Raw genomic sequence first — 72,089 nt, forward strand, 5'->3', positions numbered from 1 at the left:
TTTTAAAATGTGATGACAATTTGGAAGTTTAGTGGAGATTAATCAGACTAAAGAAACTTCACTGTTTTGATCTCCCCAGTGAAAGCACATTGTTTTGATGTTCCCAATGAAAGGTGATCTGTAAATATATATATATATGTAAAGGCTCATTATAAGAAATAAAATTTGTTTCTTAGGCACCTGTATCATGCATCCAACAAGATTCCCCATCACAAAGGACAGCTGACATCTCAAATATTTAAGAAATGGCTAGTTGGAGTGAAGATATCCTCTAGAGGCAGCTAGGCAACAATAGTGGGTAGAGCTCTAAAGTTAGAATCAGGAATATCTTAATTCAAATCCTGCTTTAGAAACATATTAGCTGTGTAACCTTGGGCAAGTTGCTTTACCCTTTTCAGCCTCAGTTTCCTTATCTGTAAAATGAAGATAACAATACACTACCTGCTTCCCAGGGTTGTTGAGACGTATGACTGAGATGACCTTTGGACAGTGCTTTGCAAATCTTAAAGCTCTCTACCAGTGTTTACTATTTTTACTGTTTACTATTTTTTTAATTGTTTTATTTTATAAATTTTATAAATTATTTTATTTTTAAAAATAATTTTATAATTTTATTTTTTTTACTGTTTACTATTACCCATGCTTTCAGAATTATATTTAATATATATATATTATACATAATAATATATAACATATATTATATATGTATACATACATACACACACATATATATATATATATATATATATATATATATATATATATATATATATATATATATATATATAAGTTCAGTATCACCCTTGAAGAAGTGGGACTATTTCTCTAGTTATTCAGTCATATCCAACTCTTTGTGGACCATAGCACACCAATACTATCCATGGGGTTTTCTTGGCAAAGATACTGGAATAGTTTGCCATTTCCTTCTGCAGTAGATTAAGGCAAACAAAAGTTAAGTGACTTGCCCAGGGTCACACAGCTATTAAGTGTGAGGCCATATTTGAACTCAAGTCTTCCTGAGTCCAAGCCCAATGCTCTATCCATTGAGCTACCTAGCTGCCTACTTCTCTGGTCACTCCTTTTTAGTTGTTCTGGACGTAGAGTAGAATCTAACCCATTTTATCACAGACTAATAGATTTAGAGCAGGAATAGACCCCAGAGGTCATGTAGGTCAACTTCTTCATTCTATAGATGACAAAAGCCGAGGCCCAGAGAGGTTAATTAAGTTGTCCGAAGTCACATAGAGCCAAGGATTTGAACTTAGATCCTCTGACTCCAAATCCTGCCCTCTTTCCCTTGCACCAAACTGCTTTTGGAGTTCATCCCACAGAAGCAGTAAACATGGCTTTGAAGTCAAAACAACCATTTCCATTCAGTTCTCTGAGACCCACTTACTATCCCAGGAAGGAGCCCTGACCAATATAATTTGTTGGAGTCTTTTATATTCCCAAGTGTGTATGAATGCCGCTTGAGATGGTTTAGTTACTTAAAGAAGATAACAAATTTGATGAAGAAACTCAGAAACTGAAAACTGACAAATAGAATAAACAAGTTTATCACATTTCCTGAAAGGGGAACATGGGAGGGCTTGCCAAGTGGACTGGAAAACTCTCTAACCTCAGACCGTGCATGAAGAACAGCATCTAAATTTCAGCTTCTAGGAATTTCGGTCATTTCCTCACATAAAATTGTTAGGTTACAGAAGGTTCTCCTCCCCTCTCCCTTCCCCCCTTTAAAGTAAACAGTCTGGTTTCAAAGTAAGCTGCTGACTTTGGGGGAACCATTCGATTTACCTGTCTATGTTGTGTTTCATGCCTTGCCTCAACTGATTTTGGGTTCCTCAGTCGGGAGCTGTGGCATCTGTTTATTAGCTAAATTGGGCAAATTTCCCTTGGGGAATATACTTTCTCATGCATCTTCATTGATATAAGGGATGCTGGTTTGTTTCGCGGCTGCCAAAAGCCAAGCACCAATAAAAAGAATGTTTTTAAAAACTCTACATTTATCACATTTTTAAACGTGTTCTTAGCAGCCTAGTGGTAGTTCTGCTGGCTCAAAGGTTATGCATCTCAAAAATGTATTTTTGATCCTAATTAAGTTTGATGCCCTAATTGCTGCATTAAGTACTCAGGGAGGGCAAGAGGGAGAGCTGAAACATCACTCTCCAGAATCTTTTTTTAAAAAGCTGTTTCTGGTCATTTAAAAAAGCATTAAAGTGTAATTATTCTCTAACATTGATGTCAGTAGCTCTTGATAAAATAAAGTCATGTGTCTTAGTGTGGAACTAGAAAATATAAAAAAAAGTAAAGATGTGAAAAATATGACACCTGAGTGAAAGAGCAAATTGTTTTATTTTCCTTTCTTGAGTTTCTAATTATGATGCTCTCATTGACATGGTAGAGAAGAAAGAGTGCTAAGCTTGGAGTCAGAAGAACTGAGTTTGAATCCTGGTTATGAGTCAAATCAGTTAGAGGCAATTAAAGCAACACAGGAGCCTAGGTCTGGAGTTAGGAAGATCTGAATTTAAATTCAGCCTCGGACGCTTGCTCATTATATGATCCTGGGCAAATCACTTAATCTCTTTCTATTTCAGTTTCTTCAACGGTATAAAATGGAGGTCATAGCAGCACCTACTTGCCAGGGTTGTTGAGAAGATTGAATAAGATAATATTTGTGAAGAACAAAGTACGTGCATAATAAATGCTTATTTCCTTCCTTTCTCTCTGGGCCTCAGTTTTCCCAACAGCAAAATGAATGGACTAGGTGACGTATCATGTCCTTTGCATTTCTAGATTTAGGATCTTATGAACTGCAGAGGAGGGTCTCAAGAGCAGGGATAGGTGACCATCATGCAGAGACTTTGGTGCAGAGACTGCCTCTCTTTTTAGGCATTCAAGGAACTTCCCATCTCTGGGGTATCAGCATGGGTCCCAATGAGTTCAAGAGATGCAGACATTATTACTCCTGTTTTTTCAAATGAAGAAAGTGAACCACCGTGGATAAACCTCTGCATGGCTTTGTTTATACAATGGTTGACCTGGTTCTTAACTTTTGCATCCCACCAGCCTTTGCTGCTGTGGCCACTTAACCCCTACTTGTAGGTTTAGCCATGCCCTAGGTCTGGTTTCAATCTCCGTCAGGTTCAGGGAACTCTAAGGACCATCAAACTGTGGTATATTGGAAGGATCCCTAGACTTAAAGTCAGAAGACCTGGGTCTGTATCCTGAATTTGCCGTCACATACCTCTGTGATTGTTGAAGAAGAGACTCACCCTTTCTGGATCACTTTCCTCATTTGTATAATAACGGCATTAGTCTAAATAATCGCTAAAGTTATTCCAGCTCTACATTATAAAATTATGGCTCAGAATCATCAGTCTTGCTGCTGGTCCATCTCAAATCTTTTAGCCATCACTGGTGACCCATTGTTGCCTTGTTTCTAGTAATCAAACACCCTTACCTCCTCCCAACCTCCACTTATGACCTGGTTGTAGTAGCTTCCATCATATACCCCAGTGCCATAGTCCCTACCTTGGTTGCCTGAGAGTCATGTCAGTGGGTAGAATGTCACATTTGGAGTTCAACTCTTGATCCAGATGCTTACAGTATGTCCTTGGACAAAGCATTTAACCACTCTGAGCCTCTATTTTCTCATTTGTAAAAAAAGTGATAGTATCTATTTCACAATGCTGATATGAGGGTCAAATGAGTGAAGCACTTTACACACCATAAAACTTAGATACATGTTATTTCATCATCATCACCATCATCATCATCATCATCACTATCATCATCATCATCATCATCATCATCATCATCTCTACCATTGTTGTTGTTATTATTATCCCAGTTACTCCAGATAGGCACATGACCTTAACATCACCACTTCTCCGATGTATTAGGGGTCTCCCTCTTTACCCATTCTATTATAGAGAAGTTCTCATTATATTGCTGTCAACCCTCCTTGATGCCAATATTCTACCTGCTTGGAACTTTATTTCTTCCCTACTACCAGCCCTCTGCTTTTGCCATGTTTCTGACTCTACAACTCTGTGGTCTGCTGCAAGGCCCATGAGGCTGACCTCACGTAAGTCTAGACCTCCTATTTCACCTAATACCTACTTCATCTGGCATTCTCTATAGACCTGTCCAGATTTTGTTCTATTACCCACTTCTGTGAACTTCCTGGGTTTTCTCCTTGTCCCTTTTCTGCTTCTCACCCCTCTCCAGGTCTTCATATTTTCTGGCTATATCTCCGGTCTGGTCTGCCCATTTCAACTAGACCCTTGTCCTGACTTCTAGAAATCTTGTTATAGTCTATTTTAATAGGTTTTAAAAAGTGTTATGTTCTGCAGGAAGGGACATGGAATCTTTAAAAGAGGATGGTCTGTGTTACAGAGCAGGCCATAAAAGTTGCAAGAGAGCCCCAGCTGCTTGAATTTAAAGATGGAATTTAAGTATTGAAGGCAATATCAGATATTGATGAGAAAGTAGATAGAGAACATCGAAAGAAGGCAGATAGAAAGAAGAGGAAATGATTTCTGGCTGGAAAAGTAGCCATGATATTTTCTTCCCTGTGACCTTCATCTCCTTAGAAAAGAAAACCACAGTTTTGAGAAGATCGGGGCTGAAAAACTGGCAAAATACGAACAGTTAAAAGAGCAGGAGGCTGAATGAACAGCCACTATTGAGAAAGGAAGTTACATAAGGTGAATCTCCAATGCTTCAGAACTCTGCAACAGGCCAGAGGTGTAAGACTGAAATAAGTGAGAGAAAGATTTGAAGGGGGTCTTTCCTGGGTGTAAGCAGTGAAGGGACCATTTTCTTAAAAGTGTCTGCTGTAAGAAATAAATAATATAATATTATAATAAAGTATTTTGCTATTGTAAACCTACAAAGAAGAGGGTGCCTGGCACATAGTAGGTACATAGTACATACTTGTGGAATTGTTGAATTGATTTGAGAAAAGTATCCTTCTGAAGGGGGAAGACCCTCTGAGAATAAGGCACTTTGAGAGAAGGAGCACCGGGTTTGGAAATAGAAGACCGAGGTCTGAGTCCCATCTTTGTTACCTGGTCCTCGTGGGGTCTTGGGAAGAAGTTTCTTATTGTCTTTGAATCTGAATTTCCTCAGCTGTAAAATAAGAGGATTGGACCAGATAATCCCTAGTAGGAATGGGGAACCTGTGGCCTCAAGGCCACATGTGGCCCTTTAGGTTCTCAAGTGAAGCCCTTTGACTGAATCCAGACTTCAAAGAACAAATCCCCTTAATAAAAGGATTTGTTCTGCAAAACTTGGACTCAGTCAAAAGGCAGCACCCAAGGACCTAGAAGCCCACATGTGGCCCTTTAGGTTCTCAAGTGCAGCCCTTTGACTGAATTCAAACTTAACAGAACAAATCTCCTTAGTAAAAGGATTTGTTCTGTCAGACTTGGACTCAGTCAAAAGGTCACACTCAAGGACCCAGAAGGCCACAGGTTCCCCACCCCTGCCCTAAGGTTTCTTCAGTTCTAAGGTCCTTGAAAAAAACAATAAGGTAGGAAGTAGGAAGTGGGTGGCCCTGGTGGCTGGAGTTTGGTAATTTATTGAGGTCAAACCTGAGAGAAGGAAAGAGTTTGGGGAAGACACTCCTTTTGCTCTACTCATTTTATTTAGTCGGTTTATATATCAAATCTACTGGAGATCAGTATTCTTTGGTTCTGGACACAGAACACTTTGAAAACTAAAATGCAAAGACATCATTTTACTTCAAGGAGAGATAATGAGAACTACTGTCAAGTATAGTGACTAACACTTGGTGAAATCAGATAAATAATAAACATAATATCAAACAGGTGGACCATGGGTGGGGGGGGGACGGAAGAGGGAGCAAACACTTATTAACTGCCTATTATCTACAGGCCATGCACCAATCCAGCCTCAGATGCTCAGTCTCTGTGGGACCATGGGGAGGTTACTCAACCTGAGCCAACTGAGGTAACCTAATGGTAAAACGGAGATAATAGTAGGATCCTGAGGATCAAATTATAGAATATTTGTAAAACACTTAGCACAGTGCCTAGCACACAGTAGGTGCTATATAAATGCTTATTCCTTCCATTTCCTTCCCTCTTTCCCTTGAATTGACCACATAGCTGCCTCCTGAATTAATCTATGATGAGTGATCAATGCCTGCTCCTTTTGCGTTTTCATGGAAAATATTTTTTTAAAGGTTTTTTTAGATTATTAATGGACATTTCAGAACTTTCCCCTTTTGCTTGTGATTGATCATAGGGAGATGACTCAGTGATTCTATGTAGGGAATAGGATGAGGAAGAAGTAATGAACTGGGACCAAAATCAGTAGCCATTTTTTTTCTATGACACCACAGGAACTATGAAGGAAAGGTTAGCTATTATGACCTTTCCTCAGGCTGATCTCTGCAAGGCCCTCCTGGCAGCCTGGAGTTCTCTTATGCTTGGAGCAGGCTTTCTTCTTGGATCCTAACGCTAAATTCCTGCTTCCGGACTGAGGGTTGCCATTAGCCTTCAGTTAAGAAGCTATACAGCTGTAGACATTAGCATTACCCCTCCCCCTCCCGAAAACTCTAAAAGAGGGTCGTGTCCTTATTTCAGACAGCAGAGGAGGGGAGGCATTGGCTGTATGGGGCGAGGTGAGAAGGACCCCAGTCTGGAGGAGGGTTTGGGGTCTATGGAGTATAGTTAGAGAAGACCATCAAGTCAAAGACTGCTGAGGATGGTCTGAATTGTTGAAATTTTCCATTACTAATGCTTCAGCTTCCATCACCGCAGAACTCCAGAAGATAATCAAGGAAGGTCTATATACCTAAGTAAAACTTTAACATCATGATTTGAGAAATTGGAATGTCATCTTCGAATATATTTCTGTGGAAGAGAACAGAAGCTTAAGATATAAAGCATCTAACAATAGACTAATTCTCATAATAATAGCTAACATATATGTAGCATACTATGTGCCAAGTTTTGTGCTAGGTACTTTATAACTCTTCTGTCACTTGATCCTTACAACGACCCTGGGAGGTAGGTGCTATTATTATTATCACCTTTTGCAGGTGAAGAAACTGAGGCAAACAGAAAATAAGTGACTTGCAAGACAACGCTGAAGAACTTATAATCAAAAATGCTATCCATCCCCAGAGAAAGAATTGATGGTGTCTGAATACATATTGAATCATAATTTTTTTTTAAACTTTATTTTTCTTGAGTTTTTTTTGTTCTGTTTTCTTTCACAACATGACTATTATTTTGCATGAGTACACATATATAGCCTATATTGAACTGCTTGCCTTCTCAATGGGGGAGAGCAGGGGGGGAGCAAGGGAGAATTTAGAGAGAATTTTTCTTTTCTGGGTCCTTGTGTCCCCATTTATAAAATATGGGTTTTGGACTAGATCATCTCTAAGCTTCCTTCCAATTGTAGTATTATATAATTCTAAGAAGTTTTTGTTTTTGATGTCATTTCACAAGATATGAAAAAGCCAACTTCTGAACTCTACATTCAATTATAGAAAATATTTACTAGGCACCTATTACAACCTCACCATAATCTATTATTACCAGTTCTTTAATGTTAGTCATAGGAACTTACCTTTCAATATATCATCCAGGTTGGCATTGAACTATTTTTTTAAAATAGTATTTTTTTCCTTAGAGACATGTCAAGACAATTTTTAGCATTCAATTTTTAATAAGATTTTGAGTTCCAAATTTTTCCCACTTCCTTCCTTCCCTCTATTCCTAAAATGGTAGGCAATTTGATATAGTTTATACATGTGCTAGCATATTTCCATATTAGTCACAATTGTGAAAGAATAAACAGATCAAAATTAAAAAAAACACCCCCCCCCCAAAAAAAATAAAGTGAAAAAAGTATGCTTCCATCTGCATTCAGGGTCCATTAGTTCTTTATCTGGATGTGAATAGCATTTTCCTCCTTGAGTCCTTTGCACTTGTTTTGGATCATTTTGTTGCTGAGAAAAACTGAGTCATTCATAATTAATCATCACACAATGTTGTTGATACTATGTACAATGTTTTCCTGGTTCTGCTCATTTCACTATGCATCAGTCTGTACAAGTCTTTCCAAATCTTTCCTGAAATCTGTCTGTTTGTCCTTTCTTATTGCACAATAACATTCCATTCCATTCATATACCACAGTTTGTTCAGAGCCATTCTCCAATTGATGGACATCCCCTCAATTTCCAATATATTGCCATCATGAAAAGGGCTGCTATAAGCATTTTTATACCTGTAGATGCTTTTCCTTTTTTTGTGATCTCTTCGGGATACAGACCTAGTAGTGGTATTGCTAGATCAAAGCTATGTACAGTTTGGTTGCCCTTTGGGCATAGTTCCAAATTATTCTCCAGAATGGTTAGATTAGTTCACAATTCCACCAACAATTCAGTGTCCCAATTTTCCCACTTCCTCTCCAACATTTATAATTTTTTTTTGTCACATTAGTCAATCTGCTAAGTATGAGGTAGTACCTCAGAGTTATTTTAATTGGCATTTCTCAACTCAAAAGTGATTTAGGGTACTTATTTATATCCCTATAGATAACTTTGATTTCTTCATCTGAAAACTGTCTCTTCATATCCTTTGACTATTTATCATTTAGGGAATGGTTTGTATTCTTATAAATTTGACTGAGTTCTCTATATAGTTGAGAAATGATGCCTTTGACAGAGACATTTTCTGTAAAGATTGTTTCCCAGCTTTATGCTTTTTCATCTTGGTTGCAATGGTTTTGTTTGTACAAAGGGTTTTTAACTTAATATAATCAGAACTATCTATTTTAACTTTTGTAAATTGTAACTTTTTGTAATCTCTTGTTTGGTCATGAATTCTTTCCCTCCCCATAGATTTGGTAGTTAGACTATTTCTTTCTCTTCTAATTTGATTTATAGGCAAAAGTCTGTCATATTTAACTTTTCTAATATTCTATTTACCTCTTTAGTTTCTTTCCTTCTTATTTTTTCAGTTGGATTTATTGAGTTCTGAGAGGGAACAGTTGAGGTCCCCCACTAGTATAGTTTTGCTGTATATTTCTTTCTGTAACTCACTTAAATTCTCCCTTAAGAATTTGGATGCTGTACCACTTGGTGCATATATGTTTAGTACTGATATTGTTTCATTGTCTATAGTACCTTTTTAGTAAGATGTGGTTTTCTTCCTTATCTCTTTTAATTAGGTCAATTTTTGCTTTTACTTTGAGATCAGGATTGCTACCTCTATAGATAGATTTCTATATTGAACTGATTGTGTATATGATTCCCTCTTTCAGCCAATATTGATGAGAGTAAGGTTCAAGTTATGCTCATCACCTATTGTCCCATCTTAGCTTCCATTGTAATAGGTCTTTTGTACTTCTACATGTGAAATGATTTACCCCATTCTACTTCTCCTTTCCTTCTGCACCCATATCTCTGCTCCTCTTTCTCATCCCTTAATTTTTTCTGTCATTTATGTCATTCCCTCATTATAACAATACCCTCTATGTATATTCCTTCTGGCTGTATGATCAGTGATGCAATTTTTAAGAATTATAAATATTGTCTTCCCATTTGAGAATGTAAATAGTTAAGTTCTATCGAATACCTTATGTTTTCTTTTCCCTTTTTACCTTTTTATGCTTCTCTTGAGTCTCTTTTTTTCTTTTTGGAGAGGGGAAAGTAGAGCAATTGGCATTCAGTGACTTGCCCAAGGTCACATGGATAGTTTTGTGTTAAGTGTCTGAGGTCGGATTTGAATTCAGGTCCCCCTCACTCCAGGGGCAGTGCTCTATTCACTGTGCCACATAGCCACCCCCTTCTCTTAAGTCTTAATATTGGAGGTCAAATTTTTGGTTTAGTTCTGGTTTTTTCCTTATGAAAGCTTGAAATCCTTACATTTTGTTGAATGAGCATTTTTTTCCCCTTGATGTATTATGCTTAATTTTGCTGGGTGAGTGATTCCTGGTTGTAGTCCTAGTTCCTTTGCCTTCCTGAACATCATGTTCTGTGACCTCCAATCCTTTAATATTGCAGCTGACAAGTTCTATGTAATCCTGATTGTGACTCCCTGATATTTGAATCATTTTTTTTGTGGACACTTGTGTTTTTTCCTTGATTGGATAGTTCTGAAATTTGGCTATAATGTTTGTTGGAGTTTTTATTTTGAAATCTCTTCCCTGAGATAATTGGTAGATTCTTTCAATGCCTATTTTGCCATCTGGTTTTAGGATATCAGGGCAGTTTTCCTTGGTAATTTCTTGAAAGATGCTCTCCAGGTCCTCCTTTTGATTATGGCTTTTAGGCAGTACAATGATTCTGACATTGTCTCTTCTGGATCTGTTTTCCAGGTTAGTTGTTTTTCTCATGAGGTATTTTACATTTTCTTCTATTTTTTCATTCTTTGGAATTTGTTTGATTGATTCTTGATGTCTCAATGAGTCATTATCATCCACTTTCAAAATTCTAACTTTTAAGGAGATTTTTTTCTTCAGTGGATTTTTTAAATCTCCTTTCTATGTGGCCAATTCTGCTTTTCAAGCAGTTTCCCAAGCTGTTGACTCTTTTTTTCACAATTCTCTTGCATAACTCTCATTTCTTTTCCGATTTTCCCTTTTGCTTCTCTTATGTGATTTTAAAGCTGCTTTTTTGGACTGTTATATGAGTTCTTTATGGGTTTGAGACCATGTCCCGTTTTACTCTGGGGTTTTGCCCACAGGTGTTTTGACATCGTTGTCCTCTTCTGAGTTTGTGTCTTCATCTTCCTTGTCACCATGATAATTTCTATGGTTAGATTCTTTTTTGTTTGCTTGTTCTTTTTTGCTCATCTTTTATTGGTCTTTTTTTTCTTTCTTTTAAATTTGAGTTCTGCTCCTGGGGTGGAAGGGGCACTATCTCAGGCTTCTTGTGCTGGGGATGCAGGCCCTCGCTATTACCTGGTGCTGTGATAATGTTGCCCTGAGGCCCCTGGGAGACCTTCATGTCTAGTGCTGTGCTGAGGGGGTGAGTGGGGATTGGTTGGCACTACTGGAGGCTGTAGGAGTCTGGCAGCTTACTTGGTGTTGACCTGAGGTGGTGGTATACCAGTGGTGGTATCTGGCATGTGCTGAAGTCAGTGGGGTGTTTCTGTATTTTTGCCGGGGCTACACTGAAGCAGGTGGTGGTTCTAGGAGTGAGAGTCTGCCCATTCCCCTGGCTATACTAAGGCACTTGGGGGGAGGGGGTGCTAGCATTGGTATTTGCTTGCTCCACAATAGTAGGGCTTAGAATCTCCTGCTGGTTTGCTGAGGTGGGGCTTGCTGCTGGCTTGTTGGGATGCGTCCTGTCCTGGAATGCACTCCCCTTTTAATTGAGTGAAATGGACTTTTCTTGCTGATCTTCCAAGTTTCTTGGGCCAAAAGATCGTTTCACCCCACCTTTTTGCTCTATCTATGTATTCCAGGATTTTTTTGGGTGCTCTTTTATTGTTGTTTGGAGGTAAATATAGGAGAATTACCGCAATTTAATGGTTATTTCTACATCCTGGCTCCTGGAAGTCCTTGAGAAAAGACATTGAACTATTTGATTTCTTTTTTCTTTTACTATGATCCCTTAGGGAGATTAATAGATGGTTAAAAATATGGTTATGTGAGAATGAGATTTATATTTCTGGATTATGAATCAAAATATGAGAATGACAGAATCCTGCCCAGAGGCAATGTAAGTAACAAAGGTTTGTGAGAACCTTTGCCCAATATCTTGGAAACCTAGTCAAAAGAATAGAAAAATGTAAGGGAGGGGAAAGTTACTGACATATATCTACTAAGTTAAATAGCATAAAGAGAAGGAATAGGAAGAACTTGAATAGAATTAATATCTTGTCCTGGAAGTAATAGAGAGTCACTAAAATTTATTGTGTGTGTATACATGCACATATGTTTATATGCATGGGGTGGGTGGGCAGAGAGACAAATCTGGAAATCCTTCATATTAGGAAAATCACTGTAGAATGAACTGGGATGGGGTGAGACTTAAGAAAGGAAGACTAATCAGAAGGCTCTTATAATAGATGTGAGGTGATAAGGGCCTTTACCAGAGAGGTGGCTATGTGACTGGACAGAACAGGACTTATATGAGTGATACCATAAAGGTAAAATCAACAGGTCTTCACAACAGATTGGAAATGTGTGAGAGAATGAGGAATCTGACTGGGATGATTGTCATAACCTCAGTAGTACCAAAATCCTCCCAATCTCTTCCTTTATAGAAGGCAGAAACTGGACTTTTTGGTTACTTCATTCTGTGTCTGCTGTTCTGCCTGGTTTCAACTTTTTGCCAAGCCAAGAATCCCATGTTGTTAAACAATACCACCAGATGCAGAGGAGCACTGAATATATAATTTACCAAGTTTAGAAAAACAGTGGCTGATTGTGTTTAATAAAACATCTCATGCTACTCTTGTGGAAAAGATAGAGAGATGGGTAAAACAACAATAAAATTAAATGTATTTGGAACTGGTTAAAAGGCTAGATTCAAAGAGTGATTATTACTCTTTTCATGTCAATATTCTAGGATTTTTCTAGTGGAGAGCCCCAGGGATTTGTACTTTGTCTTTTTCTCTGTAGGAATAAGTGAAATATATGTATTTGGAAAAAAAAAGATTCAGAGAAATAACTGATAAGTAAAAGTATGTATAGAATGCTTTGACATATCTATATCTATATATACACATGTACATACTGTCTTTACATATTTATTTGTTTGTATGTGTCTAATGGTAGCCATCTCTAGGGCAGGGGAGTAAGGAAGAAAAAAAGGAAATTTACACGATAACTTTATTATATATTTAAAAGGAATAGTAAGTTGTACATAATACATTTGCAGTTTCATGTGCAATCATTTAAAAATTATACTATGTTATGGAAACGCTTATTTTATTCCATAAATTAAACACAAAATAAATAAAAATTTTAAAAAGGAACTAAAAGAAAAAAAAGAATAGGTCTAACAATTGACTAAGTTCATTATCTGAAGACTAGCTCAATTAAGTACAGATAAGTTTTTCATGAGGTTGACTTTAGAATCATGAATTTTTTGACTGAAAGCAACTCACAAAAATCACTACTAAGGCATAGAAAAGTTGTGATGTGAGTAAGTGGAAGAAGTAACCACACCAACTAAAATACTGATCCTAAAAGTATATTGTTCAGTCATTTCAGTCATATCTGATTCTTTGTGACCCATTTGTAGTTTTCTTTGCAAGGATACTGGAATGGCTTGCCATTTCCTTCTCCAGCTCATTTTACAGATGAGGAAACTGAGGTATATACTCACTATTATATTTCATACTATGATGCCACAAAATGTATAAGCATAATATATTGTTATTGTCTACAATGTGTTTATGGTTCACTGGATAATGTTGCCAACTCTCCATTTTACTTGATTCTTGGGAAGAGTTGATTTAAAAGTCAGCCACCATAAACAGCAAAAATTGGTTTGCTAGAAGAAGTGGTATAATCTCACAATTGCCTAGAAAGGTCTACAAAATAGTCACAATCTGTCTCCACTGGGGTAGAAGGGAGATAGTGATCCATGTGTTGGTAGTTGGTTTGACTTGCTTGGCACAAGTGCTCTCTCTCTCTCTCTCTCTCTCTCTCTCTCTCTCTCTCTCTCTCTCTGTCTGTCTCTCTCTGTCTCTCTGTCTCTCTGTCTCTGTCTCTCTCTCTCTCTCTGTCTCTGTCTCTCTTTTGGTCTTTCTCTCTCTCAGCCCCTGCTTCAGCAAGGATAGCTTGCCTGACCTGTGTGTGTTAGCTGGTGGAGATTATTGTCCTTTCTCCATAGGAGTTACCTCTTGAGATAATCCTGTGAGGATTGGGCTGGAAGTAGGATTAATGTTCTTTAATGATGCATTAAAATAAATCTATTCCGAGAATAGGGAAATGTTACCACAAGGAAGTCTTCATACTTGGTTAGTGTGTAGGTATGAGGAACCACAAAATAATAAGAATAACTTAACTTTATGGACAGTTTTAAGATTCTACAAAGTGCTTTCATTACCTTCATTTTCTAGCTGAGGAAACGGAAGTGAAGTAACTTACCCAGGCTCTCAAGTTATTAAAGCTGGAACTTTTGACTCCAAGACTCCACATCTCCATCTCTCCCAGTAGCCCTCCTCTTTCAGTGTCTTCGTACTTGCTTCTCCCAGTCCCCCAACTTGCCCTTGGATATTTCACATAGGGACCAGAACCTTTAGGATGAAGCTTTAAAGTGGAATTTCATGGGGGAGAGAACTTTTTTAAACATTCTCAGCAGCCCTGACAATATTTATATGGACTACATCATCAATTAGTACAAATTCATTGTAGGCTAAGTATGTGAGGGTCCTGAACTGATATTTCATAATCTCATATACATATCTCATAATCACCTTTAGGAATAGCATCTTTGGACATGGACAGCAATGTATACAAAATTAGCAATTCTCCAAGCTCTTTTTGTGACTATTAAGAAGATCAAAGTAAAGTTAATAACTTTCAACCACTCACAAAGGTGCAGCTGGCAAATTCTGATTAGCTCTTAAAGGCCTGCAGTGGTTTACTGACTTTTTGAATAATGTTAAGAAAAAAAAATCTAATGGGAAAAGAATCCTCTATGTGCTACAGAAATTTAAATAATGTTTCTGTAGGAGATGCAATGTGATGTAACGTAAAGAACAATGGACTTTGAGCCAGGAAACCTGAACTTGAAACCTGGCTCTGACACTTACTAGGTATTTGACCCTGGGTAAGTGACTTTATGGCTATGAATCTGTTTCTTCAGAGGCCATATGGGGATAATGATACTTTGGAGTTACTCTCATAACTTTGAGCCACACTGGTGGACAGATTCACCAGAGGCAACTACTGCTTCTCCTCAAGCTGGAAGGGATTCCAAGAGGATAAGCAGTGTCTTTCTAATGCTATAATTTATGAGCCCCATCCATGTGCTTCCTTCAGTAATTATTGCTTGCTCCAATCAATTTGCTTTAAGAAATACCTATTTTACTAAGGCAGCACAGTAAAAACTTCAAACCATCTGTAATGTAATGCCAAGGAAAGGCAACTTCCCAAGGTTCAAAATACCAGCATAGGTGTTCTCCATTTTATTCAGTGACAAACCAAGAACAGAGAAGATCAAAACATGACATCATTCAAAATACAGCATTTACTAAGTGTGATTAAATAATCCCCAAGTGCTACCCCACCCCAGGACCTTACATTCATTCAAACAATTACAAAGTCCCTGTTCTAAATACTACTCCACCCCTAGGCTGTACCTTCATTTAGTCCACCACAAAACCCCTCTTCTCAAATGGAAATTAGTTTCCAATCTAAGTAAAGTACATTCATTTGTTCAACCATAGAACACAAAAAGGTCAAAAGTTCCCCACCCCTGGATGACAATTGAATCTGCCCCAGAGTTACATCAAGTTTAAGCACACCACTTAATACCGAAATGGAGGTCTTTTCTTCATCTTGACAGGAGGCAAGTTCTCAGCAATCTTAGTTCCTGGGGAGACAAGGCTTAGCAAGGCTACAAGATACATTGCCAGTCTCTTCATCAATTCATCCTCTGTCTGCAGAACAGTCCTAGAACCCCTGAAAACATTAGCAAAACCCTCTCTCAGGATTTCTGTAAACATACAACAAGAAAATCCTTCTTCAGGGCTTCTGAACCAACAGAAAGGTTCCCAGACCCCTGCAACAACTGCACTGCCCTTCACCAGTGGGCAGTATTCACTCTCTGTCTGCAGGACAGTCTCAGGAGCTCTTAGCCAACAGCCAGGTTCCAGGACTTCTTCAACAGGACTGTCTTTCACCAGTGGACAAATCTGGCAAAACAACATCAAAACAGACAGACAAAGTACCAGCAAAACAGCCATGTCTCCTCAGTCCTTGGCAGCTCTGGGGGCAGGTCTCAAAAGTCCAGGGAGATTCAAAGTGGCCCTCTGCAATCCTCTCGGTCTCTCTCTGCCTCCACGAGGGTGCTGCTTCCAAAAAAAGTTCTTCTGCCTCTCTCTTGTGTCTCTCCAAATCTAAGTCACCAGCTCCTCCCAGTTCAGGACTCTCTTTTCAAGTCAACAAGTCCATCCCACAGGTGGGATTAACAAGCTCTGGGTTTTAACACAATCAATTTGAAAACCAAGCCAATACAGAGGAATCTTTATATTCCATTACTATCACACCATCCCATCTCCCATCCTAATTCAAGGATTATGAAGAATTTTAAAAGGAGAAGTCAAGGAAGACACAAGCTTGTCTTACTTTGGCATATGGTTCCATGAGTTGTTGTGGCCAAAGATGTCAGCGACCAACCCTTCATCTCATTACTAGGCTCACACCTAAAGCTTTTCCGGTTTGATATGACCTGCTGCAGCTTGTGCTTTATCGGCATTTTGGGAATCCAAAGTAATTACAATCTCCTATCAGTACATAGTGAACCCAGGGGAAAGTGGGCTCAAGTTTGGAACATATGTGGTAGAAGGGTAAGCTCCTGAAAGTCCTTTTGCTGGGGTTCTCAAGATATTCTCCTTATGTGTGGCTTAGCATTCTTCTCAACTTTTTGTATAATGAGAAGTCCAAATCCTCGGTAGTCTTCTGGTCAAGGAGTGGGAAGATACAAAGATACTCTCCTTCCTCCTACCCACAAACAATTTTTTCTCAAGTACTTGTCTGGACCTGTTCTCTCCTGGTTGCTAGACCCACAGATATCTTGGTTCAATACTTATCTAGCTATTTTATAGAAGACTTGTAAATGGTGACAAGATAAATAATAATTTAATGCCTTTGAACGATAGGTAGATTTGATAGAGATGTTCTCAGCTGAGAAAGGCATTAGGGTATAGTGTTAAGTACTTTAAATGGAATGGGGTGATTGATTGTTTCAATCAGCACCCAACCCTTTCTTTTACAACTACCTATCCTACAGTAGTTATAAAGAGAATGTTTTGTAAACCTTAAAGTTCTATAGAAATGCAAGTTATTGTATTGTTGTTCTTCTATAGAAAGGGCTATTAGGTACATATAAAAAATAAGTAAACTGTTTAGTATTTCAGGATTTAAGTTCATTATAGCATAGTTAATGACCCAATTCTCCCACTCCCAACTGGTTACATGAAAACATCCTCTATTTTTGTTTAGTCTAAGCATAGTGTGGTAGACAGAGTCCTGAGCTTAGAGGGAAAAGCTATGGGTTTGAATTTTATGGTAGGTTTACAAAACAATTTATGCACATTATCTCACTTGATCCTCACAACAACCTTATAAGGTCACTATGATAGCTATTATAAATCTTATTTTGTGATGAATAAATTAAAGCTGAGAGAGATTAGATGACTTGCCAATAGTCAAGACAGTTTGGTATCAAAGACTGGATTCTCATAACCCCAAGTCTTGAACATTTCACACTATACAATGATGCTGCCTAGTTATGTGAAGTTAGGCAAATCATTACTTTTCTCTTGGCCTCTTTACCCAATTTGTTGACCTCAACAGAGTAATGCCATTTTGGTCCTCTTTAAGAATGAAGGACAATGACCATATCTAATCTGTAGAATAAGGGAGTGAATCAGATGATCTCTAAAGTCTTTTAGGTTCTGTCAGTGGATTTCTGAAACCTAAATTACAGTGGAGAGAGTCAGGATAGAAGGAGGGAAAGGATGGGAGTTTTTAAAAAATCCATATGAGTATAAAACCCACAAAAGTGCCCTCTATCAACTTAATCATCTCTATGAGAAGTTCAGAATCCTGTGTTGTAAGGTGACATTTTCATTTTTAATGTGGTTTCTTTCAGGGTACAAGTACTGGCTGACTAGAATTCAATGGGACATAATAGGAAACATGTGCTTAAATAAATATTTTGGTTAATTTTCTTTTAAACAGTATAAATAAAAAGACTACAGCTGTGATGACTGGGACAAACAGTAACTAAATCAAAGATACCTTCTACACACTAAAGGCAATGGGGCATAGTACTTTTTTATTACAAATGAGCAGATGTAGAAAGAACAAAGGTTAACATAGAAAGTTCTTTGAGCAATTATAGTTTATATTGGTAAGGAGGTATAAAATTTCAAATCCTCAGGTCTATAAAGAGACAGCTGTATTGATGTAACCTAGGGATTCTGGTAGGTGAAGAAATTATGATGGCCAGAAGTAAGCAATGGAAAAAGTTAACTTAGGCCTTGAACATTTCTTCTCTGGGAGCAAGGAGGGGATTGGCCACAGTATTTCAGGGAAGCATGAAAAAGTGAAGAAAGCTAATTTAATCATTTTCAAAGAGAGCATCTTCTAGTAGTCAGGCAGTCAACAAATGTTTATTAAGCACTTACTATTTGTAAGGTACTATGCTAAGTGCTAGGGATACAAAGAAAGATAAAAAAAATAGTTCCTATTCTTGAGGAACCCACATTATAATGGAAGAAACAATAAGGAAACAACTACATACATGAAATATAACTATATATACACGATATATGGCATAAGTACCCGTATTCACAATATAAATGCAAACAGGTATGCTGCATATATATATAAATTATATAATTATATATTATATATAAATAGTAACAATAATAATTAAATAATATATGCATGTATATATGTGTATGTATATTATATAAAGATGCCAGCTATTATTTTGTCCAAGTCATTGATAAAATGGTAAATATTACCAAGTCAAGCAGATTTTCCACAGGAGACCATTTTTTCCCGAAGTGACATCAAACTATTAATAACTCAGCTATCTTTCACAAGGACTGGGCTGATGATTCTGAATTGGTAATTATGACTGAAAGCAAACCCATGGGGGCTCATGAGCTATATGAAATTAGAAAACTACCCTGGCCTCTCAGGGCTAATCCTAGAATCCTGAGGTATTGTAATAGCCACACTCTGAGGACTTGCTTCATCAGTGCGTGCAGACCAGAGAAGAAGAGGGCTTGAACTGGGTCATGGGATTGGATGCAAAAAATGATATGGAGGTACAAGTGATGGAATTTGGCAGCTGACTGAATATATGAAGTAGGAGAAAATGAGAAATCAAGGAGGACACAAATCTGCCATACTTTGTCAGATGGTTCCATGAGTTGTGGCCAATGTTGTTGGTGACCAACCCTTCAGCTCATTACTAGGTCCATACCTAAATCTTTTCTCGTTTGATATGACCTGATAGAACTTATGCTTTCTTGGCATTTGGGGATTCCAAAGTAATCATCATACCATAATGGGACAACAAAAACAGAACCATAATGAAGAATTCTTGGGTTTAAGAGAAATTTACTAGGGATAAGGGTGGAGATTTATAAACCAAACCTAATGGGTTAACTGTCCGGCAGAAGGTATCATGTTAAGAATCCAAATAGTACCTTTTTAATTCTTCAAACACTAAAAAAGGGACCATCAGCTCTAAAAGGGATAGCTACATATAAAATCTCTAGGTAAACCTAGAGAAACCTATGTACCAATCTCTCAAACAGATATAATATTTATACGTCTTGGGACTGGTTGTCTTCTTCTTTCCTGCTACCTCTCCCTAGTCCCTTTTGAGCATAAGAATATTGGGATGGCAGTGGGGAAGGTGGTCCCTGAGAAGGGGCACTGTGGTGACAAGATCCTGGGGTTGACGGAAATAGTTACCTGGGGCTAGAGGAAGGCCAGTGAGAATATATACTCCCTTGTCAATGCCTTGGGGAAAATCCAGGTTTATCCACCCTAGTTAAGTCAGCTACAGGATAGAAAAATTGAAAACCCTCAAAATAGCCATCCCCAAAATGTTACAAGTGGGTCCCTAAAAATTGTTTTAGCAATGCCAAATTCAAGCACTTGAAATTAAATTGTAGGCAACATCACTAATAAGAATATTGTTTTAAATAAAATTGTCAGATATAGTTTTTTTTAAAAATGTTAAACCAGTTCCATTTTAGGTGAACCAAATATCAGGGCCTAACTCCTAGGTTTGACTCTGCTCATTGTAGGATTTAATCCATAAAGAAAATGAGAAGGCAGACAACCAGACTAGAAAACACACTGATCACCATGATAAATTTCAATTCTTCTAAATAATGTTTTACACAGCCAGAAATGTATCCACATTCTTAGGGATAGAAAGAATGAATTCAGAGTCCTTAAAAGGAGTCTTTAACTTGACTTGAAATAAAAGTGTATACATTAGTTCTCTCATAAAAATTAATTTCCACAGAACCAAAGACCTTTCCCACAGTCCATGTAGGAAAAAAAAAAAGCAGCTATGGTAATACTCAGGGTCTTGCAAATTCCCTCATGGCATGTGTTAATGTAGAGGAACAATTCAACCAGGGTTGACCTCTTAGGTCTTCAGTGACAACAGCCCTTGCCTTGAAGCAGCTTTGATACACAATTTTACATTTGTAAAAGTGCACCCCACACAACACAATATGTCTTCATAAGTCACCCCAAATAATGATCTTATTTGCCTGCATATAAATTCCAGAAACTCATTTCCGTTTGATTCTAATCTTTGTAGGAGGATATTGAAATGTAATATGACAGCATTTTTCACTCTAGAAGTTACTGGTAAAGAATTTATTTGTACATATTGGATCATCTGACATTTACCACATCCCAGGAAGCATCTAGTCATGTGCAGCCTGGTGTCCCCTTGACCCAAGGGCAGTCATTGAACTGACCTATCAGACTAAGCAGTACCTTAGGCAACAGCTATGAAAAAGGCTAATCCTGGTGCTGGCTCACTCCGTGTCCTGTTGGGTCAATAGTTCTTCAGTATGGCATGGCTATGAAAGCAGCCAATCTTATAAGTTGTATTGAAAGGAATCAGGGAGGGGATGGTCTTACAGTACTCTGTTCTTGTCAGACCTTATTTGAAATACTGTCTTCAATTCTAGATACCACAGTTCAGGAAGGATGTTGCTAAACTGGAGAGCATCCCCAGGATGGGACCAGGATGATAAAGGGACTCATGATGATGCCATATAAACATTGATTGAAGGAGCTGGGCATGTTTAACATGGAGAAAACACTTACAGTGCATATGATAGTAGTTTTCAAGTATTTTCAAGGCTCATGTGGAAGACAGACTAGATTTATTCTGCTTCCCAGCAGATAGATGGTTAGAAGGTACAGAGAGGTGGGTTTAAACTTGATGTCAAGAAATCCTTCCCAACAATTAGTACTCTATTAAAATGGAATAGGTTTCTTGGGGAGATAGTGGTTCACCTTCACTGGAGGTCCTCAAGCAAAGCTTATCTGATTATGTGACAAGGGCGTTGTAGTGGGTATTCTTGTTATAGGTTAGAGTAGTTACCTCCTGAGGTCTCTTCCAACACTCAGAGTCTGTGATTCTTATGTAACCCCACAGAGCTAATTGTGTTCTCCATTCATAATATGCTTATCACAGTACCTAGTCTCACAACTTTTTGATAAAAGCACTTTTTAAGCCTTAAGGCACCATATGTGTGAACCATTGTTACTAGTTAACTTCCCATGTGTATGTCTTGCTTTCTCAAGTAGATTGTAAATTCTTCAAGGACAGAAATTTTGTCTTAACTTTTGTAAAAAATAGCTTCCCCCCCCCCTCGAACACACATAGTGCTTTTGTGTAGCTGCTACTCAATAAATCATTGTGGATTGGTGGTTTCTGTTGAACATCATAGGGAACACTAGAATTTTCACCAACCACAAACACTTATTTTTCTGCCCTATATTAATAAAATGTTTGAACATCGAACTGATATTGTTGTACAATATTCTATACACTAACTTGGCATTGTTGGAGAGGTTGCCATCAGCTTTTTTAATATCCTTTTTCTCCCAGCTGCATCTAATCTGCGTTTATTTCCAGTATTTCAGTATTTCACTCTACTATACCCTAGTGCTTATATATTTGATCAGTCTCCAGATCTTTCTCTTTCTATCTTGATTACATCTCTTTCATTTGATTCCTCTCCACACACACAGTTACTATCTTATTCAACCCCTTGTCACCTCTTGCCTATATTATTGGAAAGTTTTTTAACTGCTCTCCCTGCCTTAAATCTCTCCCCATTTCTAAACACTGATGCCAAAGTAATTTTCCTCATGTCTAGATCTGACCACATAACTCCCCTACTCAGTCAACTCTGGTGGCATCTTTAGGATAAAATATTAACTCTTTCATTTAGGTTTTTTTTTTAGATTTTTCTTTCTGCTTTTTTGGAGGAGGAAAGGTAGGGTGATTGGGGTTAAGTGACTTGCCCAAGGTCACACAGCTAGTTTTGTGTTAAGTGTCTGAAGCTGGATTTGAACTCAGGTCCTCCTGACTCCAGGGTCAGTGTTCTATTCACTGTGCCACCTAGACTCCCCTCATTTAGTTTTTTAAAGTCTTTCAGAGTTTGTCCCCAACCTATTTTTTTTCCAGCCTCATTGGCCATTGCTCCCCTTCTGTACTCTGCAATCTAGTGAAATTAGCCTTCACTCTATTCTTCATAGAAAACATGACATCTGTTGTGTCTTTATACTACCTTTCCCTTGTGCCTAGCATTCAGTCCCTCCTTATCTCTGCTTTGTGGAAGCATCTCATTCACTATCTTCTGAATAAAGCCTTTCCTGAACCCTAACTGCTAGACTCCTCCTTTACAAACTACCATGTATTTATATTTATACATATTTACACCTACACCTGTCTATGTCTATGTCTATGTCTGTGTCTGTGTCTGTGTCTGTGTCTGTGTCTGTGTCTGTGTCTGTGTCTATGTCTATGTTTCTCTATAGCTATAATCTGTATTTGTTTCCCTTACTAGAACATAAGCTCATCTTGAGCAGGGGTTGTTTTGTTCTTTGTCCTCATGTCCTCAGCACCCAGTTCTGTGCCTAGTCCATTGCAGGTGCTTAATAAATACTTGTTAATTGATTGATAATTCAAGCTTTTAAACCCCTGAACATTTAAGATCATAGATTTAAACTTGGAAGGGACCTCAGGGGTCATCTAATACAAGTGACTTATTTTGCAGGTGAGAACCCTCACCAATTTATAATTACCTTCTATTTATACTGTATATATCTTGTTTGTACATAGTTGTTTGCACGTTGTGTCCACAGTTAGAATGTGAGCTTCTTGGGGGGTAATGACCACTTTTTTGTTGTTTTTGGTTTTTGTTTGTTTTTCTTTGCTTTGTATCTCTAGAACTTAGCACAGTGCCTGGCACACAATAGGTGCTTAATAAAAAGCATTTTTGCTGAGGAAGAGGAGGACATTCAGGCAGGCCTTGTGTCTTTAAGCAGCTTGCCTTAATCACAGAGATTGGAAAGAGTAGAGTCAGGATTTGAATCCAGGTCCTCTAAATCTAAGCCCACTTTTTTTTCCTACTGTATAAGGTAAAGCTTCTACAATTGTCAGTGGTTTTAATTTTAAGCTGAATTAAAAACTATGAAATACTGAGTTACTAGGCTCCAGATTTTAATTTGATGCTATAAATTCCTACCATTAATTTATTAAAGAAAGAATAAGTTGAGTCATAGAGGTCAATTTGATCTTCAAAAATACATACATACATGCATCTGAGGGTATTTAATTAATTGGGGGAAAACAATGAAAATAAAAGCTATAATTCTGCTTCATTTTTTAGCACTGAAGCTTTGGAACAGCCATGGTAGGAGCCAAGACATTGTTTTTATGACTGAGTTTAAGTGGTGATGTTTAAACACTTAACTGTATAAATACATGGATGATATTACAGCAAACACCAGACTCTTTGGAATGCTATAGCTGAAATTCTTTATAGAGTTCATTCTATTCTAGTTCCTGGCATTTTAGATGCTCAGAAAATCACAGTGCCTTAGAGAGGGAAAGGGGTTAGAAAGTCAGCTAGTCCAACCTCCTGCTCTAGGCAGGGATTTCCTCTACAACATTTATCATTAAACCTCCCTTGAAACTTTCAATGATGGAAAGAAGTACCTACTATGAACCAGGCTCTATTCTATAATGTTATATATGTAGAATATATTATAGAATATATATTATAATATAATATTACAAATATTATCTCATCTGATCCTCACAACGACCATGGGATGAAGGTGCTATTATTATCCTTTTTTTTTTAACAGACCTAGTTGTCCCAAATTACTTCTTTCTTTCCTTCCTTCCTTCCTTCCTTCCTTCCTTCCTTCCTTCCTTCCTTCCTTCCTTCCTTCCTTCCTTCCTTCCTTCCTTCCTTCCTTCCTTCCTTCCTTCCTTCTATATCCAGATACATCTCCTATTATCCATAATTTCTCAAATATCCAATGATCATACCTATAAGTTCTTGCAATACTCTGGCATATAATTTATCTGAGTCTGGAGACTTGAACTCATTTCAAGCAACTCCATGCTCTTTTATTATCTCTTCATCTATTTTGGGTTTCTAAGCTATTAAAATAAAACCAAACAAACTTGTTCCAGTTTCAAGATCATTATCCTTACTAGAAAAGAAATAAATTAGAAGTGGAGTAGTTTTGCTTTGTCTCTGTTATCTATCAACATTATTTCATCAGCCAGAATTCTGAACTCCCAGTCACTTCCTGCTTCCCTGTTTCCCCCATCAAGAACTACTGGCTTAAGTGATTTAAGAGGTTAGGTAACTTACCTAAGGTCAAAGAACTAGTGAATGCAAGACCAAGGACTTGAATCTATGCTTTCTGTTTTAGAATTTATTGCTTTATCCTCTAGATCTTACATTTAGAATATAGGGTCATATATGACTGACACATATTATTGTGTTGATGACTTTCCCAGGTGCCCAATATGCTCAAGCCTTCCTCTCTCTATGGTTACCTTCCATCAACTCTGCATATATCTTCTATGTATGGAATTATTTACACCTTGTGTCCCCCATTAGAACATATACTCCTTGAGATTAGGGATTGTTTTTCCCTTTTTTGTATTCTTTGTATGTGTTTAACTGTATCTAGAACAATAGGTACTTAGTAAATGCTTATTGATTATTTGCTTATTGTGAGTCTACCCATTCCAGACTACCTAGAATCGACTGCCAGCATTCTTTCCTCATCCTTTTCTCTCTTGGACTGACTTTGAGAGCTTTTATACTCAACTCTGCCCAGAGGGAATCTAGAATACTCATTTAACTTAGTCATAGGCCCATACTCCATTCTTAATGGTGGTATACTGCTTCTATTTCCACTGATGCACCCTAGGATTCCTGGGCCATACCACATGCCCTGTAGTTGAACCTTCTATATGTATTCTTTACCTGTTAGTAAACTCATTGAGAACAGAAACTATTTTTTTTTCTAATTGTATTCCTAGAGCTTAGTACAGTGCTTGGCATATGGTAAGTGCTTAATACATGCTTTTTTCAATCATTTGGTCATTTCTTCTTCTGATAGTTATGAACTCTCTGTTGACATGGTCACCAATCATTTTTGCTTCACAAACTCTTCCTTTTTATTGTTCAGAATTTAGTTTCAGACAGCAATTCCCTTTGTTGTTTATTTTGAGATATGAAATTGATAAGGAAATTATTTACCAGAAGCTCCATTTTTAGTAAAATGTGATTTTCAATAGATGTCTAGACAGATGAAGTCCTACATGTTGTATCTGTGCCAGTTTTGTGATCTGTACAGGAAACTTGGGCAGGTAGATGATGTGGATAGAGCGCCAGGTCTGAAGTCAGGAAGACTCATCTTCCTGAATTCAAATCTGGCCTCACACACTTACTAGCTGGGCAAATCACTTAACCCTGTTTGCCTCAGTTCTTTATCTATAAAATGAGTTTGAAAAGGAAATGACAAACCACTGTAGTATTTCTGCCAAGAAAACCCCAAATGGGGTCACAAAGAGACTGGTCTGGAAGTTTATAATATAATCTACACTTCTGCCTTTCTCTCATTTCAACTTTCTCTAAATGTTAATTATATTGTTTTTCTCCATTATGTTCATGAATTTCCACAGGTGTTTTTCATTTTATATGTAGTGCTACTCTGCTGTTCCTTCTAGCAAATGTGTTGTTATTTTTAACAAGATTCTTCCGTAATCATATTCCAATCATGAATCACATTCCACTAAGCCTTGGTGATCTGCAAGAGATCATATTACTTCCTTTGGTTAAAATTTCAAGTTTACTTCATGAATAACTCCCTCTTTTTTGATATGTTGCTGTGTTGAAATTTAAGAACAAAATAACTGGTAATTTTTGTCACCTTCCAAAATATGCCATTCTGTGGAAACTTTTATCATTGAATATCATTCCATGGTGAATGAGAAGTAACTACTTTGAGAGGAACATCTAATCTATGAATCCATTTCTGAATTAAAAAGTGAAAAAGTCAGCTTAAATGGGGCTTCATTTTCATCGTCACTGCCTTAACAACTCAAAAATAAGACCTCACATTTAGTCTATAAATAAGCATTTGTGAAAGACTTATGATATTTAGTAATATGTACCAACATAGGCTATTTAACTGTATTGACTTTAATGTTTCTATACATTTAAGATCAAAAGTCAAAATATTGGATAGTTAAATATTTTTCCTCTTGACCACACACATTTAAATTACAGGGTCAAACCAGATAATGTATTAAAATGTGCTTTATGAACTGAGATGTTATATAAAAACTAGACACTATTATCTCTACGTTTGTTGCTGCTATTATTATTATTATTACAATTTGAAATGACTTTTCAGTTCCTTAAATTTTACTTCCTATACCTTGGAAAATAGGTACAAGTAGGATTGAAAGCACTTCTTAAATGTCTGTCATGTATCAGACACTGAACCAGATATGAGGACACAAAGAAAAACCGATGAAAGTTCTGGACTTCATGAATTAAAATAGCACATATGGGAGATAAGGAGATTGGAATCCAGAGTCTCAATACCATTATTGATTCCATTATCAATCCAGTATTGATTGTTTTGTTTGTATGATATAATGGCAAAGGATTCCATTAATTTCTATGGGGAAGGGAAACCCTTCACAAACATCCAAATGTATTATTACTATTTTTATTATAGTTGCATATTATAATATTGTAGTTCTATACTATGTATTATAGTTATGATATTGCATATTTTTATTATAATATTTTAAGTACTAATAAAAACATAAAAAAAATTGTGGTTTCTTCTCTCATCTCAGAAATGATTCTGTGGAAAGAAGGTTTGGTTTGCAGTCAGAGGTCCTGAGTTTGTATCCAAGCTTTGATATTTGCTACCTATGTGATCTTAGGCAAGTCACTTATCTTCTCTCAGGCCTAAATTTTCTAATCTGTAAAATGAAGGGTTTGGACCAGATGGAATCTCAATTTTATTTCAAGTCTAAATCTATAACACTCCCTGTAAAATATGTTTCATGGTCTTGTTGGAGTTTATCAGGGCTTGCTACTTATCCATGTCTTATTGATGGAGCAAACACCTTTTGAGTCTCTAGGCCTTGGGTTGGCTACTGATTAGAACACCCTGTCCAAGTGATCCATGTAATAGGTACCCTAGGATTCTACTACAGCAAAAATAAACAAGATGACTATCTAAGGAAGGTTTTCCCTTATTTAGGTAGATTAGACTTTTATTCATTGTCCATATGGACCTCTGCTTCTTCTGATTACTCCTTGGGAGCTAACCATCCCCCCCCCCCCCCAATTTCCTCCTACACTTTACTCATTGTCTTTGTTTTGACTTTCCCAATCTTGGCTTATAGTTTTGTCTTCTATATACATCATTGCCTATAATTCAGTCTGATATAAATGACAGCCAAGCTCTAGGTCCTGATCATGATATTTCATAACTCACATGCCCAATGTGCCTATAACCCTCACTGGATTTTGTTCTTTAAGGGTAACTTTTCTATCAATGAAGGTAAGGTCTGTGATCAGGGACCTTGACTATAGTGAATCTCGCTATTGTTTGCCCACCCACTTTCCCAATGGTTCCCTTTAACTTAACTAGAAGGCAATACGGGTGGAATAAGTCTTAGAAGGTCTAATACTATGTTATTTAGACTTCGGAAATCTGCTCAGCCATTACAATATATCATTTCAAATGTAGCTGGATTTTGGAGACTTGGTTTATCCATAGAAACTGGGTTCTGGAAGTCAGCCCCATTATGGCCTGCTTCCTAGAATTCCTCTACTACATCTCCTTGAAAGTCTAGATTTTTGGAACCCAGAAAGACATTTTCTACTATGAATAATGGAAAGTAAAACAGGAAATTTAGATTTTCTGTAAGTGCTGAACTTTGAAAATCTTTCCTTTTTTCCTGAGTTTTAAATAGACCAGTCCATTTCAGCTTGAACCCCAGAAACATATTGTCTTTCAGGAACCCCAGAAAATATACTATCTTCAATGGGCTTCCTAAGTCTTCCGTTTCCTCTCAACCTCAAATTTGTTGGTCATATACTTGTGGTTATAAATTTCAGACAGGTAATAGATGATCAAAACTATATGATTTTTTGGATTAGAAAGGGCTACCAATTCTACCCCCATCTTCTTCCTTGCTTTTCCCCTAAGCCAGTATGAGTCATACCATCTCCTTGTTCAAAGAAGCTTGGACCAGACAACCAAGGACATTGACTCTCAACTCAGGAGCAATGAATGTGAGAAAAATGGATTGCTATACAATAGATGGCAAAAGTCCATTCTATGGATTGATTAGGAACTGACTGACCTCATCTATGAACCATCCAAAGTTGATGCTTTCCTCTGGACCTTTTCCAATATACACTAGCAATGAAAGTATCAGAGCTTTAACAGAGATCTATGTCGAGTTACTGCTGTGGGATAACCTCTAAATCTCCAGTCTCTGGGAACAACACTAATTAACACTCTTGGGTCTTATGCCATTGAAAGAAGTACCCACATAGATGAAATCAGAGAGCCATCAAAGAATGAGCAGTGTCTAAAACAATGTTATGTGTGCATTTGGAGCTGGGAACCAACTAGACCTGAGATTTCCCAGGTGAGCAAACTCCCTCTCCCAATGCAGGTCAGCACCTCGCCAGTCTTCTTGACTCTTGTCTTGCACTGGACTCTGATGACCCAGACGGAGTCAGTGAGGCTGACAACTTTGCACAGCTCTGCCTCACTTAAATCCCATACATGCCCAAGTCAAGTCATCATGATATCATTGGTCCTCTTTGAAAACTAAGGACAACAACAAAAAAATGAGAGTTGCCTGAGGGGTTAAGTGATTTGCTAAAAATCACAGTCAGGATATGTCAGAGGTAGGACTTCAACTTAGTCTTCCTAGCTTCCGGGTCAGTTCTCTACCCTCTACACTACACAACCTCTATGTATATAGAGTAGGCACTTAATGAAATGTCTATTGAATTGACTCTGACACTTTCACATAATCGCAAGCACTGAAATACATTATGCCACCATTGCTAATTGTTCTCAATTGGATAATAATAATAGTAACAATAAAAAAAAACCTTACATTTACAAATCACTTACAAAAAACACATGTGTGCATGAGGAAGAGGGGGAAAGATTAAATAACTTTGCCCACGGTCATCCAACTAGTAGGTTACAGTTAAGATTTGAGCCTGGGTCTTCTGACTCCAAGTTCAGTGTTCTTTTTGTTATGATGTTTATCGAGAAAAATCTCTTGGAGGAAGCATCTTTCTGACTTCTCTCACTAACTAATGCCCAGTGGCTGCTCTGATGAATTTAATGATGCCCAGATTTGTTAGATGTTTCTATCAGCCGGTCCCAATGTAGCCACCTCAACAGGCTGCTTTTTCTATGATCCATGGGAGGCCTTGCTGAAAGCCCTGGCTGTAAAACACTAGACTCAGCGCTCTGGTGAAAGAAAACAGAACCTCACTTGAGGGGTATCTGGTGACAAAAACAATTTTTCAGAACTTTATCTTTCCCCTTGGACCTGTAGTCTTTCCTATCTCTTTAGTTCACTGGACCACTGGAAAATGTGGGCCCATAATGCCAGCTTTGGCAGATGTGGCTCAGTTCTGCAAGAAGTTCATTGGGACATTCTTGTGGTTGGGCAGTAAACAATCACTTTATGTGTGCATTTCAAAGATAAGCAGCTAAATCACAAGAATGCACTTTCTGGTTTCCCTTGCTGGGAAAAAAATTTGAGTCCTCCATAAACAGTTATCTACCCATATTAAATACATATTAAATCCAGAGGTTGTCCTTTGAAAAGTTTCATCAGACAGTAGAAACCTTTAAAGCTGGGGTGAAAAACATGGTAATTTTGTTACAAATTTGTAATGGTTTCTTGGTAGAACTAATAAAATTATTTTAAATAGTATAGTTTAATTTAGGATAGACTCATATACAGAGACTGTTGGAATATTGTACATGGAAATAATAACAATAATCACTCATTCAATAAATATATAGGGGATCCCTCTAGTCCGTGCTGTTTTAAGTTTGTTAAAGCTTAAAACTTATTAACCTTTTTAGTTTACTAAATCTTAAAACCACACTAAGACTTTTGGGTCACGCTTTATATTAAGTGACATTTATGTATGAAATCTTGTGCTAAATGCTGGGGAGAATAAAGGAATAAATAAGACCTGGTCACAGCCTTCAAGGAGCTTATGGTAATATAATTTACATTATCGTCATCCTATAATAGTTACTTACAGTTTTCAATATTACTGATGATAATGGGTTTAGATCTGGAAAGAACCTTTTTGGATATCGATGCTTACATTAGTCTAGAGGTCTGTGGCACATTTGCCCATTTACATCAGAGCTAGGCCTCTGTCCTACTTCAATCTTCTCTACATGTTTATGCTGCACATCAAAGGTAATTTAAAAAGGCATAATTGTATAGAAGCCATGTGACATATTGGATAGAGGTCTGGTGTTAGAGTAAGGAAGACCTGAGTTTTACTCCTACCTCTGACCATGGATGGGCCTTTTTCACACTCTATGGATGCCTTTGGGAGGGAGTTTCTCATTAGGATTTCTCTATACTAATGAAATCATACATATGGTCAACAATAATCTGTATATAGCTCTTTAATCAAAATATTATAGGTAAGTAATAAAAAAGAACAACTACATCAATACCACCTGTATCCTTCCAATCTATGCAACCTTTCTTGGGTCCAAGGGCCCCCAGTCTCACTTTCTGTAAATAAGGTCCAAACTAGCAAAGTCAGGGCTGGTGACCAGTTAGTAGAGGTGACTCAGGAATTCAAGGCCCTTCTGTTGATGTCTCTCTCTCTCTTCTTTTTTGGAGGGGGAAGGCAGGGCAATTAGGGTTAAGTGACTTGCCCAAGGTCATACAGCTAGTACGTGTTAAGTGTCCGAAGTTGAATTTGAACTCAGATGCTCCTGACTCCAGGGCTGGTGCTCTATTCACTGCACCATCTAGCCACCCCGATGTCTATCTCTTTCAAGGTGGCTTGGACTTGACTCTGCCCACAGTCTGGTTCAGGCAGGTATCAAGGCTTTTCTCAGGCCATTTCTTGTGGACTCCTTTAGGTGCATCTCTACCCCTTTCATATCACCAAGTGTAAAGTGAATATGAAGGGAAGAGTTTGTTCTTTCTTTCTATAAGACACAAAAGGCCTTGTTCTCAATACTGTTCAAGAAGTTGGAAAGGAAGCGCATGAAGCCTTCTCTTGACCTGGTGCCATTTCCATAAGATTCTCCCTCATACTCAGTTCAGGTCCTCTGAGGACGCCCACACTTTGGTTACTCTCTCAGTCCTAGACTGTCTTGGTGGGCAAGATTCATGGGATTAGTCTCTTACTAGGTGCAATTAGCCCATAAATGATCATAAGTGTAGTAGATATTCTCAGGCATACACCCAGAATTTCTTTCCCATCTACTATCCCCTGAACAAGGTGGGTATTCTCCTTGACCTAGTACCAAACTAGTGAGGTCACTGATAGAGTTTTTTCTCTTCTTTCCTTTCTTTCTTTCTTTTTTATGCAGCAGAATTAACTCACTTGAGATGTCCATTGAACTTTGCCTTTGAAAGGAGATGGGGACCCACAAGGAACAGACAGAAGGGACATACACACAGAAGCTATACAGAGAGAGGCCTCCTGTGCATCCACTTGGCTTCTCTTTGGAGCCATAAGCAGTTACTGCTGGTACCAGATGGATATGTAGAAAAAGGGAGAGGTGGATCCTCAATGAGAAAGAGGAAAAGTATTTGAAACCTCTATGAGATAAAGTTGGAGAGGAGACAGAGATACTCAGTCTTACTCAGACCTGGAGAGAGCTCTATGGATCATACCATCAACAGAGCTCAAAAGGGAAAGGATTGGCATGGCAGGGGACTGAGGAAAAGAAAGTCAGGACCTATCCTTTTTATGATACTGTGAATCAACTGAACTATAAAGATCTAGGCAGATGGTGAGACAGTCCTGAACATAATATTGCTTAGTGTCCTCCAGAAATGGAAGGTATGTATGGTATGTATAGAGAAGCCATGGGGGATAAGGCTGAGAAAGTAGGTTGAGTCCTAGTCCTAAAGGGGCTTGAGTTCTAGTCTAAAGAGTTTGTATTTAATTAAGCAGATAGTGGGAAACCACTAAAGTGTTTTGAGTGGCAAAGCCAGTGCCATGTTTCAGGAAAATGAAGTCAGTAATCTCTAATCATGTGGAACTAATGTGAAATATTCAAGGAGTATGAATTCATTTCTTTTAAAAACTATGGAAGTCACGTACTCGTGCCACCAGATCCCCAGTTACACCCTCCCTTGCATCACAGTGCAGTTAAGCAAAAGGAATCAAGATGTTTACCATGTCTGGCAGCATGAGCTTCATTCTGTTCCTTTAGTGGTCCATTTCTTTGCCAATACGTAGGAGGCATACTTCTCTGTTAGCTCTCTGAAGTTGCAATTGGTCACTGCACTGAGCAGAGTTCTACTGTGTTTTTTATTTAAAAAATATTTTTTTCTTAATTACGCATAAAAACAATTTTCAACATTCATTTTTTTTAAAAATTGAGTTTCAAATTTCACTTCCTCCTTCCCTCCTTTCCTCTCCTCCCTCTGCTACCTTTCAAGACTGCTTTCCTTTACATTAATGTGTTCATTGTATAAATTGGTTTTCTGGATAAACTTGTTTTCGAGTAACTGAAATGACATCTCTGACAGGTTCCCTGATGACCGTCCCTTAGCAAATGGCATTGCATGGATTGATCTATGCAAATGTGCTAAATGTGCTTTGGGACATTGTATGTACCTCTAAAATGAGTGGTGGTAAGGGTTAGAATTTAGAAAGAAGTTATATATAAAAAGAATGTGCTTGTTGCAGGATTTCCCAGATTAACTATAACTTAATTTTTTAGTCATGGTAGTAAATATCTTTGGTACTAGTTAAGCAAAGAATTCAAGGGGCAACTAGGTGATGTTCTGGAAAGAGTGCTAGGCCTGGAGTTAAGAAGATTCATTTTCTTGGGTGACCCTGGGCAAGTCACTTAACCCTACATGCCTCAGTTTCCTCACCTGCGAAATGAGCTGGAGAAGGAAATAGCAAACCACTCCAGTATCTTTGCCAAGAAAACCCAACTGGAGTCACAAAGAGTTGTATTTGACTGAACAACAACAGGCAAAGAATTCAACAGCCCTTAGAAGATATTTTATTACAAAAATTCTAAATTAAAAAGGTTTTCCTTTTGAGTTTTTGAAATTCTCTTCTCTACATTTAGTCCTTACAAACTGGTCAATGCCTCTCATTTATTTACCCCCTAAACCAGTATTCTCAGTATCTTAAGCTCCTCTCCTTTTCTAGGTCTTCTATTTTTACTAGGAGGGGTTAGGAATTTCTGCTTTTGCTCAGATATTTTGAAGATTTCCAGAATCAGCATCCCATGTACCTCTCCCACTACCACTTATCCGCAACAGAGGTAATTTAGCTGTGTGCTTTGAGGGTGGAAAAAGGCCTTTGATTGCCCTGCAGTCTGGCTGCCTTCCAATTTTCTTGCAGGATGATTAAGTGTGCCTTCGTCCCCCCAAAAAGTCTAGAAAAGCTTAAATTATTGGCATTATCAGACTTAGAAAATTTAGGGCCCAGATAATGACGAGCTTTTTCTACCACCAGACAGAACCTACTGCAAAGAGACCCTACAACAACTGTACATTATAGATAGAGATCTAAAACAATAAGTATAATATACACAACTGAAAGGATCTCAATACACCATTCCTTTCCCCCTATCTCTTGTCACTTCCTCTCCTCCCCTCTGACCTTTCTAAACATCCAGATATTTATTTTCATTTTCATTTGGCCGCATGTGGGGCCTTGTAGTTCACTTAGCCCTGCCAGCCACTTTATCCAAGCCAGTCTAGGCCCCCTGAAGAGCGTCAGTAAAGATTTTGAGACAGAAGGACTTTTTTTTAAAAAAAAAAGGAGGCACAAAGTCAGAGAAGACAAAAAAAAATGAGGCTATTTAACTACCAGAGATTATAAAACCAGGCTCCCATGGCCTACATGGAGGTATTTGGTTATTATGGTATGAGTCATGGCCATCACTCATTAGAGTGTGAGAGAAGATGTTGGAGATTTCAGATTTTTCCTAAGTGCTTGTTTGAAAAAATAACCCTCTTTTTTAAAAAACTTTTTTGAATTTTAATAGTATTTTATTTTTTTCCCAGTGACATGTCAAGATAATTTTTAGCATTTATTTTTTACAAGATTTTGAGTTCCAAATTTTTCTCTTTCCCTCCCCTCCCCTGTTCCTAAAATGGCAGGCAATTTGATATAGGTTATATATGTGATATCACATTTCTATATTAGTCACAGTTGTGAAAGAAGAAACAGATCAAAAGGAAAAAAAAACCCACCAAAAAGAATAAGTAAGTGAAAAAAGTATGCTTCCTTCTGCATTGAGTCCATCAGTTCTTTATCTGGCTGTGGATAGCATTTTCCTTTCTGAATCCTTTGTACTTGTATTATATCATTGTGTTTCTGAGAAGAGCTGAGTCATTTGTAGTTGATCATTACAAAATGTTGCTGATACTGTGTACAATGTTTTCTGGTTCTGTTCATTTCACTTTGCATCAGCTTGTACAAGTCTTTCCAGGTTTTCTGAAATCTGCCTGTTTGTCCTTTCTTATTGTGCAATAGCATTCCATTACATCCATATACCACAACTTGTTCATCCATTCCCCAAATGGGCATTTCCTCAATTTCCAATATTTTTCCATCATCATGAAAAAGGCTGCTATAAATATTTTTGCATATGTGGGTCCTTTTCCATTTTTATGATCTCTTTGGGATACCCGCTTAATACTGGTGTTGCTGGATAAAAGGGTATGCACAGTTTGGTTGCCCTTTGATCATAGTTCCATATTTCTCTCCAGGATTGTTGGATCCGTTCACAAGTCCACCAACAGTGTATCAGTGTCACAGTTTTCCCACAACCTCTCTAACATTTATCATTTTCCCTTTTTGTAACATTAGCAAATCTGCTAAGTGTGAGGAGGTACCTCAGGGTTGTTTTAATTTTCATTTCTCTACTAAAAAATGATTTAGATCACTTCTTCATATGCCTATAAATAGCTTTGATTTCTTCATTTGAAAACTGCCTTCTCATATCTTTTGACCATTTAACAACTGGAGAATGTCTTGCATTCTCATAAATTTGACTCAGTTCTCTATATATTTGAGAAATGAGGCCTTTATCAGAGACATGTACTGTAAAGATTGTTTCCCAGATTGCTAGTGTTTGGCATGTGCTGAGGCTGGTGAGGTATTTCTTTTTTTTTTTTTTGCCTTTTTTTTTGGAGGGCAATTGGGGTTAAATGACTTGCCCAAGGTCACAGAGCTAGTTTTTGTGTTAAATGTCTGAGGCCAGATTTGAACTCAGGTCCTCCTGACTAAAGGGCCAATGCTCTACTCACTGCACCACCTAGCCACCCCTTGGTGGGGTATTTCTGCATTCTCCAGGGCTATACTGAAGCCCATGGTAGTTTGGCCACTGGGGTTGCCTGTTTGCCCAGGGTTCTTCTGAAGCATGTAGTGGTTCTTGGAATTGGAGTCTGCCTGATCTCCTGGTTATTCTGGGGGGCCAGTGTCATGTGTGTGTGTGTGTGTGTGTGTGTATGTGTGTGTGTGTTGCTGGCATTGACATTTGCCTGCTCTACTGCACTGGGACTCAGGATTTCCGACTGGTTTGCTGAGGTGGGGCTTGCTGTTGGCTTGCTGGGATGCTTCCTGTCCAGGACTACATTCCTCTTTTACCCATGAGTGAGACAGGCCTTTCTTGCCAATCTTCCAAGCTTCTTGGACTAAAAGATTGTTTCAACCTGTCTTTTTTACTGGTTCTAGGATTTGTTTTGAGGCGCTGTCTCATGGTTGTTTGAAGATGAATATGGGAGAGTTACAGAAATTTACTGCTTACTTCACCATTTTAGCTTCCAGACAATAACCCTTTAAAAAAAATATTTTATATCTTCTAACCTAGATCCTTTTCTATTGCTTTTCCTAGGTAGCCCTTGGTTTGGAAATAGGTGAACTTCTCTCTAGTTAACCCAATATCTTCTCTCTCTTAGTATCTACTAGGCCTGTGGCCTTATTTAAGGGGATAGATGCTGGTTATAAAATCCTGGAAGCTAGCAACAAAAAGGATTCTTCTTAGACCCAGATTAGAAGATTAGTTTTCTAATTTCAATCAGGAGGTACAGTTAGGTCCAGGTGGAACAAACAGATGACTAGTCTCTAAGGTAATATCGTTTGGGGACATGGTTAGGTAGAGGCTGGAAAGACCTTGATGATGGGTCAAAGGTCAATCTCTGCCAGTGCCTTACTTACTGCTATTTCAATGATCCTGCATCCTTTGTTAAGGTCTTTTCAGGTTCAGCAAGAAGCTCTCACTCCCTAATTTCCATGTCTCTGCCTGGTTCTATTCTTTTTAGTTCATGTCCAAAATTAACTCCTTGAACTTTTTCTTTCCACCTATTTCTCCATTCTGCTTTGGGCTGTGACTAAACTGGGCTCTAAAGTCTTTCATATTCTCACACCCAGGAAAATGATATTTTACAAAATCATGGTTCTTTTTATATTTAAATCTGTTTTATCAATTTGGATTGGAAGACAGGAATTCAAATTGATTTGATTATTAAGGGATTTCTATGCTTGAAAGCTACATGCAAAAGATACAAAGATGGAGAAGAGACAGAGTCCTTGTCCTCAGTTAGATGATACAGTGGATAGAGCACTGGACCTGGAGTCAGGAAGACTTAAGTTCAAATCCAGGCTCAGACACTAGCAGTGTAACCATGGGCAACTAACTTGACCTTTGCTTGCCTTAGTTTCCTCATCTGTAAAATGGGAATAATAATAACACCTACTTCACAGGGTTGCAAGGATCAAATGAAATGAGAGAGAGAGAGAAGAGAGAGAAGAGTGAGAGAGAGGAGAGAGAGAAGAGCGAGAGCGAGAGAGCGAGAGCGAGAGAGAGCGAGAGCGAGAGAGAGAGAGAGAGAGAGAGAGAGAGAGAGAGAGAGAGAGAGAGAGAGAGAGAGAGAGAGAGAGAGAGAGAGAGAGAGAGAGAGAGAGAGAGAGAGAGAGAGAGAGAGAGAGAATGTTGTTTTTATATCAACAAAACTTGGCAACCAGGTGGATGGGACAATAAGCAAGAGAGAAGAACCAAAGCATTGTAGAAAAGTAGAAGAATTTTCAGAGTATAAACAAAGAGAGCTATCAATGTTTTCTCAGTCCTCTACATTTAAGCAAGCATCATCGCGATGATGTGTTTTTACACTGCATTTTTTTGGTGTTTTTTTTACTATATTTATTTTACACTTACATCATGCAGCTATTGGGAGGAGGAGGAGGCAGAAACACATGGGAGTGCTATGTACATAGTAGGTGCTTAGTAATATTTACTTTGGTTGAACAGCTAAGTCAGGCCAATCTTTGACTTATAGTATAATTCTTTAGAGAGCAGATCAATTGGTTATATTTCTTTTCTCAAGACACCTTTATTAGTACACACTTTTAGTGCTTGGGACTTCTTTGCAGCTTTTAATCCTATCTTTACATTGAGACCAACACCAGTGGATCATTGTTGAAACAATATATAGATATCTTTTCTTTTTATGTCATCTTCATTTCTAACATCTCTCTCTTTCCCATCCTCTATTTAATAAGCCATCCTTCATAATGAAGAATATAAAAAAGGGAAAAATGTTCAGTCAAATCATCCAACACACCAGTGGAGTTGAACAGTACATGCAATATTCAGTGATCTATTTTCATCTATCTACTGTAGGAATACCTGCTATCAAGAGATAGTCACAATACACACACAAGACACATAGGCACTTGCATATACAGACATATAACATTTATGGTTGGAATTGGCTTTACCCAAAGGTGGTTGCCTTGTGATATGACTTAAGGGGTATTTCTACCTCCAAATCTCTCTGATTCATCTTGCTGCAGGCCTTTAATACTCAGTTTATTCAAGTCTTTGGTTGTCAAAATGCAAATATTAAGTGTGTCTTCAGGAAGCCATTATTAGAAGCTAACACCTTAGCTTACATTAGTTTACAAGAATAACCCTAGGGAGGTTAAGCTTGCAGAGGAATAGGATTTAGGAAAGTTTTTTTTTCATTTTTCAAATGCTTTATTAACTTTTGATTTACATTATTCATTTCCGCCATATTTCGAGTTACAAATTTTCTCCCCATTTTCCCCTACCCACCACCCCAAAATAGCAGTCCCACAGGATATCCCCTCCTCCAATCTGCTCTCTCCCATATCTTCTCCCATACCCCCTTCGACTTTTCTAGTAGGGCATGGTGGATCTTTATGCCCCAGTGCCTGTATATCTTATTTCCCAATTACATGTAAAATAGTATTAATAATAGTATATATATATTTAAACATTTGATTTTAAAACTTTGAATTCCATATCCATCCCCTTCCTCCCTTGTCACCCACTCTTACTGGAAAGATAAGCAATTCAGTATAGGTTGTACATGTGTAGCTAATGCAAAACATTACATAGTAGATATATTGTAAAAGACTGACTATATTTCCTTCCCTCCTATCCCACCTCCCACTTTTTCTGTTCTCTACTTTGATCCCATCCCTTTTCAAAAGTGGGTGCTTACAACTTCCCTCCCCCCAGCCTGTCCTCCCTTCCATCATCCCCCCCCTCATTCCCTTCCCCCCTACTCTTCTGTAGGGTGAGATACCCTATTTAGTGTGTATTTCATTCCCTCCCCAAGCCAAATTCAATGAGAATAAGGTTGACCCATTCCCTTTTGCCTTCCTATTCTTCCCCTTCATTGTAACCATTTTCCCTTGCCTCTTCCACATGAGATAAGTTTACCCCATTCTGTCTCTCCCCATCTCCTCTCATTATATTCCTCTTTCACCTCTTAATTTTACTTTTTAAGTATCATCCCTTCCTGTTAAATTGGTCCTGTGCCCTCTATCTATTTATACCTGTAAACATATATACACACATTCACATATGTATTGATATGCCCATATACCCTCCGATATAGACATACATATATACATACATACATACATACACACACACACACACACACACATATATATATATATTTCTATTCCCTTCAACTATTTTCATACTGAGAAAAGTTTTATCAGTTTCAATGATCATTTTTCCATGTAGGAATGTTAATAGTTCAACTTTGATAAGTTCCTTATGATTTCTTTTCCCTGTTTACTTTCTCGTGTTTCTCTTGCTTCTTGTATCTGATGCACTCCCAACTACTGTATCCCAAAGTCCACACTGCACTGACCTCTCACTTTGTCCTTAGCATCTATGTGTTGATAATTCTGGAAACGGTCACATCTGCTGGTGATCTGAAATCCCTCCAACCCGTGGCTGGTCAGGCCCACCCTGGGGCTAAAACCTCTAAGTGGGGCTGTGCTCAGCTCCCAGAGCACTGCACTGGCCAATTCCTGCAGGCCTGCCAGGCTGTCCTCAGTGGGAGGTTTGCTTCTTTGTGTCATTTTGTGGGTTCTGTAACTCCAAAATTTGTTCAGTGTTCCCTTTTACATAGATTGGAGGTGGTGGGAGCCAGAGCTGCGCGGAGGTCCTGTTTCTACTCTGCCATACTGACTCCGCCCCCTAGGAAAGTTTTAATGCTAGTGGAAAGCAGGGAATGCTCTGAAGCTCTGCAGTCTGGGTAGCTGTGTGTGATAATCTCTAAGATTCTTTCCTATTCTAAATCAGATGTTTATCTATAAGCCTATATGAGCCTCTGGGTTCCAATAAAGGGTGGGGGTCCAGAAAAAAGAAAGAGGAAAGGAAAGGAATGGTGTCAAAGACCAATTTCTCTTCTTTTGTAATTTCCCTTAGAAGCAGCTTCGTTTGTTAGCTGGACCAAGTACATTCTATCTTTGCCCTTCCCCACCCCCCCACCAATGGTTAAATAAATCACCTTAAAAAGGATTTGAGATTTATAGTTCAGAGCTATGGAAGTCAGATGTCATTGTAGTAATTGACTCTTGAATGTTATTTCAACCCACTGTTTTGAAATGGCACCAGATTAGAAGAGTTAAATTCTAGTCTCAGACCTGCCACTTGCTAGCCATGTAACCTTGGGGTACACCATTTCCCCCTTTTAATTTTAGTTTCCTTCTCTATTACATAAAAATGGGCCCAGAATTGAGCCGTAGATCGGGACAGATTGCATTTGGGAATTTTAGAGTGCTTTCAAGTATCACAAGCTTCCTGGCAATACAAAAACTCATTCATCCTCAGAGTTATACTATGTCATTACAAATCATTGGAGATCACAATATTAAAAGAATTAAAATAACAAACAACCCAAAAGAATATGAAAAGATTCATGGTGGTTAACAAAAAAGCTGTTGCATGAAATGATCATAAAATCATTAGCAAGAATGTAAGTCAAAGACTTTTAAAGAGCTTTACAACTCAGTCCCGATCTGCCTTTCCAGAATCTTTGTACATTGCTCCCTTTCCCATACTCTATAGTCTAAACAGGTCCTCATATGTGCTACCCTATCTCCCATCTGTGTATGTTTGCACCAACTACCCGCCATTCCTTGAATGCATTCCCTCCTCACCTCCATCTCATAGAACCTCTCACTTCCTTCAAGATTTGACTCAAGAGCCACGTCTTGACTGCCTTCAGCCCAACTACTAGCACCCTTCCTTTATCTTGTGTTATTATGTATATATTAATTCTATATAAAACAGAATAAATATATTCTGAATATAACAGATATGTGTAGTTCTCGAATTCTGTATATACAAGTATCATGTAAGAAGAAACTAGCCAATGAGCCTAGTCCCCATGAGCATGAATAAGGTGCCACTGGTATGATCCCCCACATGGATGAGTCTGGGTATTCTGTGTCCAGGAGAGTCATAATGATATGTAACAGAAGTGCCTTGGAGAAGCTTTGAAGTATGCATAGACATTCTATAACTGGTTATGGTCTGTTAACCATCTATTAACTATCAACCTCTTTGATTAGTTGCAGTTGTAGAACTGAAGCTGGAGGTACCTTCAAAAGGCATTAATCAACCTTGGTTTTGGCCTCTTTTCTTGGCTGACTTTTTTTTTTTATTAACATCCAAATTCTTTTTTTTCTTTTCTGAATAATATTTTGTTTTTCCACAATTACATGTAAAAACAATTTTAAACATTCATTTTTAAAACTTTTGAGTTCCCACTTCTCTTCCTTTCTCCCTCTCCACCCCCCTCATTGAGAAGGCAAGCAATTTGATATGGGTTACATGTTTAATCATGGAAAATATATTTCAATATTAGTCATGTTGTGAAAGAATACATAAACAAAAAAATCTCAAGAAAAATAAAGTAAAAAAATATGCTTCAATCTCTGTTGAGACATTATTAGTTCCTTCTCTGGGGATGGACAGCATTCCCCATCATAAGTCCTTTAGAGTTGTCTTGGATCACTGAGTTGCTAAGAATTTGACTGACTTCTTTTTTCTTTTCTTTTCATCTTCTTTTTATTATGTTCCAAATTCTCTCCTTCCTTTCACCCTTCCTCACCCATTGAGAAGGCAAGAAATAAAATGTCGATTATACATAAGAAGTCATGAAAAACATATATCTACATTAGCCATGTTGTAGAAAAAAAGCAAGATAAATAAAGTGAAAGGAAATATGCTTCAATCTGCACTAAGAATTCATTCATTTCAATTCTTACCACCACAAAAAGAACCGCTATAAATATTTTAGTACATATATGTTCTTTTCCTTTTTTGGGGGGTGGGGTGGGGAGAGGACGGACCTGGGAAGGATATTGCTGTGTCAAAGGGTATACACACTTTTGTAGCCATTTTGGCAGAGATTCAAATTGTTCTTCAGAATGGCTAGACCAACTGTTGATTAATTAAACTGTTGATTAAACTATTGAACTATTGATTAAATAGTGATTTAGAGTAATTTTCAATATAACTACATATAGTTTTGATTTATTCATTGAAAAACTGCCTGTTCATATCCTTTGACCATTTGTCAATTAGGGAATGACTTACATTCATATAAACTCAACAAATTTCTTTATATATTTGAGATATGGGGTATTTATCTAAGAAACTGTCTATAATTTTTTTCTCACAATTTTCTGTTTTCCATCTAGTCTTGGCTACATTGGTTTTATTTGTATAAAGTTTTTCTAATTTAATGTAATCAAAATTATGCATTTTATACCTCACAATGCTCTATTGTTTATTTATAAATAGTTCTCCTATTCATAAGTCTTATAGGTAATAAGTTACAAATTATTCTAGTTTTCCTATGATGTCTCCATTTATATCAAGGTGAAGTATTCATTTTGAGCTTATCTTGCTAAATGGTGAAAGATGGAAGTATAGAATTTAAGATAAAATGAAAAAATATTTGTGAAAGTGATTTAAAAAATTTAAAGGGCCATACAAAGACAAGATTTATATAATCTAATATACAATAGCAATTATTGTATTTTAAAGCTCGAGAAAATATGTAATTCTTTAGACTATTAATTCATTAAATAGTAACCAAATAGTAACCAAACAAGTAACACTGCTTATTTTGATTTTTGTTAGAGTTCCCAGAATATCAGGCATCTGACTTCAAAACTTCAAGAATTGGTAATTTTGCCATGAGAGTGCTTCTTCCACCAATGCTGATCGCATCTCTCTATAATTTAGTAGACGGACTTTGAAAGTTGATGTGGCCAAAATATACATACATATACACACATATCCCCCTCTAACTAACAAGGTAATTGGACTCTCAAAACTTAGTTAGGCTGGTCTTTGTATAACAGACATGCTGACCCTCACTGAGCCTGCAGTTGAAGCCTTTCCAACTTGGTAGGATATGCCAAAACTCCTCTGCTACCATTGAGAAACCAAGGCTACCTCCATGCCATGACAAAGCATGGGCAGAGGAATGTAGTGGAGGATCAAATATGAATGTTTCTCTAATGACAATTGACATTACAAAACAAATGGAAACAATGCTTTTATTTAAAAAAAATATTTATGCTTTTGGCCAAAGACCTAGTTATAAATAGGTGGATTTTTTGAATAAAGAAAATATAGAAAATACAAACAGGGAAATAAAGACCAAGAGACTGGGCTTCTAACTGTCTGAGAAATTAGCACTGATCAACAGACAGATCCAATTATCTGACCAAGGCAATACATACATACCAGAGAGAGAAGCACCAATATCTGGGTTTTCAAAGTTGGGGGAGGGGTGGTGCTTAATGGCTACCCAGAGTCTCATCTGGTCAAATCACAAGAACACTCTTCCAATGAGTGAGCCCCAAAGCAAAATTCTAACCTCAGAGAATATATACCCTTTTTAGAATCAGAGGGCCTCACAACTCTCATGACTCAGTGTCTAATTAGAAATTAATAGAAGGTATGAAAGCCTTCCTACAAGCAAACCTCCCCAAAGCAAGCTCCATGTGAGGCCTATTAATGGGTGTGGAAGATCTTAAATCCCATTAACATTATATCAGCTCATGGCAAGACTATTGCAATAACTTTCTAAATGCTATCTCCACCTCCTATCTCTCCCTCTTCCCTGTCTACCCCTAATCCATTTAAGTATCACTTTTATTGAGCCACTACATATCTCAAAAATCTTTGATGTCTCCCCACTGACTATTGATTAAAGTTCAAATTCCTTAGAGAGACTTTCAAGCTCTCCACAATCAGGGTCTGGCCTACCTTTCCAGATTTATTTCTACTACTTTTCCATATAAATTCCCTGCATTAGGTAATCTGGACAATTTTGCCAGTCCTGAATACACAATGCTTTTGTTGACTCTTTAACCCTGCTAATGCCTATCCCTTTGTCTGGTTGGTTATTCCTGCCAACTTTCCTGCCAACATTTTACTTATCATTCAAAGCCCAAATGGCATTCTCCATCACTTCTTCCTTAGTGCAACGTGGCCATTCCCTGCTTCTGTATCTCTTTAACAACAACATTAACAGCAAAAACAATAAGTATTTATGTGGCCTTTTAAAGTTTGCAAAATGTAAAACGTGTCATATCACTAGTCCCTCATATTGGTCCTATGAGGCAGGTACCGTTATATTCCCTCTTTTTTACAGGTGAGGAAACTGAAGCTGGTACAGGTTAAACAAAAGGATTGATATGACACTTGTTACATACTTATTTTTAGTATATTTTTATATTTGCTCATGTATCTTTCTCCCCTATTAGACTGTAACCTCCTTGAGGCCAGGGACATTTCTCTTTCTAAAGTATCATTTTAATCATGTCAATGACCAGCTCATAAATCTCCAATGTCCCTTTTTACAGATTTGTATTTACCATAGTAACTGTCACAATGTTCTACACTTAGTAAGGTACTCAATGACTACTTGTTGGATGAATGAATCTCTGAAACCCTATGGTTATTATTGTTGGGTTGTTCTAGTTGTATCTTACTCTTTGTGACCCCATTTGGGGTTTTCTTGACAAAGATACTGGAATGGTTTGCCATTTCCTTCTCCAGTTCATTTTACAAATGAGGAAACTGAGGCAGGTGGGGTAAGTGACTTTCTCAGGGTCACACAGCTAGTAAGTATATGAGGCCAGGTTTGAACTCAAGAAAATGAATCTTCCTGACTTCCAGGGGTGGCACTTTATCCACAACACCACTTATCTGCTTATCTCTATTAGAGTTTTCCAAAGTTACTATGAACTTCTAAAAAAAAAAATCTTTTAGTCTACTGTCAGCTTGCTTTGTAAACCTGGCCACAAACTATAGAAAGTCCCTTACTCCATGTTGCAAGTCTTCTGTCTCAGTAGTTACTCAGTTATTCTTTCCTTTTCATAAATTTGAATTCGTATAACATAAATTAACATTTATGCTTCTAAGATAAATTACAATCACTTGTTTGTCCTCTCTCAAGAGTGAAAAAGCTCACTAACCAATAAGTGAAATTTGAAAATAAAACAACAACAAAAAAAAACCCAAAACTTATTTGTAAAGGCTCGGTTACTTTCCTGGAGCTCACACAGAAAACAATGGCAGATGAAAACTCAGAACTCATAGCTTTTTGTCAATCCTCTGCTTAACCAATTGGAATCATAGTGTCTCCAGTTTTTTATTTTTAAAATGGTTCTAGAGCACAGTTCTGTTAAAAACACTCTAGTGGCATGTTGGGTTGTTATGGGAAAGGAGGAAGAGAGAAAAGTTTTCATTAATTGATTTATATTCCAGTCTTAGGGCTAGAAGGGTTGAAAGGTCATTTTGAAAAGTAGAACTAAAGTAGGCCAAAAAGGAAAATTATCTTGTTCTCTCTTCAGAGACGAGGGATTGCAAGTTATTCTTTTTACATTAATTTTTCTCCTAGTTTCCCTTTTATTTTTAGATAAATGTGAGTCAGATAGAGGAGGCAGAAGTAATTTTTAGAAATCCTCTCTCTTCCCACTCAACAGACCATATGCTTTATGAGAGCAGAGTTTGTCCTTTTTTATATAGTTGGATAGAAAAATCAGCTGGTTATAAAATAAGGTCTAGGATTAGATCAGAATTTGGAATACAAAGGCTTCTCTGACAATAAAATGACTAAACAAATACTTTGGTATATATTGAGGCTGTTCTGCCCCTGACCTTTGAGATACTGCTGCCTATTCTATGAATATATCTGCATTCTGGGGAAGTTATGGGATCCATTTTGTTCTTCTAACAACACATTTAACAGTTACTGGCAAATTTACGTTCAAAACATGGTTGACCAGCTGCTTTTCAAAACTCAGGTTATAGAAATTCCATTTGTTTCCCAATAGCAACAGTTCAAACTTAGATTATGTTTCACATTTACTAAATATCATAATCCTCATAGGAGTCCTATGAGGTAGACAGCACAAATACTTGTTTAGTCACATTTCAGTTAAATCTGACTCTCTGTGAGCCCTGTTGGGGTTTTCTTGGCAAAGATATTGGAATAGTTTTCCATTTCCTTCTCCAGTTTATTTTACAGATGAGGAAACTGAGGCAAACAGGGTTCAGTGACTTGCCCAGGGTAACCCAGTTAGTAAATATCTGAGACCAGATTTGAACTCAGGAAAATGAGTCTTCCTGATTCTAGGCCCTGTACTCTCTCCACCATGTCACTTTGCTGCCCCGTATAAACACTACTAGCCTTGGTTTACAAATGATGAGACCAAGGCTGGGAGACCTAAAATGTCTGGTCCAACAGTATGTGGCTAATAAATGACCAAATTGAGATTTGAATCCATGTCTTTTATTATTAAGTCTAATGTTCTTTATACAGTGCTTATATTCATTGGGTCTCAGAGTGTCATGGATTTCTAGCTTTATTAGGTCAAGAAAAACAAACAAACACCTGATTGCAGAAAAGATAAGATAAATATCATTACTGAAATACCTTCTCAGGAAAACTGAATAAGCACAGAACAAATTGACAGTATTTAATATCATCTCGATGACATTTACTTGGATATAATACAAAGGTTGTGATTATGGTTAGAGTGGTTTCCTCCTCCTTGGACGTGTTCAAATATGTTACTGTAAGAATTCCTTTCATTGTGTGGATTGAACTAGATGGTCACTGAGGCTGCTTCCGATTCTCAAATTCTGTGATTTTCCATTTCTATTCATCATGGTCAAGATCCATTAATTTCCAACAATATTTGGCTTTTAGAAGGAACAGAATGGTGGAGTCACTACTCTAATAGAAGAGTGTTGATCTAGTTGGAAGAGTTCTAGTCCTGACTTAGTCATTGACCCACTGTGTGACCTTACATCAGTCTCTTAAGTTCTCTGGGCCTCAGCTTTGTCATCCATTAGACCAAGTAATCTCTGTTCCTGTTTTCAACTCAGAGTAAGATTCTATATTACAATATCTCTGTAGAACAAAATAATTAGGTCAAGCTCTTGGAGTATGTTGTAATAATATTTGACTTGGATCACTGTTCTGTGCTTACCCCCCCCCCTGCCCCCCCCATCAGCAGCCCTCTACTATATTTCTCCCAGCTACCAGCTGGCTTTTTTTTCCAGCATAAAAATGACTATAGCACTGCAAGATATTATTGAAAAAGGGATTCACTCCAAAAGTTATGCTGAGCCAACAATGTTAGAAATGGAAAGAGCTAGTACATTTTGTCCTGGAAAAATCCCAGAACTGGTCATTTATATTGCCTACCTAATGCCCTAACCTCTTGTGACCCTTGCATTTCAAGTGGAAAGAAAAAAAATGGTCATTTTTACATTTGTTTCTAACAACATGATTGACAGTTTCTGGGCATCTTTAAATATCAGTCCTTTCAAAATGTAGCTGATGGTTATACTGTCACGCTGTAGTTTGTGGTTTTGTGCAAGCAATTTAGCAAAAACTTTGGATTTCTCTTGTGTGTGTATTGGTTGAAATGGATGGAACGTTTCTGTGTTTGCATACAATTTTTGTAGCTAGAAGTGACTAATCATACAATACCTTTTATTTCTAGGATTCAGAGATTTCATTCATGTAAGTGCTCCTTTCACCATCGCAAACTGGGACTCTTCCCCCATCTTAGAAATGGGCATTGTGAATTGCTATGGTTAAAAAAAAATCATTACTACATCACCAACTTTCTGGGGATAAGAATCATGCTCTTATTTTAATGTAGGCCAAAGTAAAAATACCAAACTCCTTTAATATCTTGCTCTAATTCCTTTCATGATAGTTGGATGCCATTTGTACATTTCATGAGAATTCAAAAATCAAGACCAAAAGCTAAAGACAATCAGATCTATTTAGAGGTCATTTCAGGTTGCCTTTCAGTCTCTGGACAGACAGAAAAGTGGCCCACATTATGTTTTTCCTAGTCAGTATCTACCTTACAATCACTAATTCCAGCCCACTGTTTCCCTGTTTAAGAAATACAATGAGAACTAAAAGTCTTTTACCTATAAAGGTAAACTTCTAGGAAGTGTTAATCTATTTAGACCAATGAATGTGGAACTGGAAACACAGGACCTCACTTTGCAGTTTATTAGCTGGGTGACCTTCAGCAAGAATTTAATTTCTCTGAGCTAAAGTTTCTTCTTCTATAAACTGGGGATAATAAACTTGAAGTTTCTGCTTCCCAGAGAGCTTACACAGAGGGAACCCAGGGCTCCTAAGGACCACAACTGCTTTGTTTGCAATGAGACTTTCAGACAATGTCAGAGGACCTATGTTTGAATCCTGGCTCCAAACTTGGTAGATTGCTGGTGTTGATCCCTCATTCTCGAAGAGGACCAGGGACATTAGGATGATATATACATGACTTTATGACTTTGGGCAATGATCTTAACTTCTGTGGACTTTATTCCCCTCATCTTTAAAATGAGGCCTAGGAGATCTCTTTTATTATTTCCAACATTTAATTCTATGATCCTATAGTGATCTCTTTTACCTGTGAGGGAGGCACTTTTAAAATAGTAAAGTACGATGTAAATGTGCATTATTATTAATTTAGTTTTGTCTTCTTATTTGTCTAGTAGATTGAGATTTAGCTTGGAGTCCCCTGGTTGGATGAGTCACCACTTTCTTGGTTGGTGCCACTTTCACTCTTTCTAGGCCAGACACTTTGGGAGCAAATTTGTACTTCCAAGGAGTTTTCTAGAGGGAGAAGAAAAAATACTTAATCAAGCAAATATCTATTAAATACCTACTAGATGCAAAACATTGTTTTAGGTGGTGGGGGCACAAATACAAACATGAGAGTACAAATGATTTGGAGAGACAGTGACTGCTAACAGCTGAGGGGATCAGAAGGGGTTGAGTAAGGGAGGAGCCCCTGAGCAGTGCTTTGAAGGAAGCTAGGGATTCTAAGGGTGGAGGTGAACATAAAACATTAGATAAATGGAAGGCACAGTTACAGCAGTTATCTATTCTACAACACAACTTTTCATTTCCTTCTCTGATTTTTTTTTTTTTTAAGCAATCAGGGTTAAGTAACTTGCTCAAGGTTACAAGGCCAGTTATTTCTGGGTGTGGTGCTGAGTGTCTGAGCCCGGGATTTGATCTCCAGGTCGTCCCAACACTGGAGCCGGTACTCTTACTCCCTGAGCCACCTGGCCGCCCCTAAGCAATTGGGGTTAAGTAACTTGCTCAAGGTTACACGGCCAGGTGTTTCTGGGGTGGGTGCTAAGTGTCTGAGCCCGGGATTCGATCTCCAGGTCATTCTGACACTGGAGCCGGTGCTCTTACTCACTGTGCTACCTGGCCGCCCCTCTGATTTTCTTTTAAAACACTCTTGCCTTTTGTTTTTGTGTCATATATATTTCTTAATACATCCCTCACCCCCTTTTTTGTTTTTAAGGATTAACAAAGAAAACAGAAAAAGGAACTTAAAAAGAAAGGAATGAACGAAGAAAGAAAGGAAGGAAGGAAGAAAGAGAGGAAGAAAGAAAGGAAGAAAGGAGAGGAAGAAAGAAATAAAGAAAGAAAGAAAGAAAGAAAGAAAGAAAGAAGGAAAGAAAGAAGGAAAGAAAGAAGGAAAGAAAGAAAGAAAGAAAGAAAGAAAGAAAGAAAGAAAGAAAGAAAGAAAGAAAGAAAGAAAGAAAGAAAGAAAGAAAAAGAAAGAAAGAAAGCTATCAGGAACATCTGAGTTCAAATCTAGCCTCAGACACTTATTAGCTGTGTGACCCTGGGCAAGTAACTTAACCCAGCTCGCTTCAATTTCCTCATCTATAAAATGAGCTGGAGAAGGTAAAGACAAACCACTTCTATATCTTTGCCAAGAAAACCCCAAATGGAGTCATGAAGAGTTGGACGTGACTGAAACAACTCAACAGTAACCAAAAGCCAAGCCCACTGACTGCATCTGGCCGTATATATGACATTCCACATCCACAGTCCCCCACATTTACAGTGAAGGGAGAAAGGTGAATTTTTTCAATCCAGATTCCATACAATGGTATGCTTGGAAACTGTCTGCTAATTGCAAACCTTAGTCCCTAAGATTCAGATCTTTCCTAAGTATGTCCCCCAAAGAAATCAGTGGAAAATAAGAAGCATCCTACCAGGCAATATATCATAACAAGCACAATTTAAAACTAGAAAATAAAGTAATCATTCCATGTCTTTGTTCCTTCAAAGGAGAAGTAGATTAGATCTCTCTCTCTCTCTCTCTCTCTCTCTCTCTCTCTCTCTCTCTCTCTCTCTCTCTCTCTCTCTCTCTCTCTCTCTCCCTCCCTCCCTTCCCTCCTTCCTTCTCTCTCTCCCTCCCTCTCCCTCTTCCTCTCTCTCCCCACTTCTTCCTCCCCCTCAAACAATAATCAAGGAGAAGGTTTTATGGGAAGCCCAGAACAACAACAACCAAAAAAAAATCTTTGGATGCAAATCAAAAAGTTATGAACAGCCTTCTCTAAGTAATGACACGTATCAGCAGTATTTGTAACCAGAAGAACAATGTGATAAATTTTAATCACTTGGGACTCCAGCTCTGTGGGAAGTGCCTAATACAGAGACATCATTTATAGGTTTCCAGTTATGACCTATGTCTAAAAGACATTTTAATGATAAGTAGAGAAAGTAGGGAGATTGTCTTCCCAGAGTGTTGAAGTTCCTGCTTGTTGTCATCCTCGGCTTCTATTAAAGACCAGAGCTTTTCAAAGGTACTTACTTCAGTGTGCAAGCCTGAAGGGATGAAACTATCTTAGATAAAGCATGCCAGAGACATACACTCCTCAGGATTTCCTGTGGGAGTCTGACCAAAATGCAGCAATATTAATAAATATAAATTCTGGAACATGACTCTTGACCAGAAAGTATGTCAAGAAACTGACTCTTGAATTTTTCTAACCCTGTTAGTTTCCTTGGGTAGTTCAACTATTTTGATGCAGCTGGTCACATTTTCAGACCTCCCCATGGGAACAATTGCTTTAAATTACATTAAAGGTTCAGAAGCTTGTATAGACATGACAGAGTGAGGAGTATAACTCCATAGATGTTCTAAATCTCTGACCTAATGCAGGGTCTCTGGGTGCCCTGTGTCTCTTGCCCTTAAAAATATCTTTAAGAATTCATGCAACTAAGAAGTATCTCATTGCCTAAAATAGGCAATTGTCTTTTTTTCTGCTCTTATTCTTCCTTGTCTTTAATGGAAGTTTCTGTTTTTTTTTTTTTTTTTTTTTTTTTTTTTTGCAGGGGGAGGACAGAGAGAGGCTTAGAAAGAAAGGCAAAGGCAAATTATATTCAACTTACAAAGCACACAACTTAAAATAATGAACAAATGAATAAAAACCCATTTATTAAGCTCTACTTGCCAAACACTTTGTAAATCTTGGGGAATATAAATTCAAAAGTTACTCCCAATTTCAAAGAGTTTTATATTCTAAGAGGGTTGGGGCTAGAGGTAGGGACAACACATGAAGGGAAGTCATGGCCCAAAAGAGGCACCTTTAGTCCAGAAAGTGACAGGGATAGTGAGGGTGAGTGGGGCCATAGGGTCATAGATTGACATGCCTTTTCAGGGGTAGTGCCAGAGCTGATTTGGTCATGGTTCATGGTTCTGGATCTGGGTGGGGTGGCAAGGAGAAAAGTAAATTTGGAGCTGAATGTGATTTGTGAGGAGGAGATCTCAACAGACTAGGGAATGACTTGGAGTAAGGAGAATCTAATCTATTTCTGACTTTACCAACCCTGTGAATCTTAAAAAGTCACTTAGTATCACTGAGCTTCAGTTTACTCATCTGTAAAATGATTATAATCAATCAATCAATAAACATGTATTAGTCCCCTACTGTGTGTCAGGCCTCTACCTCACAGAGGTATTATGAGGGAGAATAAAATAGTTGTTTGCAAACATTAAAACTCTCTATTTATTAGCTACTACTAACTATAATTTCTGAACTTAGTGAAAACATTTTATGCTATTTTCAGTTTTAAATCAAGTGAGACATTCTGATCTTTGAGCTTCCCAGAAGGCAGAAAACTTGAAGATTTGCCATCCATGGCCTTGTACTACTTTCATACTCTCTTGATCAAATGAACTCATCTTTCAAAAAACAGGCAGATTTCCTGTCTCTAATTGGCTTCTCTTCTCATTTCTAATGGACAGCCATCTGGCCACTAACAATGAGTGGGGATAAACTAAATCCTAACTCTTGCTGGTATCATTTCAGTCTGCTTCAAATGCCACTTATCCCAAGGGACTGCGATTTTTTTTTTCCTATAGAAGTTAAGGAAGCCATTATCACTATAAGGTTCTTGGCTACATAGGCTTGTCTTTTTAGCACCTATGGCAAGTTTAAAGCCAAATCTTTTCTCCTCCTAGAAAATTTGGCTTAAAGACCTAATCACTAATGAGAATGATCACTATAAGTTTAAATATTTAATCTCATTAAATTAATAGATTTTGAAATTGAGGGGCTAAATAGCAAAGGTTGGAGCAATTTATTTATATTATATGTTGAATATATTTAATTGGAGAGATTTGAAACTTTGTATAGTAAAATCTATAAGATTTTAGAGTCATTATCTTACCATAATTTTCCATTTCCTTCGCTTTCTGTATTCCTAAATTTATTTTTATTTTATTTATTCCTAAATTTTTAAATGAAAAACAGTGTGGTATAATGGATGAGAAGCTAGCCTGAAAATCATGATAGGAGCAAAGTATTGCTTCTAACTCCAGGTCAGTCCTTTAAACTCTTAGTGCCCCCAGACAATTCTTCTATAGAACCAAGTACCAATTTGCTTTTAGTAGAGAGGGTTTCCTCAATGGAATTTCTCTATGCCAATGAAATTACACTGCTATGATCAAAACGAGTAGTTTTCTTGTTTGTTTGTTTATTTGTTCTCCTTTTTTGTGTTTTTAAAATAGTATTTTAGTTTTTCCAATTTTATGTAAATTAAATTTTTGGCATTCATTTTAAAGAAATTTTGAGTTTCACATTTTCTCCCTCCTGCCCTTAGTTTCCCCTTCCTAAGATGGTAAACTATTTGATATAGGTTACATATGTACTTGCACATAAAACACATGTCCATATTAATTATGTTTGGAAAGAAGAAATAGACCAAAAAAGTGAAAAAAGTGAAAATAGTATGCTTCTATCTACATTCAGACTCCATTAGTTCTTCCTCTGGATATGGATAGCATTTTCCATCACAAGTCCTTTGAGATTGTCTTGGATCATTGCATTGCTGAGAATACTTAAGTGATTCATAGCTGATCATCATACAGTATGCTGTTACTGTGAACAATGTGCTGGTTCTGCTCACTTCACTTTGCACTGGTTCATGTAAATCTTTCCAGAAAACCAGTAGTTTTTAGCAACATTCCCTCTGGAGGAGAAAAATTTTAAATTTTCATTTTATAATTAAATTAGGCTATAGCATGCTATAAATAATGAAACATGTTATTTGTTACATAAGATTATGGGACTGCCTAATATTTACCTCAGTTGTATTATGCCTTTCCTACAAGAGTGCAAAGGCCATTCAGAGGCATTTTGTCGCTTATCTTTTTTTTTTTTTTTGCTTTTCGGAGGGCAATTGGGGTTAAGTGACTTGCCCAAAGTCACACAGCTAGTAAGTGTGTCAAGTGTCTGAGGTCAGATTTGAATTCAGGTCCTCCTGACTCCAGGGCTGGTGCCACCTAGCTGCCCCCTTCACTTATCTTTTTTTTTTTTTTTATCATATCCTAGGTTTCCTCTCAGGGCAGGTAGGTCATGAAGGATAGAGTACCAGTCTTGAAGTCAGGAAGACTCATCTTCATGAGCTCAAATTTGGCCTCAGACACTTAGTAGCCATGTGACCCTGGGAAAGTCACTTAACCCTCTATGCCTCAGTTTCCTCATCTGTAAAATGAGCTAGAGAAAGAAATGGCAAACCACTCCAGTATCTTTGTCAAGAAAACCTCAGATAGGGTCATAAAGAGTCAGACACGACTGAAACAACTGAACAACAGCAAATTTGCCAAATCCTTTGTAAATCCTGAGGATATTCAAAAAGTAGCTCTCGTTCAAAGAACTTACATTCTAAGAGGGATGGGTACAGGCACACAAGGGAAATCATAGCCCAGGAGGGGCACGTTAGTCCAGAAAGTCACACGGATGGTGAGAATCCAGTGATTGGCAGTGATACTTTACTCCCAACATTTAAGTAAAACTTTCCTGATCTCACTACAATCTCGAGGTGATGCTCCTAGTTATGACTCCTCCTGCCACTTCGGTAATATTCATGGCAGTGACATTAGCAAAAAACCCAAAACTTTTGGAATAAATTGGGACATCATTAGTGTAGCTCTCACTACTAAGCTTTGAAATCACTGCATTTTAGAGCTGGACAGGATTGGAGGTACCATCTTCTAATCCAACTTTCATTGTGAGGGAGAATGTTGCCTTTTATATAGGATATAACTCTGTCACCCAAGAATTCTCCTTGAATTCATAGAATTCAGGAGGGAATCCATTTAACACCTTTATTTTACTAAGCCTGGAGACTTGAAATAACTTGCCTAAAGTCACATAACTACCCAGTGGAACTATCTCTTGATATCTGGGGTTTTCCTATTATACTTCACTGCGTCTTCAAATATTGGGTGTAACGATAGCAATTTGTCACCCACTTGAACTGCCCACAAGGTGTTTTCCTTTTCTCTGTCTGTCAATTTCTCACTTGATATCTCTTTGTTTCTGTCTCTCTCTAGCTCCCGATCTCTGCATTTCTCTATATCTGTGTTTATGTTTGTCTCTCTTTCCTCTCTTTTTATTTCTATCTGTCTTTCTCAAAGGAAACATTATCTAAAGTTCATAAGGCCATCAACTTAGAGTTGAAAGGTACCTTAAAAATCCAACTGTTTATTTTAAAGATGAGTAAATTCAGTTCAAGAAAAATGAAGCGTAGCACCAGTAAGAGGTAATAATACTGGTACTAGGAGTCCTGTTTTCTGATTAGCAACACTTTTCTCATTGTCAATCAATCCACTAGTATTTATTAGGCTGCTATTACATGGCAGTCACTGCTGGGGATAGAAAGACAAAAAAATGCTCAAGGGGAGACAATGTTTACATTTCTCCTCCAGTATAGATGGCTATTTGTAATTTACTTGAAAAAGCCCACAATCACTGCTCCCCCAATCTCTTCTCTCTTTTTCTCCTAACAAAAACATTCTCTCAAGTCATAGAAATTCATGGCAGTGGGGCTGTTTTTCCAAAAGTTTTCTGTATTTGCCAAATTCACACTTTTAAAGAATTCATATCTCATGAGTAGAATGCTGGATAAATCTTTGAAAAATATTGTACGACTATAAAACAACGCAATAAAATGTGGAGGGGGAGGGGGGAAAGAATTTCTTGGCCAATTTAATCTATTATATTCTGGCTATTAGTGCAAACAGATTATTTTTTAGGTTAGAAATGGAAGTGAAGTGTTTACTAGAGCGGTAAACCAAGGCAACAAAAGGGAATAAGACTTTATTAAGTGCCTGCTATGTGCTTGGCACTATGCTAAGCCTTTTACAAACATTTTCTTATTGATTCTCACAACAACCCTATGAAATGGGTGCTATAATTATCTCCATTTTACAACAAAGGAAATAAGGAAGATAGATATTAAGGTCAATATAAGTGTTGACCTTATATACTCAATAAATCCATTAAGTTGTATAGTCTTTTTTTTGTTTTTGTTTTTTGGGGAAGGCAAGGCAACTGGGGTTAAATGACTTGTCCAAGGTCACACAGTAGTAAGTGTGTCAAGTGTCTGAAGTCGAATTTGAACTCAGGTCCTCCTGACTCCAAGGCTGGTGCTTTATTCACTGTACCATCTAGCTGCTCCTGAATGCTTCACATTCATCAGACGCACCATTTTCTGAGTGCATTTTCATATTCTTTGGTTATTTTTAGCCTCCACGTGAAGTTCAGACAACAGAAAGTTCCAATTCCTTTTAAAATTCCTGGCCTATGGAGATCAAATAAATTCCTGTGTGTCACTAATACATGCTGATTTTTCAGTTAACAAGGCCTCCTTTGTAAGACTTGGGGTTCAGGCTGACCAATATTTGAACTGAAAATATCCAGTCAGTACATTAAGTTAGAGGAAATATGTGAGTGAAGGAAAGGTACTTAAAATATGATGGTTAGGTATGTGAAAGAAAATTGAAGATTTGAAACCAATGTCTATGAATAATAAATAAATATTTATTGGTGGCTTTTGATCCTTTCATACACAGGGGATGTGGTCAATATGAACTACATTGCACTTTTGAACTTTGGAGGACTAGCCCTAATCAGAGAAAAACCTGTTTCAGGACAGATTTTTAGAAGTGATGTAAGATATCACATGCTATGTTCTATATTCTTTGAAACTCAGACACTCCCTGCATCTAATGCATACCTCATTCCAGCACTCACATAAGTTCGGCTCTGAAGAACAGCTCCACTGAGAGGAGAATTATTCCTCCCAATTCACATCCCTTGGCTTGGTTCTACACCTCCTCCATAGATGGAGTCCCTTTGAAGTAAATAAGAACTCTGTGTTCAAAGGAGAGATGTTGCCATGCCGAAGGTCAAGAATTACTCTAATTCTCATTATACACAATGCCTAGGATTTGCTTCCATGGGGTATTTTGAGCACTCTAGTGACACAGTGGAAAAAGTAATGGATTTGAAAAGAACAGGGCCTGAGGTTCCAATATAATTTCTTCCACTTACTAGCTGTATAATTTTGAGCAAATTACTTAACTTCTCTGTATTTCAGTGTCTTTATCTGTAAAATGAGAAGGTTAAACTAGATGATGTTTAATTTCCCCTTTGTTGCTAAATCTCTGATTCCCTGATCTCTAAGGTCTCTTCCTTCTTTAAGCCTATAATTCTATGAGCTGTCAGGTTATATAAGCTCAATTTTAATATGTAGTGGGCATTTTCTATTTGCTGAAACCATTTGTGTTAAGTGAAAATTCAACTAAAAGACAGAAGGCATGCATCAAAATTATGTCTTCAAATCCCATTTCCTTCAATCTGTTTCATTTTGTCAAAAACAAATCATGACTTGACCAAGGGTTAAATCTAAGGCAATGCTACATCACAACAAAAGAAATCTTTTCAAACTCCATTTTCTTTTTTCATTTGGGAACTCTTTCAGTCAATGAGAGAACAAATGATAGTCAAGGGAAGACTGATCCACAATGAGATCAAAGTGAAAAAAACTATTTGCCCCATCAACCAAGTGAAAGAAATGTCTATTTTCAAAATATACAGCTTTACTTTTAAGTATAACAGTCCAAGTTTTACATTTTATATCCCTGACTTGATGACTGGAATAAAAAAAAAGGGTCAATGTCCAGATATTTGTCCAAGAGCCACATTATGAAGTCTTCCTACTATGCAAAGCCTCCCACTAGACAAGTAGAGAAGATAAACAAAGAAACAGGCTCCTGAGTTGTACATATTGACAAGGCTATAGGCTCTGGGATTAAAATGTTTCATCTCCAGTATCCAATGTCTCCCAGAAGGACAGCTAGTAGGAGGAAAGAGGAAACATGAGGTTAAGAACTTAGGAAGATTGGACAGATAGTCAAAGAATTGGATAGATTAGGCCGTCTGTAACTCATTAGCAGAGTCTCTCCCTGGGGTCCTTGCAAACATCCTACAAACAGCCTGCAAAAAACCAGAAAGAGACCTTCGGACAGTCAAGTACTAAAAACACAACATGAGCTCAGCCTGATTGCTAGCTCATTTCTCAAGGTCTACTGAAGAGAAGGGAGGAGAAACTAAAACATTTGGCACTTAATAATGGTGTGTTGGAATTGAATCGAGGCTGAGAGTCACTTGAAATCTGGGGCTAATCATAGATAAGAAAAAAGGGAAAAGTTTTTTGGGGGACCCCCTTTTCCTAAGAAATACTATCAGTGTAAGCAAAGGAAAGGAAGGGAAGGGAATGATAATAACCCACATTGCTATGGGAACTTCAAGTTCATAAAACATTTTTTTCATAGAAAAATCTCCAAGAGATAAGTAGAACAAGTATTATTGACATCCCGTTTTAGAGATAAAGGCCCATAAAGGTTATGCATGGTTCATAGTTACACAGCTAGTAAATATCAGAGTCAAAATTTAAATCTAGGTTTCAAATCTACAGCTCTTACACTACATGATACTGTCCCTCAAGAAGAAAAGGTATGTTGTGGTAAGACGGTAAAACAAAATCAAAAAATAACATTTTGAACTGATGATTTTGACTGATGCTTAAGAATGTTAGGAGACACTAGGTAGTTCAATAGAATGTAGATTGTATTTGGAATCAGAGGAACCAGGTTTCAAGGGCTGGCTCTACTATTTACTGTCTGGGTGACCTTGGTCAAAGTTTTGGGCATCCTTTTCTGAGGGCATCAATTTCCTAATAAAGAACTAAATATCCATCTAAGGGTCCTTTAGCTCTACATTTATGATCTAATGTGAGAGTACCCATGTTGTGCTTCAGAACTGTGAAGCAAAGTGTGTCTGTCCTTTAAGAACTTATTAAGACTATTAAACCAAGTCAAGATAGAAACCGTCTTAATTGCTGGCAATGGAGTTCATTTTAGATAGATGAATACAACATCCAACTCATCTTCCAAGTCACTAGGGGAACAATAATTATCCAAATCAGGAGTCAACATGCTATGGCCTAGGGGGCCAAACTTCATTCTACATCTGCTTTTTTTTAGGATAAATTAAGAGAGTTTTTGCATTTTAAAATAAAGTTTTAATCTATTAAAAAAATAAAATAATAATAACAACAACAACAGTATTCTTAGCTCTTGTCATACAAAGACAGATGTTGGGCTGGATTTGATCCTTTTTCTATGGTTTGTTGACTTCTGGCTCAAGTGACACCTTAAAAGCTTGACAGTGTGCGCACCTAATAGGTGACCTGCATACTCTCTTTGTATCATGGTCAGTTCCAAATTCCCAAAGCTTATATATTCATTCCTCAACTTTCTTTACTGGGTTTATCTAAGCCTTCTATGACCACTGCTGTCTGAAGTAACCAGATAACTTCTATCCACTTCTCCACCAACACTTTCCTTCCAAACTCAAGTTCCTGTGATTACAGTTTTCTTAAATTACTTTGGCATTTGTCATATGGAGCTTTTACTTATTAATTCTCCTTTCAATTTATCCATCATGTCAATCAATCATCAAGGAGGCTTTCTTAGATAATCCACTTAGCTGTTAACACACTGATTATGGATTACCTTGTGACCTGAGTCCTATTTCCAGGTGGCTTATATGGAACAGGGACACAAAATGAACTATCTCTGATGGGAAGATATCCCAGAAGACAACTTGCTAGTCACTTAGGTAGGATGCAGGACAGTTAAGTGGTTGGTTCTGGGGAGGAATGGCTACCTTTCTTCATGAGGAGGAATTATCTCTTTTCTATGTTGGCATCTGGGTTTAGTTCCTGTGATCTTGTGGCAATTCCAGCTCTGGTGTTCAAGCACCTGTGGGGAAGGGATTGATTTGGTACCCTGCTGGATTTTCAGTCACATCCTCCAATAGCAAAGTCATTGCTATTTGCCACACCCTATCTCGTTTGCCCTCTAAGGGCCAGCAACAGAATAAAGAGGGTAAGTCCACTCTGTCAGATTGTTATCTCGTAGGCCTTCAATGACCTTCTACTTGTCATAGAATGCCACTATACATGCCTCTCTTTTGATCAGAAAATTTTAAATTTTTAGTGGAATACCATCTTTAAATGAAATATGTATCAGTTTTGTGGATTATGTATCAACTTTATTTTTTTTTTCAAGTGTCAGCTGATGCATTGTCAATTTGTTTGGGTAATTACATTCTCATCTGAAAGTTTTATTGTGAAAGTACAAGATATGAGGTCCAAAATGATGTATTAAAGCATATAAGTAATCAGGAAAAAATGAAGGTTAGCCATGCATCCTTTAGAAATATGCATAAATATTTACAAATTATAGAGTTAAATCCAACTTTTTTTCTATAAATGAAATATTTTTATAAGAAGGAATATTCCTTTTAGTAAGCAGAACCAAACCCTGGAAAGTAGTGGGGCATCACAATTTAACTCTCTTGGAAAACTTACTTGCAAATTCCTGGAAAAATAATCATTTTTCATATTACCCATAACTTTGCTCATGCAGACACCTTTTCAGACCTCCACATGCTATTCTACAAGGGCGAGTTTCTTTGGAAACTGTGTGTTTGAAGCAAAACAAAAGCAGCAACAACTGCTGATGAAATGCACATCTGCAGTTCAGGCAGTCTGAAGTCAAGGCATCCTTCATTGTTAAGGATTCTAATTCATCAAGTTCTGGCATCTTGGTCTTGTGTGATTCATAGTTCATGATCCCAATTTTCCGACGAATATGATTTCTGTCCCTCTTTACATAGACATGAAAGCAATGTTGGCCTATGTGGAAGAAAACTAGGAAACTGCCTGCCTGGTGTTATTTGAAAGGTGCTTCATCAAAAGTCTTTAGTTGTTCCATTGCTTTCTTCGTTGGGCTAAGGTACTGATGACCTCTGTTTGTAGTATAAATTGTGATCCATTAAGTCCTTAGTTCTGGTTAGTTTATAAAATTAGCTGGCCACTCAGCTAGCAGAGCCCTAAAGAGATACATAGGGCAAAGGACTGATAAGTTTTGATTGGAAAAGGGAAAGGAATTTTTTCAAAAGCCAACACTCCATAGATAATGTGGGTTTCTGCAGAGGAGTGCTATAGTGAATTCTTTGGACTGATGGGAAGCAACATAGGGTATTGCCGGGGGAAGGGAGGAAAGGGCAGATTGAGGAGGACCAATGGCTAACTATATCCAGTGTGTGTGTGTGTGTGTGTGTGTGTGTGTGTGTGTGTGTGTGTATTAGTGGTGGTAAGGAGATCAGAGAAAGAACAGAGAATGTTTTAGTAAGGCTGACTGCTCATGCAGTTTTCATTTAAACTTTGTCAAAACATGTTGTCTTACAGATGCACACCGGGGCACCAGGAACAAAGGTCCAAACCTGAACCAATCACTCAGCACCCTAAGCTAGGGAAGCAATTGGTTCACACTGCATAATACAGGAGGGGAAATGGTCATGCACTGTTTTTCATCTCCACTTACCCAATGAGAAAGAAGCCAAGGTGAGGCTACAAGGGGGTAAAAGTTCAGTTCTTAAGGGCAAATAAATACAGAAAAAGAGGTCATGTAGAAAGGTGGTCAGAGACAACAAGACCATAAGTTTATATGTTGTAGGCAGAAGAGAAAATTTAACAATAAATTCAATTCAATTCAATTCAGTTCAATAAGTATTTATTAAATGCCTACAAGATGTTGGGTATTGTGCTGGGTGCTTGGCCTACAAAGACAAAATGAAATAATTCTATATCTTAAGTCCCTGGGACATGGTGGGGCTGGGGTGGGCAGGGAAGGGATAACAGATGTACAGAAATTCACTTATCTAGCTCTATAATGTCTTGATCTGACTGTTCTTTCTAGTAAAGCAGGTTGCAACCCATCCATGTTTGTTCAACCTATGTGATTTTTGCTCATGTCCTCCTAAAAGTTCCTCATAGACAGTTCTCCCTACATGGTGGAGGATTCTGTAGCTTTCTTCTAACATCAGGAAGGTAAAATTGGAGCACTCTGACTGCCCACCTCTCATTCTTCACCCTCACCATGTAATTAGTCTATCTTATCTTCTGATACCTCATACAGTTCATTTTACTCCTGTTTTTCCTAAGAGCTGTACTTTGGTTATATGTTGCAACCTGACTGTGGGTGGCATTCATTTTTAATTCTTCAGAGACTATTGCATTCCATGTTTCTCTAGCAATATTGTAATACTGGTAGAATGTTGATATTTTTAAGATGAACTTTTACTTCCATGGGAAATTCAGTAATTAAAATATATATTTTTTAATTTTCTAAAGGGAATACCATCTACTCTCTTCCTCCTATTCAATTTTGGGCCCATCCTGTTGTTCATCTATAGTATTGTCTGTCCCAGAAATACACATTGATAGGAAAGCTCTATAGGGTGTTCATTCCAAAGCATATCATAATCTAGGAAATAGGTGGTCTTCATCCACTTTGTCTTTCCAAGCCAAAATCCTTTGAGTGATTACACTTCTCTTCTAGGTGGTTCCACAATGTTCTAGGACTTGATACAATTCATAACATTATCTGCAAACAAGAACATCTGTATAATTTTGCCATTCATAGGGAATCCTTCTTCCACTTGTACTCCATACTGGATCTTCTCCATCACAGTGGCAAGCTCCTTTGACAATATAATCTCCTTGTTTTATGTTTTACCCTGTGTGTGATCAGAGGGTCATTGGATAGGATTATTTATGTTAGTGCATCTTTTAAGAAATCTTAAATGATTTTGATGTGTGAACTAGAAACAACTGGTAAAAAAAGGCTATAAAATGATTTTGCTTTACTGAATCATACACTTTTTCATAATCAACAAATAATCAGTACAGGGAGATCTTATATTCTTTAACTGTGAAATGGCAAAGAAATAGTTTATTGTTGAATAATGCTTGTCAAATCCTGCTTGTTTCCTACTAATGCATTCATCCTGGATGCCCTTAATGGATCAATAGATGATTCTCTTAAAGATTTTGTGTAGATGGAAGAGTAGGTGACGTTCTCTGTTTGCAACATTTTTCACACTTTTGATATCCCCTATTTTACATTTCTTTTATACATTCCTCAAAATTATGTCACCTCTAGTTTTTATGGCCTCTAAAAACACTTTGTTCAATCCAACTACTTCTCCTGTTTTTGTTTTCTGTATGTAGTGTAATTTCTATCTTTCCTATAAACACATCTAGGCCTTTGATGTTAAGGTTCAAGTAGGGTGGTTCCACTGTTGTTAAAGAGAAAATAATTTCTAATGATGATTTTTCAAGTCTTTTCCCTTTTATTCTGTTTGTAATCAGGGCTGTGCTGGAGCCAGTTGACATGATTCTGTTTCTTTAAGCATCATGTACGTTTGCGGATCGCTGGACAAAGATTTCATGTTGGGAGTGAATTATTAAAGATTATGGATGATCTCATAGTATGTGACATACTATTGTTGCCCTATTTCCCACAATTCATTGTAAAAATGGAAGGGGAATCCTAAAGGTCATTTTTCTTTTTTTTTTTATTTCATTGGTTGCTATGACCAAAAGAATTCAGCAGCCAGCAGTCAATCTAGTGAAGATGAGCCTTTCCACACTTCTCTAGATCTGTCCTTAGACAACAAACTATAGCTAGAACCAGACTCAAAGCCTTTGCAGCATGGTGGAACTTGCCTGAGTTTACACTGGGCTGACATAGTCTTAGAGAATATCAAATTTCCTCCATATCATGATGAGACATCAGAGTAGGATGTTGTGGAAGACGAACCTTCCACAGGATATTTACACTAAGTAAATACAAAATATTTATCCTATTTATTTATTTTTGTCCAGGCGTGTTTTCATAGACTTTATATTTGTTGTTGTATTCCCTCACTGCTTTCCCATCACATTGTAGCGTTTACCCTTTAAAAACATCTCCGAGGTTGGTGAACGATTCAGAGAGCACAGGAAGAGGATTGGGAGAGAAGAAAATCCTTCTCCCCATGGACATCTAGTAGAATAAGATTGGGGAAGTGGTAGCATTGGAAATCCAGTAGAAGAGATTCGTGCTCTAGGGAAAGTCATCTATGGCCTCCTGGCCATCATGGTACCTTTGTATGTAAAGCGTGAAGGAGAAGGGAGGGAAAGGTATGTTTGAAAGATGTTTATTTCAAATTATGTCAACAGAACAACCCGAAGATGGACAGTTGACCCATGTATCTTGATTGTAAGAAGGAAGTTCTTCCTTGAACTTAACAAGGCAAAGATTTTTATAATTTTTAAGAGATTTAAAAAAATCTATAAAATTTTTCCTTGATCACTCCTGTACTTGCTCTTCTGCTTTGAGTGATTGTTACTACCCTCTATTGCTTTTGTATCATTAGTCTATCTGTTGATGTGAACTGGAGGTCAGCTGAGGCAGCTGCAACCCTGCTTGGTGTCTTTTGACTCAATGGACCAAGAAGCCCCTCCCAGGATAAGCTGATCTTCAGAAACCTCACCATGCTGTTTATTCAACCTTGGGTATGTTCAACACATTCCTAGCTCCCCCAAAGGGCTCTCCCCTTGGACTGGATGGTGGAACATTCAACTCTCCCCAAAGCCTTCCTCTAGGCTAGAGCATCTATTTTGTCCAGCTCACACTGCTTTGCATCTGCAGCCCTGTTTGGTTTCAGTTCCATAGTAGAAGATGCCTCTGCCTCAGGCACACCCCTGGTGTCCACCCTACTCCCTGTTTTCCAACACGTGTGCTATCTTCCCCTAAGATATTGATTGTAAACTCTTTGAGGGCAGGGACTATATTTCGTTTTCTTTCTTTTTTGATTCCCCATTGTTTAACACAAAGCTTGGCACACAGTAGGTGCTTAATAAATGTCTATTGAATCAAATAGAAGCAAGGGTTGAATATCAACAAAATGGGCACCTGATCAACCCACAATAAAGAAATTAAAAAAAAATCATCCCTGTCCTCAAGGAGCTTAGATCTGAATGGAGTAGAAAACATGTAAATAACTAGGTATATACAAAATGCTTACAGCTTAGGTAAAAGGTAATCACAGAATAGAAGGTTTTAGCATCTGTGGACTAGGAAAGGCTTTCTCCAAAACAAGGTGCTTGAGCTGAATCTTGAAGAAAGAGTTAGAGGTGAGGAGGAAGAGAATTTTAGTCATGGAGCAGCCAGTACAAAAGTGCAGAACCTGAAGGAATGGCAAGTTGTCTGGTGTAACTGGATCATAGAGTATAGAAAGAGGAAGTAAAGTTAAAGAAGAATGGAAAAATGGGAAGATGTCTGATGATGAAGAGTTTTCCATACCAATGGGTCTTGGAATTCATGGGTGGGAAGTAATGATAAGACCAGATAGAATAAGGCTCAGGCTCCAAAGTTACAGTAACACTTTTAAAGAATGAAATTTAAAATGGAACATGCAGTTCAGACAAGTACAAATAATGGAATCAAAGCTAAAGTGAGGCAGACAAGAGTCATTCAGAGGTTTCCTATAGGAAATATATTATAGTCAATTGGAATGATAGCTTGTATTCATGTAGCTATTTCTAATGCAAGCATTTGTTGTGCAATGGAGATTGTTTATAGTAAGGGTGAAGAGTGACTGCTGTGTGTATGCAATCCAAAATTTAAAGTGAAATGGATTGTTATTGCTAGAATTTTGCATCCGATTAGCTGAGTGTATTGATAAGCGATTTGGAAACTCAAGAGAAAATTGAACTGGTGTTTTGGGGCTCATGCCTTCTCTATTAGAGATAAGAAATAATGATAATAAATCAGGGGCAGTCTGAGTCAATAAAGCAAACTGTCTCCATGCATTATGCAATAGGGATTAACTTTAATGAAGTGAAAGTTCTAACAAGACCTCTCAGTAAAACCATGTATTAAGAGAAAATAGTGGCCCATGGTGTAATAGGTGATCACCTCTGGAAGTATTAGAAAATGATATTTGTTTCGACAGCAGGGATTCCATTCTCAATAAGGCTCCTCAAGCCAACCCAATGAGCAAAGGCAAGTTTCCCATTGGCATAGGGTAGGTATGTAGTGAATATGTTTTTAAATGAATAAACAAATTGTTCAAGGCTTATAAAAATGAAATGTCTATGGGTACCAAATAGTTTGACTGAATTAATTAGCCAGTCCAGTAAAAAATTGTCCCTGACGTCAAACAACGTGTGAACTTAGTTTAATTACTACTTAGACTAAGTATTCACTCAAGCACTAGAGCGCACAGTGCCTTTTTTGCTGTGGGCACATCATGCTGGGAAGTCCTTTGCCAGTGTCTCCCATGTCTCAGAATGGATTCCAAAGTTCTTCAGAGAGACCTTGAGAGTGTCCTTGTATTGCTTCTTCTGAGCTCCATGTGAGTGTTTGCCTTGTGTGAGTTCTCTGTAAAATAGTCTTTTAGGCAAACATATGTTTGGCATCTGAACAATGCAGTCAGCCCATCAAGTATTCAAACTCTATTGCTGAGAGGTTTCAAGAGTGACATATGTGAAAAGAAGAAAAAAAATGTACTTATAAGTAGATTATGGGCAGATTTTTAAAAAGAAAGATAAGTAGTTTGTGTTTATTCACTCATCATTTATCAATAGCACCAGCCAAAGCAGAGGAATTTGTCACTTCATACTGCTCTGGCCTAGACAACTGAAGTTTTTTTTTTTTCCTATTATTTAAAAAAATTTCTTTGTGTAGATAAAGTAACAGGAAATGATGAAATCATATTAAAATGATAAAGAAGATTACTGTTGATAAAATTTTTAACAGGGTCAATCTGTGAGACATTCATAATCATGAAAGAATAATGATTTATCAATACCTTCTGTTGTTAGAGCACTTGTTCTCACACACATTATCTATTTGAGTAATAAATAAACATATTAAGTGAGTAGTGTGAGTATAACCATCACCATCCTTACAGAAAAGGAGACTGAGGCACAAGGTTAAATGACACACCCAAGGTTTCACATCTGTTGTTAAAACTAGTGAATATTAGTGAATAGCACCGTCCCTGAAGTCAGGAGGACCTGAGTTCAAATCTGACCTCAGACACTTAACACTTACTAGCCATGTGACCTTGGGAAAATCACTTAACCCCAATTGCCCTGCTTTACCCCTCAAAAAAACCAAAACAAGCAAATAAACCAAAAAAAAAACTTCCAGAGATATTAGGTATATTTACTGAAGTGAGATCTAGGAAAATCTGATGACATTATATCAAGAGAAGAGTTTTAAGGATTAATCCAAATAGTTAAGAACTTTAATTCCAATAGTATCCATGCTACTTAACTGCTATGTACGCTATAAAAATGAAACTAAAAAATCTAAAAAGAAAAAAAAATCTACATGGATCAATAAAAAGTTGGAATTGGTATTAAGAAGTCCTTTTGTAGATCTATCAGCTGGAATGAAATCATTACATTCCTCTTTCTTCCTTCTCCCTGTATTTCATTCCAAACTAAAAATGAATCCAAAGGTCTACAGCTGATATATATACATATATATGTATATATATGTATATATATATATATATATATATGTATTTTGTTTTTCTTAAAGAGACACTCTAATGAGTACTAAAGGAATAAGGTCCATTTTATAAATTCTTAACAGCGTGGTCCAGAGGCAGAATTATAACCAAGACATGCAGAACTAGACTTTGTTCCAGGGTGCTGAAATGTAGAAGGTGCCAATAGAATCATTTGGGGGGGGGGGCAGATTTTCTTTCTGCAAGTGGCTACACCTCAGATGAATTCTTCTTTTCCTAGCTCTGATTGATTCATTGATGATGACTTTCTGTGACTGTATGTGTCTTCCTTTGGCAACTGCCCACCATGTTCCCCAGCAGCAGCTAATTCTTCAGTTTCATAGAAAATTTATGGTACCTTGTAAGGGTTATGGGATTTAAAGATCTTCCATGCCCCATTGGACTTGCTGACGTAGCAGGAAGGGGCGGAACAAGAGGAAGCGGAAGCCAAGCTGGAGTTCCTGCGGTGGCTAGCGGTGGCGGCGACAGCGGCAGCAGCAGCAGCAGAGGCAGCGGCAGCGCGAAGCCCTTTTTGAGTTAGCCAGAATTTCTGCTAAGGACTCCTGCTGAGGACTGCCAGGGGCCGGAGCTGCTGGGAGCACGCTTCCCGGACGCTGGGTGGTTGCTGTGAGTGGGGAGAGGAGGACCTTTGCCTGAGGTAGCCTGTTCTGTTTTAAAGGCTTGAGAATGTGGGTGCTTTCTACTTTATCTACCTGTGCCAATGTCATAACTACTCTGATGGCTTTCACTTTCTGGTTTTGGGACTCAGTCTTTTGGTATCTTAATAAATTTTCTAGCTTATTCCCCATATGGCAAGCATGATGTATTTTGTAATGGATAATTATATCAGCATATCTGTAATTTCCATAGGCATTGTGAATATGGCATTGCTGAAACATTCCTCTCTTCATATGGGTAATGCCATACCCTAGGTAAGATTTCTCCACTTGCCCTACCATATTGACCTTCTTCCATCTGTTTGTTTCGGGAATAAAAAACATTCCCAATTATGGATTTTCTAGAAGAAAGAACAACATATTTGCAATTGATGGAGCTAGGTTTGAATGCAGGACTCCCTACGTACTCTGTGACCCTGATCATCCCTTAATTTCTCTGGGCCAGAGTCTGCAAAATTCACCTGCAATATTAGAGGATTGGACTAGATTGCCTCCAAATTCCCTCTTAGTTTTTGATTCTATGGTCCTAAGGCTTTGATGCCCATACAGAGTTTCCTTTAGAGACAATCTTAAGAGTAGCTTGGGGGTTAAAGATGATTAAAATGTGACTTTACCAGGCTCTCCACTAGTTAGTTATATTGTAATAGCTCTATCTTCTTATTCCTTCTATTCAAAATGTATTCACTTCATACCCATTTATTAGAATTGGGATGAAAGTAGTTAAGAGCAGCTAGGTGGCACAGCAGATAGAGTGCTGGACCTGGAGTCAGAAAGACTCATCTTCTCGAGTTCAAATCTGGTCTCAGATACTTACCATCTATGTGACTCTGGGCAAGTCACTTAACCCTCTTTGCCTCAGTTTCCTCATCTATACAATGGCTGGAGAAGTAAAAGGCAAACTAGTATCTCTGCCAAGAAAACTTCAAATAAGGTTGGAAGGAATCAGTTATGACTGAACAAGAAACAAAGGGAAGAATCAGCCCAGAAATTTCCATAGCACATATCTGAGTTCAATTATTATTAAAAAAGAAAAATCAGTTATTTTAGTCTAATCCTCCCCAACAGGCAATTCATCTACACTGTACTCAGATGGCTCACGTTCAATGGAATATGTTTCAGCTCTGAGCCTCCAAGCAAACAAGGCCCCCTGACCTTGTGCTAATTACAAAATAACAGATCTTATTTCACATCCCTCCCTTCTCTTCCCTTGTCCTTATAATGCAGGGGCAGCTTGGGTGGTATTTATTTCACTGTACACATCCCAGGAGAAACCTCCCAAGAACTCTGTAGTAGGACACAGGCTACAGAGAGCCCCTTCTTTAGGTCAACCCTGTGGGAGAGTCAAGGCTTCTTTAGAGTGTTAAAGTCTAAAGTGCTCTAATGGACAATGACTATAGACTATGTTGGTGAAAGGCCTTTCTGATGCTCCCTTAAAGCTTATTTCTCAAATCAAAGCTATCTATCATAAAGCTGTAGTTCGTTTTGCTAGGTCCTCTTTCACAAGGACTTGAAATTTTCAGAATATTTTGGCAATTTATTTTTTCCTATTACTTTTTTGACATCTATTCTCTCTTTTTGGCTTCATAGCATCCTGTCAAATAGGTGTTCTAGGAATTATTACTCCCATTTTAGAGGTGAAGAAATTGAGGCTTAAGTGTGTTAAATAACTTATCCAAGGTCACAGAGCTGGTGAAAATCAGAGGCAAGATTTCAACCCAAATCACTTATGTTTCTGTTTATGCTCTATCTACTGTGACCTATTACCTCCCTCCTTCTATTCATTTATCTATCTATCCATTCATCTATCTATCTATCTATCTATCTATCTATCTATCTATCTATCTATCTATCTATCTATCTATCCATCTATCCATTCATTCATTCATCTATTTATCTATCCATTCATTCCTTAAGAAAGGCAGCTGGGATAGCTTTGAAAGTTACATGTTTAATTTATTAGATACTTTAAAGGAAATGCAAAATCTACATAATAGATTGGTAGTTTCTTGTACAATCTTCATGTTTTCATAATGTATATGGAAATGCTCATTCTATGTGGTATTTACCAAGTTAATAATTTTAAAAATAATTTTTAATTAAAATTTGCTGAAAGACTTATGGTTTCTCTCAAACTGTAATTGAAACCTTTTCCATTTCTTTCTCCCATGCTAATTAAAGCTGCAACCACCACCTTCTTGCTTGTACCAATGCATTCTATCCATCTTTCCGGTGATCTGTGAATTAATAAAATCTCAATTATTTAACTTGCTTAATGTATATTCATTTTGCATGTATTTATACACATATATATGTGTAAATATATTAATATTTATAAATGTACATGTTATCTTTCTTAATTGAATATAAATTCCTTTAGAGTGAGATTATTTCTTTTATCTTTGTATCTACAGTACCTAGAATGGAACTGGTGCTTAATAAATGCTTGTTGATTGATTTCCCATCAAATAATTTATTATCTTTACTATTATTAATGGCCATTAATATTAATGAATTATTTTATTTTAATATATACATTTTATATTAATTATATACAATAAAATTTTATCAATTATGTTAATCCCAATTGCTAGCATTTATATAAAATTTTAAAATTTGCAACGTATTTTTACAAGTATTATCTCTCATTATCCCCATACTAACCCTTGGAAGAAGGTGCTATTATTATCCTCATTTTACAGATGAGGAAACTAAAGCAGACAGAAATTAAGTGACTTGTCCAAGATCACTAATAACTGCACCAGAAATTGTTACATTCTAGGTTTTCAAACTTTATTTAAAAAATGTGTCTAGATTTACTAGGTGTGTGTGTGTGTGTGTGGTGTGTGTGTGTGTGTGTGTGTGTGTGTGGTGGGCTAGTGGGAGATTTTAATTCATTCAAATAGGTAACTTGAAAATTCTACATTGGGAAGTTGTTTGGCCAAATTTAACTGTTGATTTTATGAGAATCAATTTGTGTGAGTCAGGGCAGGGTCTTGGAAAAGTCATTCAGTAGGCAAAGTTTGTCTTTGGTGCCCTCTACCTTCTCTTTACTCACACTTTCTCCCTTTTCCAAAGCCTAGGGCTCTCATGCTACCCTGAAACCTCCCTGGTCTGGGAGGAAAGGGATTTTGGAAGAAAACTCATCCAGTTGATGTGCTATTGACCTATTGTACTTTCTGGAGCATTAAAATATGGACAGAAAAGACAATTTAAAACCAAAGGATGAATTACTAATAGGAGAATTAAATTATGAAGGAGATATTTTGGCCACAGATTTTTTTTCCTCCATAAAATAGCATTTTTTCTAGATTATTCTCCTTTTCATACATGATGTTTTTTTGCAAAATCATTTACTTGGATTAAAAAAAATACATGAACTTTCTTAGTCATTATATAAATTAAGGTTACTATGAGCAATGGACTTCACATATAAAACTGTGTCTATGGATAGTAGACATGAAGTTACATATGCACACACACATTCACAACATGCACTCACACAAACACATGCTCACATACACATAAGTGTACACATTCCCAATGGATCCAACCAGTGTATTCTGACCTTAAAACCAGAGAGAAAAAAATCCCAACAGTAAACAAAGTATTTTAAATAAGTTATTTTTAAGACCTCAAAAGCCTGTTAGATGACTCTTAAACTCCTTTTCCAATGATTAATTTCCTTACAAGGAAGTATTGCTTTTTAGAGTAGACAAATATTTCCATTTTGTTTCCCTTTAGAGCTATGCTATAAGCTTATCTCTCCTATTTCACAGAATGGAAAATCCCCAGTGGTCCCAATAGCGCTAGCTAGCTGGCATTAAGGACACCATTTGTCTCTTTTTCTAGTTCTGTTTGTTGCTTTTCTTGGGATTATGGACATGTGAACATTTCAAAATGCTTAA

This window comes from Petaurus breviceps, unplaced genomic scaffold, assembly GCF_028583685.1.
Source record: "Petaurus breviceps papuanus isolate PSGF00001 unplaced genomic scaffold, PetGlider_PUasm1.0 90977, whole genome shotgun sequence".
Classification (NCBI taxonomy): domain Eukaryota; kingdom Metazoa; phylum Chordata; class Mammalia; order Diprotodontia; family Petauridae; genus Petaurus; species Petaurus breviceps.